The sequence below is a fragment of the Corvus cornix genome, chromosome 18, assembly GCF_000738735.6.
Source record: "Corvus cornix cornix isolate S_Up_H32 chromosome 18, ASM73873v5, whole genome shotgun sequence".
In the NCBI taxonomy this organism is placed as follows: domain Eukaryota; kingdom Metazoa; phylum Chordata; class Aves; order Passeriformes; family Corvidae; genus Corvus; species Corvus cornix.
Window position 1 is genome coordinate 9,905,860 of NC_046347.1, and position 59,616 is coordinate 9,965,475.

Here is a 59,616-nt window from a genome sequence, read left to right on the forward strand (position 1 = left end):
ATCTCCAGGAGACATCTGGACCCTGGAATCACTGGGAAAAATCCCCACTGAAGATTAGGGACATTCACAAGTTGATGTGTCCAGAGGGCAGGAAGGGGATTAGAGCATCAAAGTGACTAATTAGGGCAGCTTCTGGAAAAAGACCAGGTCCAATTCATGGGATGTGAAAATGGAAGTTGAACCTGAAATATTTGTGGCAGCCCCTTGGAGGCTGTGAAAACCAGCACATGTGTTTGGCTGTGTGTGAGAGAGCACTCCTGGTAAGTGTGGGAAGCAAAACATGTGCTTAAGTGTTTGCAGAATGCAGAACTAAATCTAAAACTGGTGGGTAACAGAGGGATCAGAATTTGAGGGGAGTAAATTCACTCACCCTGCACAGCTTCAAGTAAACCAGTTCCCGAAATCCACCAAGAAAAGGCAAAGTTCAGGCACAACACAGCTCAAGCTCACTTGTACAAGCCCAAACATTGTCAAAACGACACCAGGTTTTCAGTTTTTTCCCCAAAACCAGGAGAAGCCCAGCACAGCGCCAGGCCCTGGCCAAGGATCACCCTGCAGAGCTTGGATCCAGACTAAAACTCCTCCAGATTTCAGGATTCCTCTGTGGTTCACAGCTCCACGACAGCCTTGCACTGCCCTGCACAGTCTGTGACAGCCTCAAGGTGTCTTGTGTGCTCCCCTTTTAGGTGACCACCCCGAGCTGAGCTTGGACACTGCATTTCTAAGCCAGCTACAGCATCACCTGCTGTATTCCAGCTGGCAGGACCAGCATGGACTCGGCTCAGCAGAATGCTGTTTGTTTAGCTGGAAGTCCAGGAGACATCTTCTACTTATGCATCTGGGTAAATGACTGTATTAAAGTTTAATTTCTTCAAATAGAACAAAAATAGACACTCATACAAATTAGCCATTGCTTTATGTATATTGTATACCCCATAATTAACAGGTAATATTCACTCTTCATTTTAAGAAAAAAAATTGTTATGCTAAATAGGAGGATTTTTGCTTAATTACAGGCTAATCCTATTTCCTCAGAACATATGATATTTTCTTATCTCCCCAAAAGGAAAAGGCACATTTGAATGGGAGGTGTGCTTGTGTTCCATCCTCTGCCATACAGATTCCAAGGGATCTCAATTTTCTGTGGAACTGGAAAACAGGAGGGCCAGCTCAAAATCCTTACAGGTCCTGGGGGAAAAGGGGCACCTTGGTTTGGCCAGTTGTGTCCCTCAAGGTCCTCTCTGAGGTACCCAAGGTACAGACAAGGAGCCAAACAGGATTTTCATAGACCTTTTTATGACACTTTAAATCTACATTTCAAGACAGGAGCTGGTTAAATAAGATCCTACTCAATGCCCTTTATTTCTCCAAAGGAATTGGGAATTACAACTAAACCTGACAAAGTGGATGTGAGTGTTATGGTGCCAAATAATCGATTAGAGAAACCAAGGCCTGGAGAAGCAAAGCAACAAACCCCGTGTAGGATCAGCAGTGGGGCTGAAAACAACGCCCAGGCTTGGCTGCAACCACCGGACTCGGTGGCTTTTGTGTTTCTCTTTCCATTATGCATACCCTTCCCTTTTCCCTTAATGATTTAGTGATGTTTGTTCCCTCACACTGCGTGCAGACCTTGCAGATCAAAATAGCCAGTCATCTAAAAAAAATTCTTTATCCTTTGTTCTTCAAAGAAGCCAAATAATCTCAATCCTTGGAGAAAACTCAAAGGGTGAAGGCAAAGCATCAGGACTGATGAGAACAATAGCGGTGCATCCCCCGACGGACGAGCATCTCCAGTGCTGTGTGGTTATTAAAAAAAAATTCCTTGTAGTGAAAATTCTTGGGTCAATTACTTGTTGCCACAGGGAGATTTCCTCGGAATTTTATTGTTATTATCACCATCCCGTGATTATCTGTAGCAAAACCAAGGTGAATTTTGATGCGAGGAGATGCAACGTTTGGTAAATCTTAAACAACAGAAAGTAGAAGGGGGTGGAGTGATGGGAGATCAAAGTCCCTGTGATTTCTGTAAGGTTTTGGAGCCAGTGCTAGACATTCACTGCTGCTTTCAGGGGTCTGAGGTGGTTTTCCGTCACTTTGGAAGGTTAAGCAGTGGGAAAAGAGTAACTGGCCATGTAACCACTGCATTTCTGCAGCAAGCAGTGACAGTGCCAAGGTCTCACTGCCCATCCCTCACCCCTGGAGATGGTGAAGGAAAACCTTTCAGTCTCCAGGGGACAAGAAAATCATAGTTATCCAAAGCACACACCAGGCTGTCATTTTGGGAAGGACACAGATCTCTCTGGGCTGAGGACCCCATTTCAAACCATCACTTCCCTCCAGCCTGGCTCCTGCCCACCACATTTTGGAGCCCATCACACTCCAGGGCTGGGAGAGGCTGTGCCCACACCTCAGACCTCAGCTTCAGCTCCCACAAAATCAGGAACAAATGCAAAGTCAAGTGAGACGCTCCTACAGATTGATTCCCCCTCAACAGAAAGAGCCCTTTGGACCTAAATACAAATCACCTACAATTAATTCCCTTTTCCTACAGGTTTGCACTCAGGGAACAACTTCCTCCAGGATGTGGCAGGGGCAGAGGCTGATCTGCTTTTTCTTTGTGACCAAAAGCAAAAGGAAGTATCAGAAAGGGACAAAGCTAAAGCATTTCCCACACACTGGACTGGTGCCTTCCTTGGACAAAAGTAGAACAACACTAACTCTAGCTGTCTTTTTTGAAGTGAAAAATAATTTAAAAATACAGTGTTTTTCACCCTCTGATGTGTATTGCTGTGAATTTTCTGAATTGTTGTGAATTTTCCAATCAGCTACAGCAGAAGTGCTCCAGTTCACACCTGAGATCTGCATGGAGGGCAAAGTTTTGTTTTGAAGAACTTCCTCAGGCTCTGACAACCCCACTGAAGGATTTGGGGGTCCCAACCCCACTGGTCCAAGGGAAAACCAGGCACAGGCTGCATGTGCACAACCCCTCTGCTGGGGCAGGTGGCTGCTCCCCAGCACTGCCCCATCACACAGAGATGGGATGGACAATTTGTGTTTCCCCCATCCTCTTTTCCACATGGCAGGAGATTGGGATTTTGCTCTGTTCGTGCTACCACAACACAGGACTAACACTTTCCCCAGTAACTCGATCCTAATCCCCCACTCCTACTCAGAACAAAATTTGCACATCTGAATCACATCCCAGGGGATCCTGGGGTGCCTGCAGTTGCTCACAGAAGCAAAGGAACTGCTATGGCAAGCCTGGCAGAAGCAGGGCTGGAGGAAGGAATGGCTCCCACTGAACTGGCTGCCTGAAGAGAATTAATCCTGTAAATGCATGTTCTGGAAAAGATACACTGGGATATGAGGGCTGATAGGAAATGCCACCCAGGTATCAAACAGGAAGCTGAAATGTGTCTATCAAGCCAGTGCTCTTTGATCACCAGCAGTCCCTCGTCATTTACACATCACAGGAGGATGCTCAGCTCCACAAGGTGCAGTCAGCCAAAGAGGAAGAAGGATCAGCTGAGTATTTGTGTCCTGAAGATGTGCAGCGATTAAATAAATACCAAAAAATAGCCCAGTCAGCCTCCCAAGGGCAGCAGCACCTTACACTCAGACAACTGACTCATTTCACACAACTTGCAGCCCCACTGCTCACCAGAGTTGTTTTCATTCCTCATGGCAGAGCAATCTCGCTCCCGATTCCTCTTCCAAATCCATCCCACAGGATCTCTCCTGTGCTACTCACAGCTGGATAGGACAGGCCATAAAACCACAGCATTTCTGCAGCAAGCAGTGCCAGGTTCTCACTGCCCATCCCTCACTCCTGGTGATGGTGAAGGAAAACCCTTCAATCCCCAGGAGACAGAAAAAATCATAGTTTTCCAAAGCACACACCAGACTGTCATTTTGAGAAGGACACAGATCTCTTTGGGCTGAGGACCCCATTTCATGTGGAGACACATTTTGCATGTAGGGACCGTATTCTCACCATTCTGCCCATATTTCAGCAGCACAAGCACCTGCCGCTCCCAGAGAGCAGCATCCAGTGCCAGGCTGGCACCACAGCCCGTACTGGGGGCTGTGGGGAGGAGAAGTTCTCCTGCACCTCCCCGGTGCCAGGACAGCCAGGGAAGGGTGTGAAATGCAGATTTGCTTTGCTTGCATAACCAAAACTCAGTGCCATGCGAGGGATTTTTAGACTATGTGGTTAAAACCACCCTCAGAGCAATATAATTTAAGGTTCAATCAAAGAGAAGGTGACTCAGAGGAGGGCAGAGCCCTCGGGCTGCTCTTACACCAGTGCCTGGACACAGCACCTGCTCAGGACACAGAACCGTGGAATAGTCTGGGTTGGAAGGGACCTTTAGAGGTCATTTAGTCCAATCCACCTGCCATGGGCAGGGACACCTCCCACTGTCCCAGGCTGCTCCAAGCCCCATCCAGCCTGGCCTTGGACACTGCCAGGGATCATGGGGCAGGCAGAGCTGCTCTGGGCACCCTGTGCCAGGGCCTGCCCACCTTCACAGGGCAGAATTTCTCCCCAGTATCCCATCCAAACCCACCCTCTGTCAGTTTGAACCCATTCCCCTTGTCCTGTCACTCTAGACCCTTGTCCCAGTCCCTCTCCATCTCTCTCAGAGCCCCTTTAGGTGTTGGGAAATGTCCAGTACAAAACCCTGGGCTCTCTTGGATCCTTTCAAGTGCAGAGTTCGGCTGAGCTGTTCCCAAAACCTTTTGCTCAAGTTTTCAACCTCCTTGAGCAAACCTGGTCCCAATGTTGAGCAGATTTGAACTCCATTTGAGCTGATTTGTAGCTCAGCATTAAAAAACAACAACAACAACAAAAACAACCATTCTTTAAAATGGCAACTTCAGCCATAATTTATGTGAGGCCAGATGGAACTTGTTGTTTTCAATTAAGTTTCAGCTGGATTTTGTAATTTTAGGGTTTTTGTTCAGAGCAAACACAGAAGAAGAAATGGAAAGCATCAATTAATTCACATAAAACTTAATGGGAGGGTAAATGTCTGGGAGCAGAGCAGTGTCCTTCCAGGTACCTCCAGCTGCAAATGGAAGACAACAATCCCTGGATTTCTTTCCCAATGCCAGACCTGACTCTGTGGCCACCTTGGATCATGTGTGCCATGCACAATGCTGTATCCAATACATTTTGACACCGTCTTGCAGCTCCTTTCCTTGAGATCCTGGTATTTTAATAGCCAGGATTAGCTCACAGCAAAAGCTGAACCTTTGACATTTCTTCCTTGCAAGCAACTCACAAATTGATGCTAATATTTGGCTGTTCTCAGCGGAGACCGAGTCAATACTTACAAAACTCGCTCCTCCCTGAGGTTCCAAGGCTGGGTATTTTGTTTTTACAGGGGGGAATATCTGGAACCTTTTAATGGATTAAAAATAAGTTGCAGTTGATCATTTGTTTGCGAGACAGAAAAGGCTTCAAAGATCCACAAGCGGATTAAGCAGGAGCGTCGGGATGATTCACAAGCTGATACAGGCCACCAGGCAGGAAGCGTCTCAAATGACTTGCTCCTTTGTGCCCGCTTCAAAGCACCCTGAATGACTGGCAGCCCCTCTCCGGGGACACCGAGGTGGCAGCAGTGACAGTGCCAGCAGCGAGGTGTGCGTGGTTTGGGGAGGAAGAAGGGAATCTGCCTCCCCGCTCACCCCGCCGCATTGTGCCCGCAGTTTATGGGGGAAGCTCGTGCCAAAATGTGTTTTACAGCCATAACCTTCTCCTCATGTTGTTTTCCTGCCTCTCTTTTCTTTCTTTGTCTTCCATCCCTGCTTTATCTCTTATTTTTCTGGGCTGGGCAGAGGAAGCCATGAATGTGTGTCAGAGTCTGCAGCCTGACAGAATGTCCCCTCTTGTCCCTGCCTTGAACCAAGGCTTCTGAGCCAGGGAATGCCATCCCAGAGGGAACAGGGGTGCCTGGTGCTGAGGGAGGGGGCAGCTGAGGGTCACCTTCAGGGAGCTGGATTTATGGCCCACTAAAGACAATGGGAAGAGCACCCCTGACGGAATTGGAGTATGGATGAAGCCTTGGGCTGACCCATGCAGGAAAATCTGAGTAAAGGGTTGGAGGAGACAATTATGAGCTGTAAAACTGCAGCTGGACCCATGATTGCTCCATTTTCCTATCTTTTTACTCTTATTCTGAAGATTCTGGGGGTAAAAAGGAGCTTTCTGCAACCTCAGTCCTCCAAACCTGGGCGGGGATGAGCAATAGTGAAGGTGTGGGATAATTCCCAATTGCAGCTGCCCAGGAGCAGTGCCAGCCTTGGCAGCCCAAGGGAGCTGTGGCTCAGGAGAGGGTCCTGCTACTCCAAGGAACACTCTTGGCTCAGTCCTCTGAGTCTCTGGGAGCTGGCATTTCAAAAACTGAAGGGAGGTCAAACTTCCCATCACTAGAATTCTCCCAAACACATCACATCCCTGGAAATATTTAAGGCCAGGCTGGATGGGCCTCGGAGCAACCTGTTCTAGTGGAAGATGTCCCTGCACATGGCATGGCGGGTGGAACAAATGATCCTTAAGGTCCATCCCAACCCAAACCAGCCCGTAATTCTATGAAATTTTACTCAAAGGCTGCCAAGGAAAAGTTGAACCACAGGGCAAGAGGCAGAGAGCTCAATAGATCCTGGAGGCCAAGGATTAAGCCCACTGATCTTTGCAAAAGGCTGCAGGAGATGAAGGCTGCCCACATCAATCCCAGGCAGATACAGAAGCAGCAGCCACATGCACCACGTGGCAGCAAAACCTCCAGAGCTCATGGCAAAGGATGGCAAGGGTTTAATGGAGTAAACTGTGAAATTAAACTGGGAAAAGTCTGCATGAAGGGAGGAGGGATATTTCCTATACACGTGTGGGATCATTATATTACAGAGACTTTCAACACCATCTCATAAGGAACACTGAAAAAGACCTTACAAGAGACTGAAAAAAATCCCACACCTCTTAACATCCTGCACTTTTAACCAAAGGCTGAACTTGCACAGAGAGAGATGCTTTTCATATTTAAATCCCATCAGCATGATGGCAGGCCAGGAGGAAATATATCCAGGCTTTGGAGCCCAGCTATGAACGGGGAACATATAAAAATGGGGTCAGCTGGGAAAAGAAGCTGACAGACATCCCAGGGTGGCCACCAGCTCAGTGTCTGGCTGTGAAGGGCAGCAGTCACTCTGTTCTACTGAGTCTCCTTCATCCTAACATGGGTCTGGTGCTCCAGATGCTCCGTGGAAGAGCAGGAGCTGCTCCCACATCCCCAGGAGAGACAAGTCCCAAACCCCTGTGCTTTAAGATGGTTTGTAGCACAGCTGGGTAGAGCTGTAGAAGTGATGGGAAGTGGTGGAGGTCTGTGAATGTTGCCTCCTGTGCCATCCAAAGGGATTTCCGCCCCAGGCAGGGCACACCAGGGGCTGTGGTCCCAGTGCCTGTCCCTCCTGCAGCCCTGGTGAAGGTGCCCTGGGCAAACCCAGCACAGGAGCCAGCAGGTCCCTGTGCCAGGCGCTGCAGCCCTGCTCCTCTTGGATCCTTGCTCCCAGTGCTCTCTCCTGTGTTTTGGCACTCCAGCACACAGCAGCTTCCAGCTACTGAAGCTGTTGCTGCTTTCATTTGCTGCCAGAGAAAACTCTGACCCCACAGCTCTGACCAACCATTGGGCCCGCAGCCCCCAGCCCTCAGAGGCCTTTCAAAGTAGCTCTTTCTATTGTGTTTGAGGGAAACCACTGGCTTTGGTGAGAGCTGCTTCTTCTCCTTGGATCTGGGGTGTTTCTTCACGTGTGCACAACCCCCTCTGCTCATGCAGACGGACTCTCAAGTCACCCATTTTCAGGGAGCTGGGAAAGGCTGTCCCACCCCCCAGCCCTGCTTTTGCACCCTCCTGAGCACCTCTATCCTGGGCAGCACAGTGAGGAGGATGCCCAGACTGAAGGTGGACACAGATCTGGTCACACCCTGCTCCAGCTCTCACACAGAGCCTGACAGACACCTCCCTGGCCCACCCGGGGGAGCTGCCAGCCCCAGCCAGGGCTCGGGGAGGGGACCTGTCTCTAACATCGCTCAGAAGTTTACCTTTCCTAACAAGGCTAAAAAGATGGCACCTTAATTAGATGGGAAAAGTACATCAAGCTCATTAACTAATTACGAGGGAAAGTCCCTGCAGCAGATGCCTGGATTGCCTAAAGTACTGCTTACTCTTAACTGCTAACTTTGAAAAGGATTCTGCTATTAAAGCATTATTTTGTTCCAAAAGCACAACAAAGTCATTTATTTTTTATCATGCCTCTCCAAACGAATCCCTTGCAGCTTTTACAAAGCATTGTGTGAGAGAGGCAGGGACTGGGGGCATGGGAAGATTGCTGGGACCCTCCCCAGCGGCACCAGCTGCCTTCAGAGGGACCATCCAGTGCCTGACACACTCCAGCTGCCTTCAACTGGTGCCTCTACAGCCCTGTCAGGAGCAAAATATTAAATGACCTGAGGGATGAGGGCTGAAGCGTGAACTTATCAAGCAGCCAAGAATAAACTCAGCCAATAAACTCTCTGTGATCAGCAGGAGACTGTCCTCCTTTCCCTTCTACTGGGAGCTGATAAAGCAGAGGAAGGAGATGGATCTTGTGGCTACTCCTCGTTGCACCAGATAAGGACGTGAACTAGAAATGCCATTTATATCTCTGAGCACCCATCCCTGCTCCTGCACCAGCTGGGGAGGCACTGCTGGGATGCTGGGGCTGCACTATCCAGAGGTGGGATATTGGGAAGGAGGAGTGAGGGTGGGGAGGCCCTGGCACAGGGTGCCCAGAGAAGCTGTGGCTGCCCCTGGATCCCTGGCAGTGTCCAAGGCCAGGTTGGACGGGGCTTGGAGCAGGCTGGGATAGTGGAAGTTGTCCCTGCCTGTGGCACGGGTGGAACAAGATGAGCTTTAATGTCCCTGCCAACCCAGACCATTCACCCCAATAACATTTCCTCCCCACTAACTCCTGATCAGAACTGAAGAAGTTTCAGATAACTGCAAAAAGGAGTACAAATTTGGCAACTGCCCAACCCAAGCTTCCCAAAGCCTGACGGACCCCAAATTCTCCCTGAGGAGCAGCAGCTGGAGCTCACCAGTACCCCTTGGGAAGGAGGCAGCGCTCTCCATCATCCCTCCTACACAGGAGAGCTCTCCAGGTGTGTGTTCCCCAAACTACAGACAGCAAACCCTAAATATCTTCCCTCCTCCCCTCTCGAGGCTGAAGGAATGCCTCAAAACATTTCTAATTGTGTGATCTCAGCTGTCATATGACCTCAGCAACAGAAAATGGCCGGATTCAGAGGAAATTCTTTGCCTAAACCTATCATTAACTCTTCCCCCCACCCCCTCAACCCATTTTAAATAAACAAACAAATGAAAGACCCCACAGCCCTGCAGGGGTGTTGTTGTTGTTTTCCTTTCCTTGGAAAGCCTGAGGAATGGCATGGTTAGGGAAGCCCAGCTATGTCAGGAGGCCGTGGAAGCCACCCAGCCCCAGGCACTCATCCCTGCGCTCACGGGAGCATTGTCAGCCAGGAAAGCCATAAATCGCCCACGGGACGGGAACCTGGAGACCAAAGCCATGTAACTCAAACAGGCTCAAAGCAAAAGAGTCCCTTTAGTGTGAGGGTGGTCTGTGTAAAGTTAGGAGACACCTGCTAGCAAGCCCTGAGACACAAGCATCTGTGTAAACTCGCCCCCTCCCTGCTCCCACAGCCCTGAGAAGGTGTTGAATGAAGCAGTTTTCATGAAAAAGGCTCTGTTTGGGGCAGCGCTAAGGCTCCCATGTACCTAAGCAAAACAGAGCCGGGGCTGTGCAGCCCTGGGATGGATTACCAGGGACCACAGGGAGGCCTATTAATTATGGTGACACGCTGATCTGCTGCTCACCGGGGGCTCGGGTTGGGTGTCGGGGCGATAAGAGCCCGCTCTGTGTGAGGGGCTGGGGCAGCACAACAAAGCCCAGGGGATCTGGGGAAACCAGAGCATGAGGAGGAATCCCAGTGAGCAGATCCTGAGGGCTGAGAGTTTGGGGGGGTCAGCCTCAGCCCTCTGAACATCCCCAGGCCAGGACTGGGTTGGCAGCACGGATTTTAGCCATCCCAGCCATGGTCCTTCACCCCCTTGGATCAGCAGCCAGCAGGATTTGAGCACTGATTTATTTTTAATTGGGAAGCAAAAGCTAAACAGTGAACCCTCTATACACAAGGCCATCACACCTTCTTATGAATTAAACAGTGGAAACGCTGGAGCGCTGGCAAAGCTGGAATCTGGAAATACCAATATTTCACCAAAGCGGTTTTTAATATGCAGCAGTGTCATACACATCGCTCTGAAGTTTCTAGCTGTAGGTGAAATCTTCTCATCATCAACTCTCAATATAATATGTGCTTATCTTAAAGGACATTTACTTTCCTGTGCTTACGGCCTGTATTTGAATTGTCAAATGACACTTTGCTGAAATTATTAAAACCTAGAGGTCACAGGGAGCCCGACTTGAAAGCGGGAACACACATTCTTTCGTCTGAGCAAAAGTGCATATTTGGAATTTTAAATGCAAATTTTTTTTGGAGGAAGAATCGCTTTTCTAGCAGCCAAGTACAGATGGAACATTTGAAAGAAGGTTCTGCTTTAATTTTTGACAAGTGCTGTGAATAGACAGCCTGCTCTGCTGGGAGAAGAGAGGGATGGGGCAGAGCCCTGACCCCAACAGGAGCCTGGTGGGGCTGAGTGGGGGTCTCACCCTCACCCACCCCTCTCTGGTGGGTGTATTACAGCAGGTAAGACTGGAGCAGGCTGTGGGTGAGCTGGCAGCTTGGTCCCTTGGGGAGGGAGGCAGGACAGCAAGGGCTCTGAGAGTGCTGGGTGCTGTCCCCCACCAGCCTCCAACCTCTGGCTCTTGTCCCAAACACAGCAGAGAGCCAGGCTCTGGCTGCTGGGATATTCTGGTTCTGGCTGCTGGGATACCCAGGCTCAGGCTGCTGGGATACCCAGGCTCAGGCTGCTGGAATATCCAGGCTCTGGCTGCTGGGATACCCAGGCTCAGGCTGCTGGGATACCCAGGCTCTGGCTGCTGGGATACCCAGGCTCAGGCTGCTGGGATACCCAGGCTCAGGCTGCTGGAATATCCAGGCTCTGGCTGCTGGGATACCCAGGCTCAGGCTGCTGGAATACCCAAGCTCAGGCTGCTGGAATATCCAGGCTCTGGCTGCTGGAATATCCAGGCTCTGGCTGCTGGGATATCCAGGCTCTGGCTGCTGGGATACCCAGGCTCAGGCTGCTGGGATACCCAGGCTCAGGCTGCTGGAATATCCAGGCTCTGGCTGCTGGGATACCCAGGCTCTGGCTGCTGGGATCCCTGCACAGCTCGAGCTGAGGGAAGGCAGGCAGTGTCTGGCTGATATACCCTGACTCCAGGAAGGTTTTCTTTCTGAGGGATAAGGCTTATCTGTTCCCCTTGCTCCCCCTTACTTCCTTTTAGGGTGTTCAGCGAACAGTTAGGAAGGGGAAGTAAAGATGTTCAACATCTCTCTCCAAAAAATCCCCCAGTTAAACACCTCACGTGACATTTGGAGATCAGCCGTAACCTTCCCGCTGTGCAGAGGCTCCTCAGGATGAGCCAGGGTGCGTTCCAGGACGTGCCTCCCTGTGAGGCCAGACCATGCCAGAAACACTCAGGCAAGAAGCAGGGAGGCAGCAGCTTGAGAGGGGATGAGAAGTCACCGTGCCCAGGTGCAGAGCCAGGTGGGTGCCTCTGTGGGGAGAGCACACCCTGCCCAAGCAGTGTGGATCTGGAAACAAAAACCCCTGGGGCTTTCCAGGGCAACGCTTTCCTGACACCTCTCAGCTACCCCTGGGCTGGGTTTTGGTCCATATTGCACCAAAGCTTCAGAAGATGCTTTTATTCTGTGAGAGCTGCAGGGAGGAAGAACTGGAGTAGCAACACAGGGTTGAACCTGCCCCTCCACCAGCCTCCTGCCCATCCAGGAGCCCCCTTTGCACAGAGGAAACACTGGAGTGGGAAGAGCTTCCACAGGGCAGCCCAGGCAGGGCTTGGTCTGTGGTAACCATCTGTGAGCAGCAAGTCTAAAACCAGCAGGAGCTGCCAGGCCTCTGAAGCCTGCACTGTGTCCCCGCCTGTCCTCTCCCAGGTGTCCTCTCCTGGATGAAGGTGGCTGGCATTCTAACTGTGCTTAGCTAAACATTCGACACAAAGGATGAAGACTCAGCTTCCTACAGCCCTGAGATGAGTCTGGTGCTCTGTTGGGGTCCCTCCCCTGCCATGGAGCCCTGGGAGAGGGGCCCTGAGGGCACAGACACGGGGTTTCCCTGCCCCTGCTCAGCCTCGTTCCCATTGGTTGGTTTGTGTTCCCCTGCGCGGGGAGAAGGACCCTTGGTCCCGTGACTGAAACAGTTCCTCGGCAGAGCTCCGGCCATGCGGCTGGAGAAATAAACATCTCTGAAACAGCTAGCAAGAATCTGTCTGTCCGTATATATTTCCTTTCCACGGGACTCCTGGTTTGATATATGCGTGTTGCAGGATCCCCACTGCAACAAATGGTGGAGAATGAGAGCAGAACGATCCCCGATCCCTAAGCGACTGATTTGTGTGAGTAAACCCTGGAAACTTTGGATTCCTCTTCTTGGTTTTGCTTTGCTATTCCATATCTAAACTATGGAGGAACCGTGGGAAGACTCTTGGCTCTCAGAGCCGCATATGGACATTTATCTTAAACTTAAAATGATTCTTGAACAACAATTTGTAAATTTTAGCTTGATTCAAGCTCAAAAAGAACTGAAACACTTCCTGGCATGGTTGTTTAAGAACTTTTTCTATGTTTCTTGGGATTTAATTCTTGACAAGGGCTTTTGGAAAACTGTTTGGACACAGTTAATACTGGAGTCAAAATATATGCCGATGGAAGAATATTTTCGTGAATATTATTTAGTTACCGAGACTGTTGAGCAATGTCAGCTGTGTCCTGGCGAAGGGAAGCCTGGCGCAGGGACCGTGCGGCCCAGGCCACGTGCACCGAGCGCTCTCCGAGCAGCAGCGAGGCAGTTCCCACGCGCGGGCAGAGCCACGCGAGCCGCAGTGTCGGCGGCGGAGCGAGGAGCGGCGGGAGCAGCGGGACGCGGCGGTGCCCGCCCGGCCCCGCGCAGCGCATGGTGGAGCAAGCCCCGTGAACGCCCGACCGAGAGAGGCAGCACGCGGGCGGCGGCTGGCGGCGATGGCGGTGCAACGGAGCCGCGCCCAGCCGAAACGTGCGCTGGAGCAGGGCGCGGGGGAGTCATCGCTCAGGGGCCCGGCCGAGACGTGGGTGCAGCGCCCGGCAGCGGCAGCGAAGCTGCGACCAGAGGAGGCGACGCACGGAGAACTGAGCGGCGCGGCCCGGCCCGGCCCGCGCAGCCCCAAACGCGACCCCGGGAAGAGCACGCAGGCACCAGCAGCCCTGACAATTCCAACACGGGAGCGACCGAAGGAGAGAGCAAAGACGCAGCGAGACAGAAAACAGCAGCCACTCGGAAAAAGGAAAAGATCATAGTAACTAAGACCTTAGGGATAGTAAAATGGTATAATGTTAAGCAAAATTATGGTTTTATAACAAGGTGTGACAACCAGCAAGACATATTCGTTCATAGAACTGCTATTAAAAAGAATAACCCTGAAAAATGCATCCCAAGCTTGGGAGATGGAGAAGTCGTGGAATTCAAAATTGTTCTAGGGAGAAAAGGGTTACAAGCATCGCAGGTCACTGGGCCTGATGGTGTTCCTGTAAAAGGCAGTATATATGCAAAAAATCGTAGTCATGTTAGACAATATCTCCATTGTAAGCCCTCCCTACAGTCTCCCTTTCCTAATCCCACCTTTCCCTTTTACCCTATGTCCTATTACCCCCAGTGTATTCCCAATCCGTTTTTTCATCCATGGTTTCCCTCACAAAACCATGCTTTTGCCAACTGTTTCCCCAAAAATCCCTTTCCAATGCCGAGTGGGGGATGAAAAGGGGAAGGGAAGAAGTTAAACCCTCTCCTGCCTCAGTTTCCCCACAAAGCATGCTCAGAGAGTTCTGTCTCCCTTCTGTCAGCCCTAAGATGTTCCACAGAATCTGTTTGGACATTCATAGACTCAGGAGGGTGGCTTGTTTTGTTTTGAAACTGTTCTTGTTATGTTTATCCAGTTGTTTTCATTCTCCTTTTATTAAAATAAAACGGGTGAGGTGTTGGGGTCCCTCCCCCGCCGTGTAGCCCTGGGAGAGGGGCCCTGAGGGCACAGACACGGGGTTTCCCTGCCCCTGCTCAGCCTCGTTCCCATTGGTTGGTTTGTGTTCCCCTGCGCGGGCAGAAGGACCCTTGGTCCCGTGACTGGAACAGTTCCTCGGCAGAGCTCCGGCCATGCGGCTGGAGAAATAAACATCTCTGAAACAGCTAGCAAGAATCTGTCTGTCCATATATATTTCCTTTCCACGGGACTCCTGGTTTGATATATGCGTGTTGCAGGATCCCCACTGCAACAGTGCTCCTGCTTCCTCACCCACAGGCTCTGGGAGAGGAACTTGGTGACAAAAACCTGCTCCAGCCCCAACCCCGGCACCTGGAGGTGAACAGCAACAACACAGAGGTCACTCTGAAGAGGAGGGGATGGAGGAAACCTCAACATGGTGGCAGAGCAAGGCTGGGAAGAAATTAACTACCATGAAAGGCTGTTCCCTTTTTTCCCCTTCTACCACAAACGGAGCTGAGGTTTGAGGTGTGCAGGCTCCTGGCTCCAGCTGGTGACAGAGGCAGTGACACCATCATCACTACACTTTCCAGAGCAAACACAGCCCAGTCTCTGGCCCACACTGAAACCCAGGTTGTTCACTTCTACCCAGGTATTTCCCCTACCCAACCTGAACCCTTTCACACAGATGTGCTCGCAGCCACCCCTTCACTTCCCAGCAAATTCAAACCCTTCTCCTCTAACATGATGTGACCTGACTTAACCATGACATGCCCAGAGACAGGGACACTGCCTGCCAGCTCCTCAGCCCCCTCTCCATCAGCAGAGCCTGCTCCTCAGCCCCTTCCCATCCCTCCTGGAGAGCTCCTCGGTGCTGATCTGAAGTTTGGATGCAGCGTTGTTTTTATATATAAATGACATTATGACAAATGATGAAGGATTAAATTACACTTCAATCAAATCATGCCAAACCAGTAGGGATTGAGGTCCCAGTGGAAAGTATACATGGAGTTCCTCAGCTTCCTGATTTGAATGACTTTGTTCTTCTTCCAGAGAAAAGGGGAGGGGGGGGGACGAAGGAGAAGAGAGGGAAAAGGGAGAGGAGGGGGGGATTTGGCCTAAAATGAAACATTTTCCTTTTAAGTTGAACATTTGAAAATGGCTGGGAGGAAAGAGCTGAAACAGTGTAATGGCTGATACTGAAGAACAGCCTGGGACTTTTGCTTTTCGAGAACAGAAGCCAGGGAGAGAGCTGTGGTGTGAAAAAGGCAATGCTGTGTGCCTTGAAGGGGAAGGTGTTTGCAGCAGCCCATCTCCTGCAGACACTGAGAACCCCCTGCAAGGCACTAACCCAATTAGCTTTGCTAGAGCTGTGCTGTGCAAAGGCAAAGGACTGACAGTGGTTTTGGTAAAGGCTAAAGACAGCTTCCCTCTGCCTTGCACTCCATCGGAGGCGCTTTATTATCTTTGTGTTACCACATCTTGCAAAGCTTGGCTCCAGCTCTGCAGCTCTGTCCAGCCAGAACCTCTCTCCTCACTGCAGCACTGTTGTGAACAAATCCTGCAGAAACAGCCACTCCAGGGATGAGTTTCCCTGGAGAGAGACAGGCAGACAGACAGATGGACAGCCAGGCAGACAGACAGACGGACAGCCAGGCAGACACTGGGCTCTAGGATTTGCTTTAAGCACTTTGCCCTGAAGATTGTATCCAATACAACCGACCTCGTGCTGATTTCTGGGTGCAGATCTTGGGTGTTGTGTCCAACAGACCCTGTCAGTGGTCAGGCATTGGGATGGTGGAGTCACCGTGGAAGTGCTCAAGAGGCATCTGGATGTGGCACTTGGGGTTGTGGTTTAGGGATGATTATGGTGGTGTCAGGGTGATGGTGGGACTGGATGATCCTGAAGGTCTCTTCTCACCTCGATGATTCTATGTTTGCGTGATCAGTGAAAGCCCAAATAAATCAAGCAGAAGACACCAGGGTCCCCTTTGGCTCAAAGGTTGCCACTGAGGGACAACCAGGTTGATTCAGGTGTGACACACCTCCAGGATGGCATCAATCTGACGAGCTCAGAGCAGCTCAAAGCCTCCCTGGCAGATGAGAACAACATCTCCGTGAGCAGTTCTGAGAGCTGTGGCTCCACATCTGCATGTGAACCATGTGCTGGCTGAGCCAGAGAGGCTACAAGACCTTTTCCCACCTCCCCATTTGATTATTTCTGTCCTCACACAACACACATGGCCTGCACACGGTATCTGTGATGGACAAGCTCCTCTCTGGTCACATCATTTCAATACTGCTCTAATCTTGTCAAAATTAAAGGATAGAAGAGCCCCCCAGCAGGTCTAAAATCTCACTCTCAAGGCAGGGGAAAGCCAATTCCACTGAGAAAAGAGCCAAGCCCGCAAAAGAACACACGTGCACACATATCTACAAGTATGCTCAGGCACACACTCCTGCTCCTCGACCGGATAAAATCAGATCATCCCTTTCCCAAAATCCTTTTTGCTACGATTTTTCTCCTCATAGTAACAGGCTTTGCAAAGTATTTTAAAGAACAATTCAGCAATAATTCCCAGGAAACCATTTGTTACCTGTGGTTAACGTCCAATCCGCTCACATGGCAGCTCAACTTTCTGACACAGAAATCCAGGAGAACACTCGGACAAATCAAGACCCAAATTGGTTCAGCCTCTGAGGATAATAACGACTTAGAAATATGTATAAATTTATAAGTGGTTTTGAATAAGGACAGCATTTCAAAAAGCTCGAATTGTTACTTTGAAATAAGCCATTCTGCCTTTTTAAATTCCAGTCCTTAATAGGGGATGAGACCCAGACTGCCAAGAACCAAGGAGAGTTTTTGATGCAAATGAAAAGCGGCATTTAGAAAGTGCAAGTATCCCATAATAGAGCCCACACCACATTGCCAGCTCCCAGGCCTGTCTGGAGAATCCAGGGACGCATCCAGCCCGGGAGACCAGAGCAGGGGGGTTTAGAGGCTCCCTGGCCCCATGGCTGACCTGGTTTGTGCTGGTGAGGCCTCAAGGCTCACACTACAGCCCCACATTCAAGGGTTTCCAGTCAAAAACCACAGAAATTCCAGCCAGGAGTCAGACCCAGACACACATGGGCAGATGTGGCCACGCGGGGAAGGCATGGATGAGAGGAGAGCTCCTGAAGGCTCCTTGGACTGGTTTTACTGATCCTACCCCTGCCCAATGTCCCAGGAAAAGCTCTATGTTTCAGTGGGATTGATAATGAAAGCCCCTCTGCCCCCCATGGCCATACTTAGAGAAAAATCCTCTGGCAAAGAAGCATTGCTGGGATGAACACAAGTGATTCTCACACCCATCAAAGAGTTCAGGATCTCCACACTCAAACGCTCCATGGACACCCACTCCTGGCAGTGCCAGAGCTCCCCAGGCTGCTGCATGGCGGGTGAGAGGGGGAAGAAGCAGCTCTTGGAGAAGGCAGCAGCAGGACCCAGGCGCTCCCTGTCCTCCCCATACAGAGAGGAAGGAGCAGGGCGGTGCCTTCCTCACTCCCAGCTGTGCCAGAGGCTCCTCCTGGGTGGCCAGGACACAGTTCTGCCCTGGGAGAGCAGAGCCAGCTCTGCCAGGGAGGAGCTGAAGTGGTGGGGATGGGATGGCAGGCGGGGGGATGAACCATGGAGTCATTACGGTTGGAAAAGACATTTAGGATCATCAAGTCCAACCATGACCCAGGACCACCACTAAACCCTGTTCCCAGGTGCCATATCCACGTGGTTTTTGAACACTTCCAGGGACGGTGACTCCATCAGTCACTCTGTGGTGACTCTACTTCCAGGGGTGGTGACTGTCTACCTTGGGCAGGCTGTTCCATGCTTTAGAACCCTTCCCATGAAAAATTTATAATAATATCTAATCTAACCCCACCCTGGTGCATCCCCAGAGGATGAGGTTGCCCGTCATGCGGGGGCTGCCCCACGGCATGTGGGAGGGGGGGAAGGCGGAAGCAGGGAGGGACCTGGCACGACAGGGGAGTGACAGCGGAGCGGGAACGGGAGCTGGCCCTGGACAAAAGGCCCAATTAAAGCGTCCTCCCGCAAACAAACATCCCCAGAGCCCAACTTTTTCAAAGATGGCTCAGGAAAGAAAAGGGCCACGGGATCGGCGGGATCAACCTAAGTCATGTACATCTATTTAACAAGAAAACTCATTGATAAGCAAACCACCTGATGCTTGCACAGTAGAAAAGAAAACACCTGGTTCTGCCTGTGGGTTGATAAGCCAATATCTTTAATCTTTTTTTTTTCTCTTGATGACTGAAGTACACACTCTGTGCGGCCCTATGCTCCAGCCACACTGGTAATAGTAACAAAGCTTTGATGTCCCCCTCATTCAACAGAATGTTGTTTAGTTCAAAGCGAAGAACAGAGGCAATTCTTTGCTTTTAAATTATTAGCTCCCTAAGTCTTCTGTAATGATATAGTTTGACTGAAGTGTGCAGTTTATTAACTACATAAAGACGATATTATTAGAGCGGAGAAAGGCAGCCGAAAGTTTTGCCTTTCAGCTCAGCAGCAGGGGTTTTTGATACTTTGATCTCAATCAATGCTAAATGTCTTTGTGAGATAGAGGGAGCAGCAGAAATTACCTTTGGCACCATGACTACATCAATTATTTAGTTCTTTTTCTTATAAATTAAAGTGTTCTTCAACTTTTACCCCAATTTTTTCTTCCTCTTCTTCTTCTTTTTTTTTTTCCCTTCAGTTACTGGGGGGGGAGAAAGCCGACTGGAAGAAGTCTGGCTGTGAGTATTAATAAAAATTCCACTGACCTTTCCCAGTCCTGGTCTGGGAGGGTCTTCTCTGTGCGAGGAGGTGGATTCACGCGAACAACAACAGCAAAAGGGGGGCTTGGGGTAATGAGCTGTTTAATCAAACGACTGTGTAGGCTCTTATTCCAAATTTGTCTCTATTTAGCCTAATTTCTTTTTTTTTTTTTTTTCCCCTTGGTCTTTCCCAGCATTGCTGGCGAATGCAGCTGGAAAAATGGGACATCTGACAAGAAAGGTGGAGGGAGAGTATTTACAAGAGCAAGTAGTAGCAGGATACAGGGAATGGCTTCCCACTGCCAGAGGGCAGAGATGGGTAGGATATTGGGAAAAAATCCTTCCCTGTGAGGTTGGGGAGGCCCTGGCACAGGGTGCCCAGAGAAGCTGTGGCTGCCCCTGGATCCCTGGAAGTGTCCAAGGCCAGGCTGGAGCAGCCTGGGATAGTGGAAGGTGTCCCTGTGGAACTGGATGGGCTTTAAGGCCACTTCCAACCCAAAGCATTCCATGATCCAGGACTCCTGAGGCTGAAAGCAGAGCTTGCAGAGACCACAGCCCCTGGAGCTGCAGCAGGTGCCTGCACACTGGTGCTGGATGCAGAAACTCTCATTAAAGCCACTGGTGTCAGGTGATCCCACCCAGAGCTGTCACCAAACCCTACTCGCGCAGAACTCTTGTCCAACCTAGAGTTCATCCCCTAGAGCCAATAATAAACCATTCCCACAGCTGATCCATCTCATCCCAAGACGGGTGACAGACTCCTTCCCTGGGGGCAGAGGGAATCCAGCATGATGGGACTAGAGGAGATAACACAGCTCAGTGCTTCCCTTGGATAACAACAAATGAGTGAATATTTCAGTGGGATTTGTGCTCTTTTGATACTTCAGGGAAGAGGCTGGAGCAGAGCCAAGGGAGGAGGGTATCCCTGCAATCCTGGGGACAGCAGTTGGTGGCTGGGCTCAGCGCTGTGGTGCACCAGAGTGTGTTAGAAACCACTGGAACCAGAACCTTGGCTGGGAACACAGGCAGCAGGACCACAAAGGTGCTGAGGAGATGCCTTTAAACCAAGCTTTAAAGCACTGACCTCTGGCCAGAGAAATTCTTTGTGAGCAAGAAATAAAAGAGGTCTTTGCAGAGGTGTTGAGGCATGAACTATGGGAACTTCAATATATTTATGTGTAGAATGTGTTGGAGAACAACATAATTCTGTTTTCATGGTGATCAAAGTTTTGCAAGAAGGAGGACTTGAGACAGTGGGCTGAGCTGCTATGGCAACATGAATTTTAAAAAGTAAACTGACTTGCAAGAGCTTATCTCTTCCTCTTTAGTGTGGTGCCGAACAGATCTGGGAACCTCTGACTGACAGGGATCCTGTGAGGTGCTCACCTCTGCTTCTGGGCCAGGTGAATTGCAAAATGCATAAAACATATCCCTCGTGGCAAGGGGAAAATTATTCCGTGACTGCATTTGTCCTGCACCCCAAAGAGCCAAGTCATGGTGATTCTTTCATCGTGTGTTTATCACAACTCAGATATTCAGATGTTGGGGTGGATGCAGCACGAAGCACTTTGGCTGTGCTGACATCCTATTCTGGGAGCAGGGTGGGCTGCCGGGCGGTGCTCAGAGGTGAATTCCACCCACGGGCAGGCGTTTCCACGAGCACCATGACGTGGGCTCGGTTTACAGCTTGGCTTTCAAGCCACCGGCACAAAATGTAGAGGGAGCGGTGTCAGGAGCCCTCCCTGACAGCTCCTTTCAGGAGAGGATGCTGTGAGGAGCTGTCACGCTCTGAGTCAGCTGTTCTTCCAGGGCTGGCATTCCAGGCAGGAAGAGCCTGCTTGCGGAACCATCCCAACCACGCCGCCTGCCAAAACCACACTGGGAATCCCATGGGAACCAGCCCTCTCCCGGGCCAGCTGGTACTTCCTGCTCCCGAGGCCTGATCCTGCTGGATGCTGAGCATTCTTTGTTCCATTTTTAAATTAATGAGACCTGAGCAATGCACAGTCCCAGACCCCAGGGAAGAAACAGCCCCTCGGTGTTCTGGCCATGTGGCCCAGCTGGAGAGGAGAGGGAAATGTCAGGCTTGAAGGGAGATTTGAGAGACGCCTGGAAAACAGATCCTTAATCTGGAGATTTTAACCAGGTTCTCCGAGCTGGCCATGCTCCCACACACAGCTCTCCTCCCCAGCACAGGCTGTGACCCCAAAACTGGCAGCCCCATCCCTCCAGAGAAGGATGAAGATCACCAGCGTGGGACTCCATTCTACTCCCATTCTATCCCAACAGTGTCCCCTTGAGGTTGGTGGCTGAGGCAGCCTGGGAAGAGCCCTCATGGAGGTGAGGGGGAACCCCAGAAGCTGCTCTTGTTTTCCAGGCTGGTGCAGACAACAAATCCCAGCAGCTGTGGGTGAGCCTGAGTGAAGCCTGAGTGGAGGAGCCCATCCCACAGTGGGTGTGTGACCTCCACACTTGGAAGTGGAGCACTCGGAGAACCACTTGGATAAGAATCTTCCTTCCAAGTTCATTCTGTGAATATCCAGAGCTGGACAACTGCAGCCCATCCTGCAGCACCTGGAGCGTGGGAGCTCCTCCAGCACCGCGGAGCCGGAGTGGGAGGGTCTGTGCAGCCCTGGGAGGTGCGAGAGAGGAGCCTCTGAGGGGGACACGGGGCTCCCTCGCCACTGCTGCTGCTGGAATCTCCTTTCTTCTGGCAGCCAAGCAGCAGGGAGTTTTCTGAGAAACTGCCCACAGGGAGCGATCACTTTTTCCAGTCATTAACCTTACACATCCCTCACGTTACCGGGATACCTTGGATGTCTAAGTTGCTGCAGCGAGCTAATTCCTGCAGGTGACTCCAGGCAGCGGTAAGTGGGCTCTGCACAGCGAGGGGATTTGAAGTGCCAGAGCTGAAAGCGCTCCCGACTCCGGCACGCCAGGCCTCCAGCGGGGGACACAGCCTCAGATGTCACCGTGCGAGCACAGCGTGGTGGCAGGAGCGAGCCGGGGCCTCTGGAGCTGTCATTTCCAACCTGCTGCCAGCAGCACCCGGGGGAGCCAAAGCAAAGGAAGGAGGGCTGGGCACGGCCTTGAGATGCACAGGGCAGGGCCTTGTGCCCCAGGGAAAAGAGCTGTAATTGAAGGATATTGGGGGAAAAGATATTTGGAAGGTATTGGGAATAAAAACCAGTGCCCTGAAGGGATAAATGTTGGGAACTCCCAGTGCTGGCCTCTGGGATAGGTGTGTACCTGCCTGGATGTTGCTGCACCGGGTATCCCAGCCCTGACAGAGCAGCAGTTTTGCATCTGAACTCCTTTCTCTGGTGTAGAAGATGAGCACAAGGAGTATTCAAAGGCAAGGAGGTTCCCAAGAGAAGCCCCAAACCAATGAGAAAAATATTTACAGTAGGATGGCTCTTATAGTATGTACATGACATTAAATACTATATTATTTTCTCTGACACATCACAATGCATTCCTGTTGTGTTTCCTGGATTATACATCACCAGTGTCCTGCCAGGACTGGCTGAGTTAACAACATTCACACAAAAATTGCAGAAGACACCAGATTTGTCTCTCATCAGTAACAGGTGTCACTGTTGGTGACTGCAGAGCAGGACCAGGTCCCTCTGACAGAGCAAAGCCATCGAGAGCCAACGTGTGTTTGTACAAGAGGAGCACCACGGGCAGTGAGGGCCAGCAGCCTCCTGCCCAACCCTTGGCTCCCCTGGGAAAGACTCTTTGGAGACAGAAGCAGCCTCTAGATTTTCCCAAACTGCCCTGTGATGGGACGTGCCAGCTCAGAACGGGGAGCAGTGGGCGTGTGTGAAGAGAGATTAACATCCCACAGCAGGACTGAGCATGTGGAACCACACCAGCCACACAGGAAAAACTCCATTTATAATCAGAAAGTACAAAACAGCACATCAGAAGTCACAGGTCATGGCCAAGGTACAGAACAGGGACCCACAGAACACACACCAAGGAAATTCCTCCAGGGAATAAAACAACCACCTTCAAACACTGACACAAGGAAGGCAGCGGTCCAACACTCTCACAGTATCAGCACAGGCTGTGGTAACGCATCAGTCCCTGCTTGGAGGGGCCCAAAACACCAGCAGGGGTTTGGCTTGGATCTCCCCAGGTCGAGCCATGGTTTCAAACCCATGCACTGGGAAGCTGGAGCTAATGCAGGAGGGCTCTGCACTCCTTGATGCCTCTGGGATCAGTTTTGGTTTGGATGAAGGAATGATGCTTTGCCACTCAGCACACAGCTGCTCTTGAGGGGCACTCCATTTCCCCCAGCAATCAGCTGTCTCTCAGTCAGCATGCTTTAAAATTTGGAAATTGTTAATTAATAGGAGGTGGGTCCAGGCTGAGGGACACAAACTCAGCCCAGTTTTGGCACTGAAGCCTGAGCCCTGCTCTGACAACCCCCTGCTAGCCCTGCTCCAGCTGTGCTGTGTTCAGTGTGCTGACACCTCATGACCAAGCCAGAAACTCCGATAAGACACCGTTTCCCAGGACATCACCCACACATCCTCCATCTGCTCCAAGGCATGAAACCAGGCTTGTTTATCGACAAGTTTGTCATGAGCAGAACTGAATACACCAAAGATAGGAAAGAAAACCAGTCCAGAAACACTTGGAGCTCTTGGATCACAAACAGCTGGGCACACCAGGGGGTGTTTATCTGTGGCTGTGGTGCTCTGAGTGTCCCTGGTGCTGGAGGATGGCTCTAACACACTTCTCCAACAGCACTGAGCACTGTGCTGAGCCACCCACAGCAAACACTGCGGTCTCAGGCCTGGGAGCAGCATCCGTGTCGGGGTTACCCCGCTCTCCCCTCCTCCGTGGGGGTCTCCCAGGGGCAGATCAACTCCTTTGCAGAGCCCTTCCGAGCTCGGCGGTGTCTGTCCTCTCCAGGCCCACAGCCCCTGGGGCAGGCTCGGCTGTCCGAAGGCGCAGCCGTTTTGACTTGGAAGAAGCTGTGTTGGGAAGGAGAAACTCATCACACACACGGCGCTTTTTGATGTGCTCCGAGGCGGCGAACGAGCTCGGCTTTGAGATTCCCACTTCTAGCCCCAAATCCCAAAGCAAAACTCCCGGGCATGAGCCCACGGAGAGGGAGGACGAAGGGAATGTGCACTGCCACCCGTTTGAAGCTGCAGCGCCGTGCGACAGAGCTCCGGAGCGCAGAGCCAGGTGGAGCAGGAGCCCTCAGGTTTGCGCTTTGGAATTTATAATGTGGACTCATCCACTCGGCCAGCAGCAGAGGTGGGTTAAACGAGATCAGGGACATGCTGCTCCTAGTGAGGGACATGGCCAGGGTTTGGTTCCTGCAGGGGCAGCCTTTCAAGGCAAAAATTCCCCACCTCACACGTCCTGCCCTGGAACGACAAACACTTAGCAACTCTCTCTCAAGATTTCCCCTCCCTTGTCACTTCTGTGTCTCCTCTGACTTGAAATCACTAAACCAAACCTGAACCAGTGTTCAAGAACACTGAGGTTTTCCAAATTCAGGGATTAAAAGTAAAACCTGGGGTTTTGCACCCTGAACATGAGGTGTGAGAATAGCAGAGGCACTGCCAGCATGGGCTCCTGGCCTGTTCCCATCGGGAAACTGGAGGAGTGGAGACAGGGAAGAGACACTTTCAGAGTCTGGGCTTTGGTGCAAGTGTGGGAAAGGCGACTGTCAGACAGGTTCTCAGGGGCCTCTCCCTCTGGCTAACCCCAAACCGGACCGATCCCGGAGCTGAGCCCTCTCCAGGGTGGGTGTCCAGGTGTCCGTGCGGTGCTCACCTGCTGACCGTCCTGGTGTCCGGCCGCAGCCGCCGCTCCCGCCCGCCCAGCGGCTGCACTTTCCCGTGGGGCACAGCCGGGCACCGGGGCGACAGCGTGGCCAGGGTGGGCGAGGTCCAGCAGCCCCTCCTGAGGAACCGGCCCCAGGACCGGGCAGCCAGGCGGGACCTCCTGCTGCCGGATGGGCAGGGGCCGGGGCTGGACGCCCGGGGGTCCATCTGGGTGGCCGCGGTGCTGTCCAGGGCCAGGCTGATGGGCGAGGGGCAGGCGGCGCCGTGCGGCAGGGCTGGGGGCCCGGGGGACACGGAAGGCAGGGCCTGGGGGACGGCTGGTGGCGATGCCGGGGTGCTGGGGCCAGCGTGGGCAGCCGGGCGAGGGGCGCAGGATGCGAGGTGGCCTGGCTGTGGGGAGGAAAAGGAGAGAGGCTCGGTCAGGTCTGGGCGTGACACCCAGGGTGGTGTCCCCAGGCTTCATCAGGAAGAGAATCCCTCTCCTCCTTTGGTGCTGCCAGGAGAGAAGGGCTCAGCTGGGAGGCGGCGACAGCCACCCCAGCCGGGCCTGTGCCAGTGTCCCCCTCTCCCGCAGCTCTGTCCCCTTCCCTGCCCTCCCACCGCCGGAGCGCAGAGGTGTCACTACTTGCCTGCGGGGTTATTGCTGCCGCAGCCCCCGCGGGTGCTGACAGATCCAGCCCCACACCCGCCGGGATGCTGGAGGAGACACCAGCTTGTCTCATTCCTCACAACGACTAGCTGCGGGCACGGAGGAGGCTGTCATCCCGGGAATCTGATCTTGGTTATGAACAGCACAACCAAGTCACACCCACGGCACCAGCCGGGGCCGGGAACAGACCCTGAGCCCCAGCCCTGACGGCTCCTAGTACCACTCACATCTCATGCTGAAGCCCCCAGTGTCCCTGGCTTGGGCTGTGAAGGCCCCAGCACAGCTCAATCAGCCCTCAGGACAAGCCCAAGCACAGACTGGACTGGACAAGGACAGGACATGCTGCATGCCACGTCCCCTCCCATTTCCCAAGGACTCACTCCCAGCAGGAATGAAATGCAGCTCAAGTGTCCAAGGAGAGGAGCTGAGAGCAGGGGCACGCACAGGACATGTACACACACACGCAGGGATGGCACAGTGAAGGACGAACACACTGAGACACAACAGAGAAGGATGAACTCGGTTCTTTTTCCATTTTCTACATTTATTTTTATTAGACAGATGAATGCATGGAAGCCATGGCCAAAAAAATGAAACAAGACATGGAAACAAACAATTTCTTGGGTGGCACAAAGTGAAGTCCAGCTTGTACCAGGCAACCTTCCTCTTTGGGGACTGAGCAGCAGAGGATGAGGAGCAGAAGGCTGGGCTGTGCCAGCTCCATCAGCCTGTGGCAGGGCACAGACAGCTCCTGCCTGTGTGTGAAGGATGGGGGTTTGTTCCACATGCAGTAACTGGAGTCCCACAAGCACAGTGACTCCCAAGCATGCAGCACGAACCCATGGGAGGGGAGCAGCGATGCCAATCACAGATGATGAAAAATCAGAGAAAGGAATGGATACAGAGAACATAACAAGCAATGCAGCAGACAAAATAGAAGTAGAATCAGAGGGACTGACGGGAACACACAGATTTGTTATTTATTATTTATACCCTGACTTGATCTTCCACATGTTACTACATACTGGCAACCCTAACATGCTCAGTGCTCCATGTTACACAAACTCTAGAGAGAATGTAGAGCTCATCACAGCCAAGTAGCTTTGGGCCAACCCTGCCAGGTTCTGGAGTGTCTTTCAGTGCTCTGATGTCAAAATAGGTTGAGGGTGCTCAGCACCAGCACCTGATGTAACAAAGCCTTGGGGTTTTAAGCAGAATTTTTTAAAAAGGCAGCCTGAGCCTGCTCCCCTGTACAACAGTGCAGAATGTGCCTTTGCTGCCAGCAGGGGTAACAACAGAGACTCAGCACAGACATCAGAGTGGAAGTCTGGGGTAACTCAGTTTGAATTCCTCTAAGGATGTTTACCACTGATAGGTTAAGGAAGGGCAGGACAATCTCCCTGGCTCAGCCCCAAGTGGAGGAGAGGAGTGGCACCAGATCAGTGTCCAGCCCTGATCCTGCCTCTGATGTCACACACAGGGAGGGCCAGAGTCACTGTCAGAGCTGTTGGGCACACAGTGACATCCTGACTGTCCCTTGTTCACAGGGAGCTGCCCTGCAAGGACCCTCCAGGGCTCCAAGGGCCTGCATGCACCCCACTATCTGAGGGCTCCCACTCCCTGCCAGCTTTTCCCAGAAGCTGCCCCATCCCTGGAAGTGTTCAAGGCCAGGCTGGATGGAGGTCTGAGCACCCTGGGACAGTGGAAGGTGTCCCTGCCCACGGCAGGGGGTGGAATGAGATGAGATTTAAGGTCCCTTCCAATCCAAACCATTCTGGGATTCTATGATCTCTCATTTCCTGTAAAATCCTACCAGTATTAAAAGGGGACGGACAATGTGAACTGGAGAGAGGCAGCTTCCCAGACCTCAGTGCTTCCACCCAGTTCCTCTGCTTCCCTTAAATTTAAACAAGCAAGGAAGCTTTTCTGCCCCTTCAGTTCCTTTTACTGGGATTTGCAGGAATCTTCACACTTCTGGTAATCACTGGCCTGGTCCAGGCATGCTGGGCTTTCCCAGCAAGGCCTGGAATCTCCCTGAGCTCTTTAGCACTAATGTAGTATTTTAGCTTGCCTCATTCTACGGAGCAAAAGAGACAGAGAAAATGAAAAAGAAAATACTACTTAAAGTTGAAATCAGCTCTTAACACCTCTACCCTGTTCTCCCTTGCCTCTGGGCTACAAGCCAGCGACAACTGCAGCTACCTCCTGTTAGGTTTTTAACAACAGAAAATAGATGAGCAGGAAAAAGACAAGACAAGAGGTGGGAAGGATTTGATAAAATCTCTCTTGGCCTTGTGCGGGCTCTGGCAAGGGGCAGCTCTGCACCTGCACACCCAGCTCAGGGCACCGGAGTCACAGGGAGAACGGAGCAGAGCTTCCTGCTGATCATCTCCAGCTTGCCAGGGGCAAATTCAGAAGGTCAGGTAACCTTCAGAAGTGCTCGTGCTACTGTTCCCACACGCAGCTCTTGTGCCCGTGGCCCCGCTGTGCTGGCTGGAGGTGCAGGGTGGGGGGTGTGCTCCTCCCAGGGGCTGCCAGATGCACCCCTTGGGAGGGTGCCCAGCCCCCGAGGGGATGGAGGCCAGCAGGGACACTCTGAGCTGAGTCACCTCGCCCTGCTGCTCGCGGGGTCAGCCCCCTCTGCTCCAAGGAAGGCTTGTCTGAACCCGAAGCTCTGGGGCAAAGCTTTCCCCTGCCTTGTGACACCTCCTCCCGGAGGAGCGGGATGCAGGGAGAGGCAGCCGGGCTCTGCAGCCTCCCGGGGGATGTCGGGGAGCAGAAGGCATCTCCCCTCCCAGGTGTGCGGGGAGGGGGCCGGGTGCTGCACCCCGAGCCTGGCACAGCAGCACTGTGCCAGCACTCCCTGCCTGGCGTGCTGGGAAGTGACATCTGCTCTCCAGAAGCCATGGCAACGCGCGGGAAGCTGGCTGAGGGCAGAGCCGGCCTGGGAAACCTAAAGCAGCACTGACACCTTCAGGAAGGGGAGACGAAGCTCAACACCAGCCTCGCCTTGTCTTTTCCCTGCGGGGCTCAGAGCCTACTTGGGAGGAGCTTCCTTCTGCAGCTGGTTCCTGCGATCCAGCTTGCTCATGACCTGCGTGATATCCACGGTGTTGGCGGCTTCTCTGGCTTTGGCCTCTTCCTCCTGCTGCCTCAGGATGATGGGGCTGGGGCTGGAGCGGAGGTGGCGGCGTCCGAACAAACCCGTGCTGGGCAGAGAGACAGGGGAAGGAGAGGGCAGTTAGTGAGGAGAAGGGCACCAAAACCTCCCCCTGGGGAAGGAGAGTTACCTAGGAGAACAAGCTCGGACACAGAGATGGCCAAAGGAGTGCAAAATGCTTTAAAGCAGGACTGGGTGACTCAGTGTCACACATGAGCTACGGAACTGCTGAAAGTGTCAAGGTGCTGCTCCTGAGAGACTCCAGGGCCCACCCACATCACTCCTGTTGTTGTGTTTGCACATAACTCACACTCAGTGTGAAGCCAAACAACTCCCATCCCTGGAATTTTCTCTAGTGCCCTCAGGAAGATCAAGACAGGGACGAGTATGGGTGTTTCTGGTGTCTGTGACGCCCCCAAAAAACACCCGCTACCTGCTTCAGCAAAGCCACTTCCCCAGCAGTGGAAACAGGTCCCACCTCTGGATGAGGCACCAGCTCTGGGTTAATGGGATGCTGAGGTTTGGAGGGATCCAGAACAAGCACTGACAAACACAAAGGCAGGATCACTGGGATCAACCAGCATCTGCTAGTGACCGTGTGATGTGTGGCTCACAGAAAACCTGACCAAACCCCAGGCCAGCCAGCAGCAGAGCTTTTTCCACTGACTTGAAACAGGCTTTAGATGAAACAACCAGTGTGAAAATCCACAATTCCTCTTTTCTTGCCTGCTAGGTTGATGAGTGGAAGAGGAACAGAGAAACAAACACCACCCAGTCTGACACTGCAGCTTTAGGAGCAGTTGCAGTTCAAATGGCCTGAATTTGCTGCATAACCTTCATCTTGCTGAGAAAAAGCCATTTCCAAGGCCATCCACCTTGTGCCAGCTGTCACTCACAAGGTGCTGCTTGTTCCCACATGCCTGCCACCTTCCCTCACACTGGGGGTGAGCAGCTTTGTCCAGGCAGAGCTGAGCAGATCCCATGGATTACCCTAAACCTTGGGTCTGTCTCTGCTCTGGCAGACAGTGTTTTGTGGGCAGGAGTTTTCCCATGCCCAGGACACAGCGCTCTCCTTCCAGGAGAAGAGCTATTAATTAATTCAACAATCACAGCCCTTCTCAACAGACCCAACAGAGAAGGCAGCTGAGCAATCAGCAACTCCATTCCGACTGTTCACAAGCCACTTGCAAAGGGCTCATGAATAAACAGCACCATCAGTTCCAAAACAAAGCATCTTCTCAGTGCAAAATTTTATTTAATTAAGAGAACATCTAAATCGTAGTAATTTTGCTGCAACTTGGACTTTTTCTACCCTTGCTACAACAAGAAAAACAAACCCCACAATTACAGCCAGTTTCACTTGCCTTTTTTTGACACCCTCTTGTGGCACAACAGCTTTGGCCAGCATTTCCTTGTATATTGGAGACTTTAAATAGCGGCCATAGGAGTCCTACTAGCAGAAAAAAGAGAAACTGGTAGTTATGGGCTGCAAACACCCTTATTAAAATCACCACCAAATACAGCTGCTCAGGAGCCAGGGAGGCTGGGAACTGGATAATCTCCCCCAGCAGCCCAAGGGACTTTGCATCTTTCAGGCAAATGTAGCTATTTAAACCAATATCCTTTCATCTTGCTGTAAAATTCCCAGGATTTTCCATCTCACAATAAAGCTTCACAGGTAAGACCCAGATCAAAAGATCTGAACGAAGCTCAGCCTGGGCCAGCAGGGTCTCAGAGTCACTGCAAGGTGAGGAGCTTGTATTCCAGCAGCCAAACTTTTCATCAATGGATGAAAATCAGTCCAGTTCTGCTGCTCTCAGTGCATGAGCTGGTGCCCAAGCTGGAATTGAAAAGCAGGACTTGCAGCAGCCACCTGACCCTCACCACCCTGGGGACAGGCTGCCTTAGAGGGAAGAAGCAGCAGCAAAATACAAATGCCTGAAGCAGCACTTGCTTAACTCAGCAAATTTGAGGGATTTTCCAACAAAGGCCCCTTGAAAGGGACAGCTGATAGCACACAAAGGAAAGGCCCAGAGGGCTGGAATCCCCCTCAGGCTCCGACAACAAATAACGAACCTTTTTCATCAGCATGTAAATGTGGGTCTGAGCAGCATCTAGAACATAACGATGAGGGTGCTCCAGGCCCTTGACTGTGATGCCCATTGTTTTGCCATCGATGTTAATCCAGCGCCTTGCTCCTGGAGCCAGGAAGAGCCTGCCAGGAGGAGGAATCAGCAGTGCCATTAGCAACTGAAGAATTCACACATTCCTGTCTATGCATGAAAGGAAAAGTCCCTTCAGCTCCCTGCTGCAATTTGCTGTCCTGATCTTGGGCAATCCATAGCCTCTTCATCAGAGATGTGCACTCACTTCCCCTTGCACATAATATAAGCCAAATTTTAGCTCACTGGAAGCAAAAAGCCTCTCCCTACTTTGCTTGTGGCAGCCTCAAGAACTTTGCTATTCCACACCGATATTTAAATTACATCCTAAGACTGAAGCGTAACAGAGAATAGAGGGGGAAAGTAAATATATTAAAAAACTCCATTTCTACTTCCATCTCCAAAAGCTCCTTTCCTACATGGGGACAAAAGACAGCCACATTCGGTAATAGCCTACATGGAAAAGTCTCAGGAATAAATCATTTGGAGAATGAAAACCTGTGGAAGGTGATGGGACTCATGCACAAAGAGTTTAAGAGTGGAAGATTTTCACACTCACTTGTAGATTTCTTCTGCTTTTTCTTTGACCTTGGATTGGTCTCCGTACTTGAGATCCTCACAGGCTTCCCAGAAACCCAGATTCTCTCCTGCATTACAAGGACATAATCAGCAGAGGGTGGGACTGAGGAAAACACAATCCCATTTATTAACTCCTGGATTTGTTTGGCACAGTTTGTTGGCCCCACACCAGTCTCTCCAATTCTTGAGTGACTGAAAGCAGAAAACAGCTTTCCCCTGTTCTCTGCCTGCTGACATCTCGAAGAACTTGTAAGCTCAGCCAGTTCCACCTTCTCTGGGAGCAGTCATAGAATTGTGGAATGCTTTGGGGTGGAAGGGACCTTAAAGCCCATCTCATCCCACCCCTGCCATGGGCAGGGACCTTCCACTATCCCAGGGTGCTCCAAGCCCCGTCCAACCTGGCCTTGGACACTTCCAGGGATCCAGGGGTAGCCACAGCTTCTCTGGGCATCCTGTGCCAGGGCCTTCCCACCCTCCCAGGAGAGAATTCCTTCCTAAAATGCAATCTAAACCCTCCCTGCCAATCCGGGCTGTACCGCGTGTCCCGTGCCACTAGATGGTACCGCCTGCCCTGGCTGCACAGCTCCAGCAGCCTGCACCTTGTGCCACTGTCACCTCAGCCCACGGACACTGCACACCCACCGCTGAACTCCTTCTTCAGGAAGAGTTGGAAGTTCTGGCGGCCTTTGGGGTCCCGGATCAGCTCGCTGAAGTTGAAGGCCCATCGCTCCACGCGCATCCTGGTGGGCACTTCCACCCTGCGCGAGTCAAAACAAACAGCAACGCCGGTTTCTCTAATTAGCAGATTAATTAAAACCAAAATGCCCTTTGCTGCAGTGCCAAGGGACTTCTCAGCATTCTCTTGTTTTCCAGAGTGGTGTAATGAGCTCCTGAAGTCAACCCACTAAGTAAGTTGTGATTAAACAACTCAGGCCACAGCGGGATGAGGATTTAACTGGGATTTATGCAGCTCTCACAGCGACAGGCCAGCCTTGCCCTGAGGTTTGACTCGGTCCCATCCTGGAGGAGGCACTGGTTGCTGCCCAGAGCTTTGCTTCTCATAAAGGCATTCAGTGCAGGCATCCCCTGGGGATGTCTAATGGGATACAATCAGTCTGTAACAGGATTGCTGCTCTCAGAACCACTAAGATGTTGGATGCTCCAAGCCCCAAGATGCCACGGTGTAATTAGCAAATCCTATCCAAAGGGAAAACCAAGGGAGGCCTCAGAGTGTGTGCCTCCAACCCAAAGCCTCTCCTAAGGAACCAGCCTGAGGGGTGAGCAAAGACCCAGGGGAGCAGCTGAACCCTGAACTGGTCCTATTCCATTCCTGTGCTAGTGGGCTTCACTCATCCAATGGGAGGATCAGACCCACTCAGCAGGGGCTGAGTGCACTCCCATCATCAGCTCAGGAATTTCTGTAATGTTAAGGAAGGCTCCACTTGAAGGAGACAGTGCTGGGAGTTCAGCATGGAGTATTCCCAAAGTTTCAAGGTGAGTTGGAAAGGGAACACTTCTCTGCTCATGATCAGAGATCAGAGATCAGATACCACAATGAAAATCAGTGGTTCCCTTTCCTGATTTCTATCAGTATAAAGGTCACTGTAAACCACAGGCTGGCAAAACAACACAAATACATACAGCTTTGCATTGAGATCCCAGAACTCAGGGTCATCTGATATCCAGGGGTTGCTGGGGAGACATCCAGACAGGATGGGATCGTTGGAGAGGAACTGCTCAGAGTACTTCACAACCCTGCAACAAATCCAAAATCAAAATATTCATTTGGAAGCCAGAATTACAGCCAGCCCCATTATAGCCAAGTAACAGACTACAGATGTCCTCAGAGGTGCAGGACTCTCAGCACAAGGATCTGGAACGTGGCCTCTGCCTTCCTAGGAAAATTGATTCATTAGCTCAGTTAATCTTTTCCATTTCCCAAACAGAAGTCTCCTGCTTGTCTTTCAAAGCAGTGAATTTGTCAGTTCAAATACAAGGAGATGCAAGACTCTCTTCCATCACCTCCTTTTGCCTTTTCATTTCAAGAAGTGGGACTAAGCCCCTGGGCAGTTCCTGTCTCCTTCTGCACCCAGCTGGCCAGGGCCTGATCCTGCATCATACTGGGGGGAAAGGGCCAGGGAAAGGAACACAAGGGTTGTGTTCACTCAGGTGGGTTCTCTGCAGCCTTCCCATGGGCCACGGGAGAACTCAGGGAGCTCTGTGAGAGTGAGGGATTACTGAGGGCTCATCCCAGCTTCTCCTTTCCTCCATCACTTACCACAGGGCTCATTCCTCTGTGAGTGGCTCTGAGGGCTTGGCACAAAGCAGAACTGTCTCTCTCCCAGCAGGAACCAGACAAACACTTCTCCTACCTTCTAACTTGGCCAGACTTCTAATTACAACTGATTTCACTAATGTCCTGGAATTTTAGCTCCCGCCTCCCTTTTTCATTCTTGAAAAAAAATCCTCTGGTTTCTGCATTTAAAATTCCTTCCAGGCCAAAGTGCTTTCATGTGCTCAGAGCTGGGGGTGCAGTGTCCAGGGGCCCATTGCTAACAGGCACCTTGGCACAGACCCTGCAGTTATACAATGCTCCTGAACAGAGCAAAGCACAGGCAGGACTGGCACACAGCTGCTCCATCCTACCTTCCCACTGGGAATGCCAAGGCATCCAGCATCTGCATCAGGCACTCCAGTCCATATATTCTGATCAAGCAAATCCAAACCTGTCAGCTCAGGTAGCACTGCTGTGTGCTCTGGAAGTGCTTTGCAGCTTCTCCTAAATCACTGCAATGCTCTGAAGCATGCACGCTGCCCAGCCGCTGCTCATATCCTCATTAATAATTTGATTTGGACCTGACTGTGCAGCTGACATGGAGTTCCCAAGTTCCTGAGGGTTTTTGATCTAGGTGATAGGCATTATCCCACCAGAACTAATGAGTGAAAAGCCCCACTGCCAAACAGTTAAACACCACAAAATTCCTGGGAAGTAGCCAGGTGTCCCCAGCTCCAGCTCACAGTTTGGAGAACAGAGGCAGGAGAGTTTTAAGTGACCTGGGAGTCAGTGACAGACAAAACGAGCAGAGCTGCTGGTGCCCTGCAAGTTGTGGCTCTCAGAAGACTCTCTCTTCCACCCATCTCATTCATTAAGACTGTCTTCTCTAAGGAACTGGCCTGAGCACCTTGTTTATCTCAGACGTGACAGGAATCTCTGGTGGCAATGACAGTGTAAACCAGGCAGGTGCTCTGGGTTGCACCTCAAGGTGCCTGGTCAGCACAGCAGGTTCCAGGCAGAAATGCCTCTGGCAAACACACCAATGCCTAATGCCAGGGCTGGATGCTTCATCAAGGATCTGATCAGGAAACACTCCCACTGGGAAGGGGAACTGCTAATTAATTGCTTGGATGTTCATGGAGAGGCTGTTCCCCTTTGTAATACAGAAAAACCAGACAGTGAGCATCACCATGGGGCAGGGACACTCACGGGGGTGAATCCAGCCCAAGGTGGGGACCAGTGAGGGGGGGGTCAGTCTGTCCTGCTGGCTGCTCATCTTGAAGGACAGACACACTGCTGGATCCTCTCCAGGCTGCAGGGCTGTGCCCAGGCATCACAGCCTGGCCCAGAGCAGTGTCAGCATCTCCTGATTTCAGAGGGAATCTCAACCCAGAGGCTGGTGCTGCTCTGCAGGAAAGCTCCCAGGGAGCCTCTTCATCCTGCCTGGGACTCTGATCCCTCCTCAGCCCCGTGCCTCCTGGCCCAGACAACACAGCCCAGACAGCACTGGGCCACCACATGGATTCCTTGGCTGAGTCACCAGCTGCCAGAGCAGACGGCTTCATCAGCTCATTAGGAGATAAGCACTGAAGACTAATTAATGTGTGGACAGAAGGAAATCAGGACTTACCCTCCAAGAGAGACAGAAGATTTCACTCTGGTCTTCAGGATGGCCTGCTGATAGTACATGATCTGAGGGGGATCAGACACAGCCATGGTTAGGAGCACAGAGATTTGAAGATTAGCCCTAGCTGGAGCTCAAACAGGTTCTCTCCCAGGTAGTGAGGCTAACTACAGCAGGGACTGCTTCTTCCCTAATTACTGGATGTCCAAGGAACCAGAGAACCCCTGAACTGTCTCAGTGAAATGTCTGTTTTCACTGAGCTTACTGCAAACATCAGAAGTGCACTTTGCAATGTGCGAGTAATTAAAAAGCACTCCCCATGTTATATAGAAATTGAATAATAGCTACCATCCTCAGCACCTACAAATGCTCTGGATGATTTAGCATGTAATTATCATTGATTCTTGGCTGTCTCTGCACTGGCGCCACTGCGATTTCCCCACCACTAATTCTGATCTATTGGATTTCAGCCCTGGTGTCTGTCCTTGCCTGAGCCTTCCTGTCACTGGGAGAGCTGCTGGCTGCCTGCAGTGGGAGGGAGTGTCCTGAAATTACATTGATAAAAGCTCCATGGGGCAGGGACTCTGCTTTTCAGAGCCCTCTGCACAGAGGGCTTTGAGCCACACTGGTGTAGGCAACTCATACAGGATGAACACCCAGAAGTGAGGGCAGCCCTACTTACCTCTCTCCTAAAAAATTCCATAGTATTTTTCTGTAAAATAAAAAAAAAAGAATCATTAAATTGGGATGGGTGCTTACACTTGCTTTTTTTCTTTAAGACATGGAAACACCGTTGCAGGGCTGCCGTTGTGCAGTGCTCTCCAATTAATTCTGATTACAATTAAAATCAAACACAGCAGCTGAGCTAATCAGGGTATCATCAAAGCTAAGAGCATCCCCACACAGTAAATTGTTCCATTAGCTGTATTTACTGTTTAGCATTGCTTCTCCCATCACAGGCTGCCTGTATGCCTTCAATTAAGGGGTTATTCTAATGGAGCTAAAATAGATTCATTTACGAGACACAGATTAGATCATTCAATATTAGCTAAAGGAGACAGGAACCAACACATTGCAAAGTATAAACACCACAATTAAAAGCCTCAGAAGCAGTGTCTGCTGTGCAAAGGGTGTTTACGTTGTGATTTGAATAACTCAGACTATGTTACATGTCATCCACAAATGAGCAGGCAATTGAAGGCAAGAAATTAACTGCAGGGTGTTTATTCACACAGCTTCCTTTGAAGCACAGTTACTTTGTGTGGAATAAACTGGAGAAGGGAGAAGGAAAGACAGGCTAAGTCGGGGATGCTCCCAGCAAGCTTTTAAAGGCTCAGGCAGGGTTCCAGTTCCTCAGCTCCTGTTTCAGTCAAGACCTGCATCCCAAAATTATTCTATCAAATGAACCCTGTGGCAGGCAGGGGTCTGCAGAGTGCCTTGGTGAAGTGCAGTTTGTGAGGGATGAGGGATGAAGCATCTGGTACTGAATGCCACAGGCAGCTCTGCTCTCCCCTCACCTCCCCAGAGACCCTGAACCCCGAGCTGCCCCAATTTGGGAAAGACAAGATGCTCTCCCAGGGTTGCTTTGTGAGGAGACCATTGTGGGGTCAGTGATCTTCTTCTGCACTTTAACCATCGTCACCAGTCCTGCTCAGGAGGGAGAAACTCTTCCCTACATGGCAGGAAAGCAAGCACATTTTGCTGACACTTGGTTTTGAGAGGCCCACTCACCATTTCAGCAGCAGGAGCCAGACACGCAGCAGATGAGCCCAATCCCTGCAGCACCACCCCAGAGCCAGCCCTGACCCTGACCCAGACACAGCCTGGCCAGCGGGGCACCAAAAAAACCCATCACAGTGATACTGTGAGGGGAGGAAGGTGTTCCTGCTGCAAATACCACGACCAGCTCTGAGTGGGCACAGACAACTCAGCAGGGACAAACAGGGCAACAAAAAGCAGCAGTGATGCTGTGCTGGCCCTCTGAGTGAGAGGGGGAAAGGACTGACACATCAAGGGAGAGGAAAAGCTCTAGGACAGCAGGATCATTGCTCACAGGGCTGTACAACCTCCCCTGCTGATTCACGAGCTCCTGGGACACTCTCATAAATGATGGAGGAACTGGGGAACAGCTTTTCACCCTTTTCTGCTCTCAGGTGCACTCCTGATTCCAGGCCACCTTCCAAGCAGACACCATTCCTTCCCCTCACTTCTGCAGTGTCATTGTTTCAGGCAGACTGCAGAAATGGAAGGGAAAAAGAAATCACCTGCTTGCACAGAGAAATTTATTGTATTTACTGTCCCAAAGTGTCCTGTTTAGAGACCTGTGTTTCTGCTCCAGGCCAGCTGCCTCCTGCACAACAGGAGCTCACTGTCTCCTTGGGGAATCTGAGATATAAACCAGGCCTGATCAGATTTACAAGTGCCAGCTGAAGGGTTCCATTTGATGGAACTCGAGTGTGGCTAGAGCGTTGATTTCAACACATTAAAATCATTAGATGGTTTTTAAAAAACCCTGTTTTCTTCCACTTTTTTGTCAAGTGGGGCCTCAGACAGGCCTGGTGCAGTGGGGAAGGAGAAGTGGGTGCTGGCACAGTGGCTTGAAGGCAGCTCATGTGGCAAGAAAGTGGTTTTATCTTCTAGAGGGGTCTGAGAGGATGGCAGCACACCACACACACGAGACAAACAGCTGTGGGAAAGAGAAAAAGAACACAGTGAGTTAAATGTAATATAGAGACAGAAGGGTATCAATTAAAATGCCATCACAACAGAAGAAATTGTATGTGGGTGAAGAAAAATCCACAAACAAGGGAAGATTTTATTTTTTTAAGTACACCCCACACCAAGGATCCCCTCCTGCCACCGTCTGTGTGGGGGTCAGTGTGGTGGGTGGCTGGTGCTGGAAAATCAAGGGGGTTTTGCTGGGGTGCTCCAGGTGGGGAGGGGATTTACCAAGGCTCCCCCAGAAAAGGGGCTGAGCATCTCTGAGCAGTGGCACACACTGAACTGCAGCCAAATCCAAGGGGAGCCCACTGCTGAACACCCTGGGAGGCTGCAGGTGCTGGCTGTGCTCAGCCCCTTCCAGTTCCCCAATCAGCAGTAACTGGGAGGAATCTCAGCTATTTCACCCCAGAGCTGCTCATAATTTCATTTCCCTTTCTCCCACAGTGCTCCTACAACCGGTTCCCAGTTCACTGCTGCTACAAGTGGCCCCGAGCACTCTCCATGTCCCACTGACCACTGCCAGCTGTGCCCACCACGCCACCCACCCTTACCCCCACTGCTGACTGCAGCAGTGCCAGAGTGCCCTGCACCACCCACCCACTCTGCCTCGTCTGGAAGGAAATCACATTCGGAACAAAAGAGTCATTTCTCATAATGAGATTAATTTTGCAATGCCCTTAACGAGTGACTTATCGCAATTACTGCGGATCAGCTCCCCAGCCCTGCGGACTTCAAATCAAGATGGCAATTAGTGAAAGGCCTCAGTCTGTCTCAGGCGAGTGCCAAGAGCTGTTCCACATCCTCTGACAGCCCCGAGACATCCCGTGGCACTGGGACACCCTGCCTGGCCTGGTCACACCCCACTGCCACAGGCTGTGAGCTCCCTGGGCACAGGGGCTGCAGAGCCCAGCTGGGAGCCAGCCAGGACCTGCTCCAGAGCCTGTTTGGAGCTGATCCACATGGCTGAGGCCACCAGCTCCTGCAAGAGCTGGGGCATCTGCTAATTCCCAGCTACCTGTTTGCTCCTCTGCTCAGTGAGAGACTTCCTGACCACACTGGGGAGATGATGGTCATGGTGTTTTTGCCTGCCTGGCCACTGTTCCCTGTTTACAGAGCTCATAAACATCTGGAAACAGCTTTGGATGGATGCCTGGATGGAGCTGGATGGAGCTGCAAGGTTGTACAAAGCTTGTCTGGGACCAGGACACTGCAGATCCCTCACTCTGCCCTGAGTGCTCCATGCAGAGCTCAGCAGGCTGTGAGGCTGATCCCAGGAATCCTGTGCAGGGAACTGGCCACTGAGCATGGGGCAGAGCCAGCTCCCTCCAGAGCTCCGGGCAAGGAAGATCCACCTCTCCAACCCTGCAAAGTGCACCCCAGCACACACCCAGCTGCCTTTGCACACCCCAGCACCCCTGCTCGGTGCAGACCCAGCCTTTTCCCACACTCAGCCAGCTGAGAGCCTGCAGAGACAAATCCTGACTCTGGGATTAGATCATCTCAACCCTTATCTCCACTGTGCTGGTGCATCCAGCCCAGCAGCTGGAAACCAAATCTGCCACAGTCCATGCCCCCAGTTTTGCTCAAATGGCCATTTTCCCCCTGTCTTGTTTATCTGCCCCCGACCCTGTGCTTTCCAAACTTGTGATGATGCAGCAGAACTTTATCAGGCAAACTGACAGGGACTCATGAAATTAAAGGCCAGCAATGACTCGTTGATCAGTGGCTAATTTGCTACGTACAACAAATCAGGGCATTTCATTCAGCAGCCCCTGAATCCAGCACAGTGATTTTTGGGGGAGCTAAAGCACCTTTCAGAAAGACTCTGGTTCCAGGAGGCTGTGCAGGTACCTGCAGGCACTCAGTGGTGATTCTCAAGCAGTGAGGCTTGATGAGAGCCCGAGACCCGGGTAACAAAAGGCTAAAGCATCCCTTAATTAGCTGTTTAATGGGTGGCTGCTTCTGCCTGGCTCCCCCTGCCCATCCACAACCCCTAACTCTTTATAACCACGAGGGATGCCCATGGGTCAGTAATAAAAGTCCCCTTCAAAGGAGTTTGAGCATCTGTTTATCCCCGGAGGACTCTATCTGGGAGAAAGAGAGCAGCCCACCAAAGGGTCTGAGCAAGAGGAGAAGAGATGTTCCTGCTAATGTCAGCTTCAAAGAAATCAGAAATTAAGTACTTTATTTCCTTTCTCAACTGCCAAGATAAAAAACTCCATTGACCAACAAAGTGAAGGTGGATTGAGCAGGAACAGGGACACAAATCAGTCTGGCCCATCCTTTCCGCTCACCAAAGGCTGCTGAGCCACAGGTGTTTGTGAGAGCAGCCTGCAGAGGACACAAACAAAGCTGCTCGTCCAAAGGCAGCTCCATGTGGGCTTTGGCTGTCTCATGTATTCCCAAACACTCCTTCAAAAGCAAAAGGAGGAGCAAGGAGAACCTCCCCTCTTCAGCTCAGCCTCCAGAGAGGAGGCACAGCTCAGAGACCAGCTCAAAGGAGAAGGGCACGGAAGTCACCCCAAAGCTGGTGTCCTTTGGAGCCTCCCCTGGTGGGGGGGGACTGACCGTGTCTCTTATGGCCAGGGTGGAACTGGGCAGAGAACCTTCCTCCAGCTCCCTTCCCCTGTGCTACCAGGCAGCTGGCAGATGAATACAGCTTTTCAGACCATTTGCAAACCTAAAATCTCCTCCATGTCAGCTGTAAAACTGTGGGCGTGAAGTTGGCTTACTCCTCTTTCTATCCCTCTCCCTTTCTACTACTTCTTTACTCTTAAAAAGGAAAAAAAAAAAGGGCTTTCAGCAGCTGCTACTTACAGCAAGAAAAAAATAAAATACACCCCAACCCTACACTTTGCTCCTTTTCAGTCTCTATAGCAACAGAGTACAGCTGGCCAAAGCAATTATCCTGCTCTGGCTGCTGAGATGTTTAAAGGCTGTTAAAAAACTCGAAGTTGTGGGAATACTGTGAGTGTGATGGCAGTAACATTTGCATTTAATTGCTGAGAGATGATTTGACTTTGCTTCCAAATGAACACTGTTAAGTGCACAAAGACAGGATCATCTCAGAGAGATGATGGAGAAAGGGAACAGCAGCTCCAGCTCCTCATGCACTGACTGGATCTCTGTGATTGTAGACCCTGAACCAGTTTACCCAGTTACAGCCCTCATGGTCTTAGTTCACTGATTCTGTTTCTTTATGGTCTACAATATGCATTTTTTTGGCAACATTTTGTGTCTCCTACCCACCACACCAACTCCTTCATCTTCTTACCACACATTAATTACCCCTTGGGAGGTATTCTGTCATGTTATTTTAAAGCTGCATCTTTCCACTGACCCTTTACACCCCTCAACCCCACACAGTTCTTTCAACACTAACAAAAAGGCAGCAACGAGCACCTGGAGATAGAGGATTCCTTAAGTCAGTTTCACCAGCAAAGAAAACATGTCCTGCAGCCAAGCACTCACACTAACTGGTGTGGCAAGAAAGCTGACAAAGTATTTCCAAGCCAGAAGAAGCTGCCAGAGCCTATTTTGAGGGCCTCACCTCCCTGGTGAGAGAGCTTCAACCTCTGGCCTGTTCAGCTGTTAGAGCAGAGCTGACACACTCAGCCTGCACTGCCCAAAAAATTGCAGTCCCAGGGATGTTGTCTGGGTCCTCCCAAACAAACTCAGTAGGTGTGGAAAGAAACCAACCCTATCTCACCTGGTTTACCTTGTTTTCATTGGGATCTGTGACACGGTCTAATCCATACTCGAGGACGTCCACCATGCCCGGCTGTGGTGAACAGGAAACATCAAAGCTTTGTAACTCATTTGGTTTAAAGTCTGTGGATCACACAGACGCACTCCCACTGCTGGCAGCTCCCAGCTGACTCCCAGAAGCTCTGACTCCCAGACTTGGGAATACCCCGCTTTGAGCACAGGTGGACCTCCCTCCCTTGGACCTTTGAGAGCAACCAAGGAAGGGTGGTGAGGACTCAGGGCAGGCCTGGGCTGACCCTTCCCTGGCACACAGCCCAGAGGCATGCCCTTTCCACATGGGAACTTGTCCCAGGTGGCTGCAGGGAGGGTGCCACGAAGCCACTGAAGTCACCCTGTCACCCTCTACTCACGGGAGTTCTGTTCACAAGCCAGTAGGCTCTCTCCTGGCAGTCCAGGGTGTACCTGTCCTCCTTCTTCCGCTCCTTCCCTGCCCTGCAAAGCCAAGAACAGGGGAATTCATGAATTTTGCCCTCCTAAAATCAGTGGGATGAGAAGCAGGGCACACTCCAGCCTCCCGTGCCCCGTGGGTCCCGGCCTGACTGCACAGTGCTCTGATGCTGCCTCCTGACCACATCCTGCCCAGGCTAATTCTGGGCTGCAGATCATCTTCACATGGCCACACGTGACTCTGGCTTTTGAGAAATCATCATCTTCCTGAGCTGAGCTGGGAGCAGACACATCCTCTTTTGATAAGGCACACAGCCCTCTGGTAGCTTTCTGCTGACTTGCCCTCAGTCCTGCTGCTTCACGTTTATCCCTCTCCTATGTCCCCGGGCAGAATCCAAGGACTGCCACTCAGAGATACATCCTGGACATGTCTCATCCCTGTCTCACAGTAAAGCAGGGCCATTTCTCAGAGAAAATACTTGGAAATGGTTCCAAGGAGTGTTCCCAGGCACTAAAACCCAAATCACCTCCACAATTAAACAGAAGAGGCACTAGCATGGTTTGGGCTTGGACCAACTAATTCTTTCCCAGAAAAGTCCTGAGCACAATTTGGGACTTAGCACGGGGAAGGGAGCATTCCCAACAGGCTGTTTGCATGTGGCCTCGCTGCTGTGGTTAGCAGGGTGGATGCTCTGCACCAGTCTGCCCCAGCAGCACCATCAAACGGCCTCAGACAAATTTAATCTACTGGTTCAGACACAGGCTTGGTATCTAACTTTGAAACTGCATTTGGCATCTCTTAGCCCAAGTCTGACCTCAATTTACAAGAACAACAGTCTCGTGTTTAATGAGACAGTTATCTGATGAGCTGTATTCTGAGGACTTGGCTGCCATCCCAGGGAAGACAGAGAGGCTGCTGAGCAGCAGAGGCACTGCCTCCCATGCCAGGAGGTAAAAGAAGGTAACAGGAGTCCACAGAAGTAGGAAAGATCTCTAAAGGAGTATTCTCATCTCATGTTCACCAACTTCCCTGGGAATTTGAAGGCTTCAGCTCCTAAAATCAAGTCATTTTAGCTGGGTATCTAAGTATGCACTTCACAGTTTGCTCCAGAGGTCCCTGCTAGGAACATTTACTGCTTCTTGACTCAGACCACTCCATTCAGCTGAGAGATGTGCAAGTAACTCCTGACCCAGACCAACAACAGGCCCTAAGTCCAGTGCCTGATCCACAAATACTAATGGAGAACACTGAGCTGAATGAAGTTGTCTCTAATGAGGGCTTGCAGCATCAGAACCCAGCTTCTTCACAGAACCACATCAAGTGTAAAATCTAAACCTCCCCTCCAAGCCATTTTAGAGCTGCAGTTGTTTCTAATGTGTGATTTAACTGTGTACTAAGACAGCCAAGCTCTGCTTCTCACACCCTCCCAGTGATGCAAACAAGGGAATGCAAGTCAACTCACTTATACTGCTCCTTGGCCTGCATAATAACAAAATCCCACTTGTAGTTTATTTTTTGATTGAGCATGTTGTAATGTTCCTGGAATAAAAATAAAAAAGCAGTTAGTGTGAAAATTCTGACCAGGGCACTCCCAAGCTGGGGTTTTCTTGACTCTCCATAGTTCAACGAGGCCAGGCTGGCGACTGAGCCAAGAAATCTGGATTGTTCTGAACGTAATTACAAGAATTGCAACAGTTCAAAAATACCATTGCAAGGAGAGCAATTACCCCTGCTAAAATTATAATTGACTTCCCAGCAGTTTTCTGTACTGGTCGTTTTTTCATTTGCAGGATGTTGGCTTTTGATACTGCTGGAGTAACACCTTGCAATTGAAGAGGTGATTTTTTGCTGTGCTCCACTCATTAGCAACAAAGGGCTAAAGTTGTAGAAAATGAGGGTCTTGTAATGGAACAAGTGCAGTGTGTCCTCACCTTTTCATATTCTTCCAAAATCCCTTTCCTTTTAATGTTCTTCTTTGCTAGATAAATTGCTGTGGAGGTAGAAGCAAATTAGCAGTCAGTTATACTTAGACAACAAGTCCAAGAATAATTATAAATTTACCCACATGACAAACACAGGAGCCTTTGTCTGCTACAATGTCTTCCCAGGCATGAGCTCCAAGCTCACAACAGCTCAGTGAAGAAAAAAGAACTTGGTGCTTTTGGTGTGTCACTGATGCCCAGGCTGGGAGCAGCCAGGCAGAACAGGCAGTGTGTGGCTTCTGCCAGCAGCCACCCTTCCCTCGGGAACTCAGCCAGGCTTTCACAGCTCAAGGGACACCGGACCAAACCTTTCAGAGGCGTTGAGGCTCCTCAGAGTTTGACCTCCAAGTTTTCTGAGCACAGGCCAGTGTTTTTTGCTCAAGCTCTAATAAAATCATTCCAATCTAAAATGCGCTTTTCTATTTCCTCAGAAGATCTACAGCACAACGCAGATAAAAGCCACAGAGGACAACCTGGGCATGGACAAATCAGTCTGTGAACTGCACAGCCCACAGGAGCAAAGCCAGCTGATCAGCCCAAGTTTCATGTCCAGCTCTACAACAAAAAGCATCAGAAAGCCAACAAGAGATTTACATGGAAAAAGCCATCAGGAGATATTGGAAGTCACTGTGCTTTCTATAAAGAAAGAACCATCTCTGAATGCAGGGCTTGATCCAAATCTCCAGGAAGACAGCCTTGGGCTCAGATCCAGGAACACACTTAACTACTCAGGGAAATCTAATCTTCTGTTTAAAGTCTTCCCTCCCCAACAAAGTAATTCAGATGTGTTCCTGTGTAATGGATCTTGGTGGAACATAAGAGCTTAAGCACTTTCCCTCATCAAGGCCACCACAAGATGGTCACACCCTCAGTTCACCATTACTGAGAATTATTCACAAAATAGCATGAAAAAAAATGCCAGGGCTGGTCATTGCAAGTGGAGACACAGCACAAGAACATGAGGAGCAGGCGTGGTGCAGGACTGTGTGACAAATCCACACCCCTGGACGTGTGCAGGGCCACCACTCACCATAGTCTGTGTCATCAGCAGCCCAGCTCTGCACTGGCCAGAAATAGGGGGTCTGCAAGGAAAGGAGCCTCTTGTTAGTGCACGAAGGCCCTGAACTCATGAACTCCTCATTCCAAGTACCAGTGAAGGTATCCTGATTTCCCACAGAGTGGAAACAGTCCAACCACAAACCTCGACAACATCCCGTTATTACTGTACTTTTTGTATATTCATTATTCAGTGCCCCCACATCGTTCTATTTCCAACCAGCAACTCCATTTGCTGCTTTAAGACCTGGAAGAGAACACTCCTTTGGAAGAAAGCACAGCTATTTTTAAGTTGAACAGGTACACCAATTTCATTGAAGTAACTATCACAGTTTCCCTGTAAATTGCAATCTGAGTCCTCTCTGTGCAGACTTCCCTGAGTCTTCTCCTTCCTCCCACACAGCTACACAGCTCCTGGGAACTGCCCCAGCTGCCTGTTTTTAATAAAAACTAGTGCTGAACTCCCTCACAACAGCTTAGAGGAGCTGCAACTCACTTGAAACCTGTAGAGGCTGCCATCTGCCTTAAGGGTGAGGTTCTTTGGCTCCTGAAGAGGGTAGATATATCCATATTTGACAAACAGGTCTCCCAGGTGGAATGCCTCTGAAAATGGAGAATGCAGATGTTGGCTACACACAAACACTTCACTGAAATTAAAAGTGATGCAAGGGAGAATTCAACTAAAAGGTTTTGCCTCTGGAGATCCCAGAAAGCTGACAAAGCCTCAATTCTTACATTTTCACCCACCTTCCGCAGTGATCTGCAAGCGCTGAAGAATCCACTGCATTATATCATTACCTGCAAAGCAAAGAAAAGGTCAGGTATTGCAATCAGAAATGTGCCCACATTCATGGGTGGAAACAAGACCTCTCCAGTCCTCACCCCTCACTGTGCTCAGGATCCCATCAAGGATCAGCCCCCTTCTTTGCAAATGTACTTTCAAATGCCCCAGGCAAGGAGGCACAGATAAAATGCACTGCTGGGCTCCCACTGGCCATGCTGGCATCCCCCAAGGCATCCAGACCTGGGAGAGGGAGCCTGAGGCAGGCAATGACCTTGGGATGGCACAGAGAGAGTGTGCACCAGCTCACATGGCCTGAGCAACACCTAAACCCTCAGCAGTGGCTTAGAAAGGGCTTAAGGAATGCAACACCTTTCACACCCAGGGAAGGGACGTTTTGCTCCACCTTGCCTTGAAGGATTCACTGCAAAGAACCTCCAGATTCACAGAGCACAGTCCTGTCTCCATTTTGTAGAAGACCAGTGACTGGTCCTCTGAGAGTCCTTTAATGGACAGAAGGGATGTCCAAATCTCAGATCCAAGCTGCAGTGGTTACAGGATTTATCAAAGGGAAACAAGATTTCTGCATGCACACACATTTTATCTCTCCCAGTTCTTTTGTTGGACTGTGAGCAGTTGTAGCCATAGGCAGCATAAACCTCCAGCAGTTTTAGTTTTACATTCTGGGGGGCAAATTTCATGAACCTCCTTCCATTTAAAGAGGGCAAAAATGCACTTGTTCCCTGAACAATTACTGGCCTTTCCCTCCAAACCTCCCCTAGGACTGCGGAGTGAGGTGTTGACCTTTCTTGACATTGCAGTGATGACTTAACTTTCTAATAGGGGCTCAGAGCTCTTATCCTACTGCCTGCTTCCTGAAATAGATGAAATTAAAGGATTATCTCATCACTCATTTCTAGACAGCTCCCTCTGTAAGCACTTTCCCCCAAAGGTGCACATTGAACATTAAGGTTTATTTGTGAGCCATTTTACTGACTTTCACTGAATTTAACTAGTTAGCTTCCTGCACAGGCAGAGCCAGGCTCTCTCCAAAGCATCTGTGTCCCGTTCTCCAATACCTTCACCACACCCTCATCAAACATGAATCAGTCTCTTTTGCAACACCCAGAAGCCAATCAGTATCCATGCAGCACTAAAAATATCAATTTAGAGAGGGATGACCAGCACGCAGGGGGAGTGGAAGTCACTTGCCTCTCAGAGGTGGACTAGAATTTATGACTTGTGCAAGAGGGAACTTGCAGCAATTCTAGTTAAGGAACCAGAGTAAAGCAGACAGCATGCAATGAGGGTGAGTGCCAACACCTCAGACACCCATGGACTTTTAGGAAGTGGGATTTTACATTGGGCAGACATCAAGAGAAGTTCTCGTTCCCCTGCACTTCATCTGCGTGGGGCGTCATCTTCAGCACAGGGAATCTCCTCTTTGTGCTGCCTTAACTATTCCCTGTCCACTCTGGGAGGCAAGACCAGCTCCTTTGTACAGGCAAAGCGTCCACACAGCTCAGCTGCATAATAGCTGTGTAAGCCAGGATGTGGTTTGCACTGCAGTGTATGGAGGGTGATGCTGAGAACAGGCTTCAGATGCGTCCACGTTCTCCTGACCCTTTCACTGACTGGCTCTTCCCATGGGCAAGTGACTTCAGTGCCTCTAAAGCTTCATTTTTTAAAAAAATCGGGGCAAACAACACACTGGGCCTACGAGGCTTTGCAAACACAGTGGGGAAAGTCTCTTGACTTGCCTGGAGCAAACTCATTGGTTTCAGCGAGAGTTTTTGTTCAGAATTTCAAAGTGCTGAAGAAAGAGCGAAGCAGGAGGAGGAAACTTGTGTGTGGAGTATGTGTGAATATTTATAGCAGAGGATTCCTCACAAGAGCTTTTGTGGAGGCTTGGAGAACAGGGAAGCAGAGGTACTGATAGTGCCTGGTGAAAGGAGTAACAGGCACAAGGAGGCTGTGATAAGAGCTGCCTGTAACACTGTACATGACACAGCACAGCTCCCGTCTGCTGCTCCTTCAGCCTCCTTGAAGGAGGAGAAGCTGTCATTTACAGGCAGAGAAGTGGGTTGAATATTTTGTTCTTTTCCTGCCTACTCAAGAGGAATTATTACTAGCAGTAAACGTTAAAAGGGAGACTAATTGTTCATTGCTCATTTCTGAAGTACCATCTTTCAGTCTGCCTCCAGGCTGCTTGTTTTAATTGGATTTTAATATTTATCTTTATTTGTGATCCAGCCTCCCTGGGAGTATGAGAGGTCTGGAGGCTGCAGCATGTCCTCACCTCTGTACTAAGACAAGGCAAGGTCACTTGAGTTAACCCCCATGAGACAGCTGAAAGTGCCTGAGGATCAACCTTTGTGTCTGATTCAAAGAGTAGGAATGAAATGAGACACGAGTGAGAATGAGATAAAGGGAGCAGGTACATTTCAAATGATGTACAGCAGATATTTATTGGGAATAGAGCTCCAGCATGCAGCCAGGCACTGGCAGCCCTGGGGTCCACACGAAGCTTTTCTCTGCTGAACTTGGCCCAGTCTTTCCCTCAGGGAAGCTCTTACCTGTCACAGCATGGGGGATGTTGGTGATCATCACCGTCTGCGTCTGTGTCTTGACTCCCGTGTCTGGGTTCTGCATCTCCATCATGAGTGTTTCAATCTGCAAAGCAGGGGATGGGATGGGACAGGATGGACGTCAGGAGTGAGCCCCAGGAGCACCGCAACTCCAGGCAACATTCCAGAGGGGTGGGCACTGGTGTGCCCCAGGAATGGATGCAGTGGCTGCAGCCCTCTCTGAACCTCCCCTTGGCACCAGAGGTGCCACCTCCAGCCCATGGCAGCTCACACTGACTTGCAGGGTCACTGCCACCGAACACACACATACACAGAGCCAGGGCTAGCACAGGAGGGACAGGATGAAACCCCTCCATGAGAGCTGAGCTAAGGGAAAATGAATAAATAAAATCTCTGCTACCCATAAAGGTTCTTCTCTGGCTCAGTGGGCTGTTTGCTGGGGCACTTAGAAAGAAAAATGGGGAGGGAATAAAATCTGTGCTTCTGTTAGGAGGGGCACAAGGAGGTGTGTGAGGGGCTCTCTGACCACTGCTGTGTACGGCTGCACTCGCCCACCCAGGGTCTCAGCCCATGGCCAGCAAAGCTCAGCCCCTCCAAGGATGGGGCAGAGACATCCTTCTATCCAGCAGCATCTCCAGCCTGGGATTCCTCAGGGATCCTGGTGACTCATTTTTAACAAAGGATGAGTCTCACTCTCAGGGACAGAGTTCTTTTATTTCTAGTTCCCATTTATCTTTATTTTTTTAAAAATATGAAGACTTGCAAAGGTATTTTCCTCCTCTTTTTTTGGCTTCCTACCAGCACCATTCCAAAAGCACAAAGCGTCTGCTTTCACTTGGGATCTGTGCTCAGATGGATGGAGTTGGGGCACACTCCTCCTCTCCTCGTTTTTGGTTATCTGAGTGCCATGAGAGCTTTGGGGAAGATGCTCTTCTTTTTGTCTTCTGCTTCCAGTGATAAATCAAAACTGGTCGAACAGGACCAATTCGGTCTCTCCACACACTTGTTTAGGGTGAGGCTGCAGCTTTTTAACTGAGAATAGAGGATTTAACAGAGTGTGACTTGATGACACCACGCATAATGAAGGGTATTGTCTTCACAGGCACCACAGTGACTTTGGTCCCAAGTCTTGCCAAGTGCTGTGAGGATTTAAGCTGTAGTGACAGGATACACTCTGGGCTTGTCAGTAAAACTGGATTTTCTACTGCTTTTAAAGGCAGTGACAAATTAATGCTAAAATGGAGAAGCCTGGTAAAATATAACATAAATATTTGTATAAGTACTTATAAAATATTTTAAAGGGGCTAAACCAGCCCCAAAGTGATGGAATACGATGACATTTTTTATATCTTTTAAGTGAACCCGCAATTTCAGCCTCAGAAAGTTCAAGGCTGTGTGAGATGAGCTGAGGCAAGATGGTCCAGCAGGCAGGGCACTCATTTAGGAAACTGTGATTCCAAGCAAACCCAGCTATCTTGGGAAGTCACTCTCTGTAACTGCACAGTCCCTTCACAGAGAACAGAGATACTGGGGGCAAACACAGCCCTGCTCATCGCCCATGTTCCAGCGACCACCTGGCAGATCCCACCAGGCTCAGCCAGAAGACTTGTTCCAGGCAGGCAGCACAGCATATCCTGCTCCAGCACGGGGCTGTGCTCTCCAGGTGGGCTCAAGAGACAGATCTTCAACAAGCTGAGAGCAGGGAACTGGCTCAGAAGCTCCCCCAGCCCCCCCGGCACAGCATGGTCCCTTCCTTTAACCAGCAACTCTTCAACTCTTGTCATGTTCATGCTCTGCCACACTCCCTCTTGTCACCGGAGAAATGACAAATATATTAAAAAGCAAGGAGCTGCTCTTGGAGGGTGCCTGCTGCTCTGGCTGCAAACCGTCCACCTTGCTGATCAAAACTCAGCCTTTCTCTGTCTCTTCTCCCAAGGCAACACTGGATTACAAGGATCAGGAGTTGCTATCAGCACCAGCCTGCAAGAGGGCGGCCAGGAGGGCTGCTTCGGACACAGCAGGAACACTTCTTTGCTTTGCTAAGGGCCCTAGTACATTTTGTCATGCTTTCAGCCAGGAAAGAGATGTCTGGTTTGAATTTTGCAGAGCCAGAAGCCACTTCCTGACACTGGTTGATGGGTGGAGATGCACACAGAGGTAAATATCAGGACTGCCAAAGGAGCCAGGCTCTGGGGCGAGCTCACCTCACGCACAGAGACACCACAAGGCACGAACCCCATGGAGATTTCCCTTCATATCAGCTGGAATCTCTGCCTGGAGGTGAACTCACCCTGAAAGCCATTCAGGAGACAACAGGAAAACCGTCTGTCCCCATCTGATTGCACAAAGTCAGAGTTCACTGAGTGCAAAGCAGAATTCTAACTCCCGTAAAGTAAGAAAAACCATCACAAGCTCCAGGTACTGAGACTCAGAAATGCAACAGCAAAACACTGCCAAGGTGAGGAGATCAGCCCTTCCCAGCATCAACCCAGACAGAGGCACCTTTCCCTCAGACATAAGAAAGATCAATTTTCCCAGCAGGAATTTCCAGTTCCCAGCTGAGTGTACACTCCTGGTGCTATAATTAAACATCTGCTGCTTTCTCCATCGTGAGTATTTGCCTGGTTCTAGCCCCCCTCACTGCCTGCTGCTGTTTGCAAGGATCAGCCCTACCTGCTCTGATTTCCAAGGTAACAGTACAGTCCTTCTCCCAACTCAAGCCTCTGAAGGCTCACTCAATTGTTTTCTAGGTCTACAGCTACCAATCTTGCTTTGCACATTGATGGATGATCAGAAAAAAGAAGAAATGAAAAAAATCCATTGTTAACATTAACCACCTAAAACTTCCTGCTTTTTCTTAATTAAAGCTGAGGGGAAGTGGCATGTTCCCACTGTGATCCCTCAGCTAAAGGAAGTAAATCTGTGAGTGGGGAGAGCAGGGCTGTAGCTGGCTCTTCCCAGTCTGGAGGGGATTTTTTCCAAGGAAAGATGCAGCACTGGCATCTCCCAGCCTGGAACAGGGAGAGGGAGGATGGGATGAGGCTGAGCTTGGCCTAAGGCTCAACTTCAGCCATATCCAGGACCTCATTTAAACAGAGAGCAGGAGTCTGCTGGATTCCAGCAAAAACACAATTCGGGTGCTCACACACCTTGGGAAATGCCCAGGAAGATGAGGGCCAGCAGCTGCTGGAAAGTCTAAACCTGGAGAAGCAAAGCCAGGCTGGAAAAGCCCCCAGCCATGCTGCAGACCCTGGGATGGTCCCTCCCTGGTTGCTGCACAGCTTGGGAGAAGCCACCAGGGACCAGAGTGAGGAGGAGGCAGAAGAAGAAGGCATCCATCAGCCCTACCCACAGGGTGTGAGTCATGGTGCAGCTCGTGTAGCACAGCAAGGAAAAATACCCAGCCCAGCAGCTCCGGAGAGCACAGCCCAGCTCTGCCAGCTGATGCCCAGCAGACCCAGATGTGGCTGCTGGAGCAGGCACAAGCACCAAGAGCTTGAGATCATTCAAGCTCTCGCAGCATCCAGCCAAGTGCATCCAGCCAAAATGCATTTCAGAGGCTTGCTCGCTATCCCAACAGACTTTTGGGTCATTCTTCTTCCAGCCAAGATGGTTTAGAAGGGGAGGAAAAACAGAATAAAACAACCTAAGTGCTAGCATGATGAGCAGGTGTTACAGGGCCTTGGGGGTCTCTGATCCCCTCATAGTTCAGCCTCAAAGACCAAGCTCCACATCCAGCCCAAGTCATTCAGAGCAGCCTCACAGCAAGAACAGGGCACTGCCCGGCACCCCTACAGCAACCCCCTGTCCTCTCCCCGTGTCCCAGGGCAGGATTGCTGCTGTGGTCACCAGCTTCGTGCTGGAGAGGCAGCACAGGGAGGTGCACAGCAGCTGCAAAGGCACACGGGGCTCCCAGGCTGAGAGCACGGCAGGAATCCCTCCCTGCAGCTGGAGCAGCTCAGGCACAGCGTGTGTCAGCTGGTGGCAAAGCGTGAGCACAGGCTTAAGCAATTAACAAAGCTTCTTTCTAGGATTTTAGCTCCTCATGGGTCTAAGCCTGTAAGGTGCTTGCAGGGTGCGTGCTGAGCATCCTCAGCTCCTGCCATGGGGAACCAGTAAAGATGCTTGGTGTTTCCAGGCAGCTCTGAGGACGTGGCTGTCTGCACACAGACCATGCTGCCATGGAACAGCCAAGGCTCCAAAGACGGCTTCTCTGAGGTCTGGAAAAAACAGAGCAGGAATGAAAGCAGAGACGAGAGCCAAAGGCTTTCGCTGACCACCGGGAGCTTCCTTCCCTTCCTACTACTAACAGGTCTTAGACTTGCAAAGCACTGGAAGTGCTCAGCCCCCCTGGCTGCTCACAGTGTGAGTGGTGCACACTCTGTAACAGCGATTCGCTGTGTTTTGACTGATCTTCCCACCTGAGGAACTCGGAGCACTTTGCAGAGACTGCTGCACTCCCACGGAGCAGCTGAAGCACAGCTGCTGGCGTTTGTTTTCTCAAAGCTTCTCCTCTGCACCCCCGCAAGCAACTCCACCGAGTATTACTCAGTACAGAATTTGGCCCAGAGATTTCCCTTGGCAGGGCTCCCCAGCCAAATTTACCCTGCAAGACACAGCACCAAAGAAAATACCCTCTTTACTTCCTCTGGTGTAGTAAGTACAGTGCACATACTGCCAGGCTCATATCTTAGCATTGAATATCCTCAAATTCCCCTCTGTTTACCCCTGGAATCATCCTTAGGTTGTGGGCGTTGAGGAAAGCTAACTACAATTTGAACAGCAACTCGCTGGCTGTACTTGTCACTGCAAATTCAGTTAATTCCATTCAACAGGATAAGCCACACTCAGGAGAGGTGGGTGGAAGAAAAGCTAGCTTAACACTCTGCTTTTTAAAATCCGCAGATACCAGCTACACTACAACTGGCTATGCTTTGAATGAATGCAACAGAAAAAGCCCACCAAGTGCTGTACAAAATTACACATTACACACAAAAGTGTGGGCATACGTCATCCCACTCCTTCTACTGCTTCACTCTGTCACAAATATGCTCATTTCTGAAAAACTGGAAGGAGGCAGAGAGCAGACAGTTGGCTGTAATACACCCTCTGAATGTGGACATCAGCTGAAAGCACTGGGAAAACACATACTGGACCAACTGGGCCAGAGCTACACTGAGTGGCCTGGAACTGCAGATGATGGGTTTTTCCCTGGGAAAGGACGAAGCTTTGAGGGACTTTGAAGAAAAATAATGGGAGATGGAGAAAACGTGTCAGGAGAACCATTCAGCTGAGGCTAAGCTACAAAACATAAACAACATTACAGTTCTATTTTCTCCACCACTTCAGCACACGCTGCCCCCCGGAGCCAGCTGGGATCCACGGCGCTCTGCAACAGGTCAGGGCCCCAAACTCCCGGGGAGGGGCTGTCACCCCTCGGACGCCACACGCCCAGAGATGTCCCGGGGAGCCGTGGCCGAGCAGGATGCTATGTACACATATCACCCGAAACACTACCAGCGCTGCCCTGAGCATCGCATTGCCCGGCCCGGACGCGGCGCTGGTGTGCCCATAATGGTGTGGCCGTCCCCGGCGCTGCTGAGCCCTCACCTTTTTCAGGAAGGCCATCCGCGGGCGGTAGCGCTGGCCCTGATCGAGCCGTGTGACGGTCATGGCGGCGGTGCGGGGCGGTGCGGTGCGGTGCGGTGCGGTGCGGTGCGGAGCGGAGCGGAGCGGAGCGGAGCGGAGCGGTGCGCGGTAACAGCGGAGCGCGGCAGCAAAGCAGCCCCGGCCGTGCGCACCTGGCTGCGGACACTGACACCCGCCGGGGGCGGCGCCACCGCTGCGCGCCGCAGCCAATCAGCACCCGCCGCCCCGCGCTTATTTGCATGAAGGCGCTGGGCCGCCGCCTGGGGGCCCTCGAGGGAGCGTGCGGAGGGGCTGGAATGGCGTGGACTGGAGCTGGATGGACTGGAGCTGGATGGACTGGAGCTGGATGGACTGGAGCTGGACTAGACTAGAATGGAATAGGAGGGCTAGGGCCAGGGTCTTGGGCCTGGGTTTGGAGGAGGGGCAGAAGCCGATGAAGGCCGATTGTCCATGAGGGATGATGCAGTGCCCAGGGCAGCACTGGTGGCGCTTCAGGGGGTTGATCTGTGGTCACAGCATCCTGCTCGGCCATGTCTCCCCAGGGCATGTAGGCTCCAAGGAATGACATCCTCATCCCCCAGAGTTTCAGGTCATGACCTGTTGCAGAACCCTGTAGATCCCAGCTGGCTCCGGGGGCCAGAGTGGGGGTGGGGGGTGCAGAATGTGCTGAAGTGATGGAGAAAATAAAGGCATAAGATCATTCTGGAATTTGTGGAGTCAGGTAAAACTAAGGCCAAGGTGTTGTGACTGAGTGTTGTGTGTGTGTGAGGGCTGAGCAGTGATTTGGGCATCTGCCCATCGTGCCACCAACCTTGGACACCTCAGCTGCGGAGCTCAGGAGCCAGATGGGCACTCTGGGGAGTTGGTAGCTTTATCTTGTGGGGAAATTGTGATGGACAGTGACCAGAGGAAGATCACGTAGCTAGAGTGCTTCCTGACAGTGGAACTGACTCATACCACGGCGTAGGGGGGGAACAGTACCCGACTGGCAGCACTGGAAACCAAGAACTCCGGCAAGATTTTGCCTGGTTCTTCCAGAAAGTGGCAGAGTTTCCTCTGCTGCCCCCAGCTTAGCTGCCAGCACAGCTGGGCAGGAGGAGAGGCTGAGTCCTCACTCACACAGAATCTGATTGTGCCAGGGCTCGGATGACGCATTCCCAGTAATTCTTGCCAGCCAAAAGGCACTGCCCTTTGTGTGAATACCTTCCCGCACACCACAGAGAACACACACACGGGAGTGTGTGCTCACACATGAATGTGCCCAGAGTGTCACCTGTACATATGCTGAGCAGGCACTCACACCACGCTGTCCATGAGCCGATCCCACCCAACACCGCTGGTATTCTCCCTGTGTGCCCAGGACACAGGAACAGATTGTACAGGCACATTTACACCCCCAGCCATGTGCACATCACACACTTCACATCCACGTTTCCATGTCCCATGGGGAGCACCCATGTTCCCCACACGTGTGCAGCTGTTTCTCAGGGCAGTGCCTTCTCCACCACAGTGTTTGTGACTGCTCTCAATTTAGGATCTATGTTCTCACACTTGAGGGGAGCAGGCTGGCTCTGAGCTCAGAGCAGAGCTTTTTCCATGAACAGCAATGCCCTGAAGGCACAGACTGCTTTCCCAATTGCTTTGCTGCCCTTGTGGAAGTGTTTTATCTTTAGCTCTGCTCTTTCATAGCATCCAGACAAGCCAGGGCTTTGGCAGGCCTTTCCCCTGTGTCTGCTCAGTCATTCCCATGTGGAATTCCCCTGTAAGTCACGGCAGCTGCTGGATCAGACACTCTGCTCCATGCAGATGATGAGCAACCTCTGTCATTCCACACTGGTATCAAAGTTATCCTGCCTCATGCTTCAAGGTATCAGCTGAAGGAGAGTTCCTCATGTTTGCAGTGTCTCATAACTCAGGGGCTGAGGTGCTATTTGGTTCTGCCAAACCAAGCTCAGATGCTGGTGCCCCTCTGAAATGCCACGGGTGACAAACTCCAGTAGCACATATGGTCCTGGAGGCAAAAGGCAGCAGAAGGGGAGTTCAGAGTGGACTCAGGAAGGAAGAGAAAGGACAGAAAAGGCATGCAGGCATTTTGATGATGCTAGTGAACAAAAGTGCTTCTTTTGTTCTCTCTGAGAGAGACAGATACTGGCAGGAGTACATGCAAGGAACTCTTTGGGTCATAATATCAGAGTAAGGAGCACATGAAAAGATGTGGCTCATTTTCTTGGTTTGATAGGTAAAACAGGAAAACTTGTTATAATCTACAACAGTTCCTCTGAATCATTTGCAGTTTAAAACAAAACAACTCGGTTTGTTACACAAGTGGTGCTGGAAGGACTCAGAAATACTCCAGGTGTGGTGCTAAGTAAAGGATCAACTACCAACAACAGCCCATGCCCCACAAACTTAAAGGAATAAAAATGGTCATTTCATCCCAAAATACTGGCTTTAACAGTTCCACTGAGGAATACTGGTGTCTTATTCATGAGAAACATTTGAAATCTGGGTCTTTAAGTGAGTTCAAAAATAAAATGGTCTTGCAGGAGATCCAGGAGAAATAACTCTGAGGAGCTCACACTGAGGTGTGAACTCTTCAGCCTCGCTAACCTCCAAAGATTCCATTCCATTTAAATCCTTCCGATCCCCCAAACACCCCCTCACAGGCCAGGTGTGGGGTTCTTCCTATTTCTAGTCTTCTCTGGCAAGCTATGATGAAGCTTATGGATATTCCTCTATTACAAAGCTACTTCGTGTAACTTCTACAGAAGATGTCCAAGGTAAATTCAGGTTTGTTAACATCTGTGAGTGACCCACAGCACCAAACACACGGTCAGAGATGAGCTGAGATTTCACCTGTGCCCAGGTGAACCACCCCAGCAGTTAATGCTCTTGGGCAGATCTGCCACGTGAAACATGAGGCATTTAAATCAGATTATAGAGGCTTGCCTAGGGCAGACACTCCTGGGCCTCTAATCACGAAACCCATACTTGTGGAAAGCAAAGAATTCTCCAGTCCTTGACACAGCCTGGCTGGTTTTTGTGTGAATTTGTTGGTCAAGAAAGCAAGGGACTTGAACAGAAGGAAGAGTGATGGAGACCACCGGCAGCAGCTGTGCAGGCTCCCTCTGGATTTCTGACTCCCCAAGTTCATCCTGGCCTTTCTGCCCCCCAGATAATGCAGAAAGACATTCTCTGGGGAGTCCCCTTTACCTCCTGCTTTGTACAGTAAATGCAGTGGCATTTATGTAGCTGCAAGTTTCCATGGGTATTCATACCCCACGCAGTGGGTAAATGATGCTATAGTGGAAATACACTTGTGGTCATCATAGCACAGGACAATAGTGCGTGTCCATGGGCTCTCCAGAGCCCACAGATCCCTCCCAGCCTCTCACACTGAGTGTATCCAGGCCGGGGAAAGGTCTGCGGGAAAGCTGGTTTTGCCCCTCGGGTCTCTTCGTGAAGCTCCACAAGCTGTGATCTTTTCAACAGACCCACCCCGATTCTTTAGTTTCTCTTGTGGAAAGCACTGCCAAGGGAATCCCCCCCTTTTTTTAAAAAGTCACATTTCCTACGTGGTTGCCCCTTCTTCACACATCAGAAGTTGAATCATCCAACACAAAAGGCATGTGGTGAGTAAGCCACCTTTCTATGTAAAGAAGCTGGGGACGGCCCTGAGGGGAAGGAAGGGGTAACGTAAGTGAAGCAAGTGGCAAGTGGAGGCTCGGTTTCAGCACGCAGTTCCTTCCAGGAAGATTTCAAAGCAGTTTACCAAAAAAAAAAAAAAAAATTGTGCAAACTGTGGCATAGAGAGGGTGTGACTTAAGCTCAGGTCTGCCAGCAAGGCAATGGTTAAAGGAATATCTCCAGAGTCCATTGTCCTGCCTGGTGGGGCACAAGCACTCAAAATGAGAAGCTTCCTTAGCAGCTTCCTGGGAAGAGCTGTGAGCGCAAACGGGCAGCATTTGTTTCCTGTCATTCCTGGGCTTTCCAGGAAAGCTAAGGAAAGAAGTGGCAAAGAGGAAGGAAAAAAGCCAAGCAGAGAAAGACCTTATGCACCCTGCCTTAGAGATGAAGCCTGGGAGGATGCAGCTGGCTTCACACCTGACCTGGATGATGCTGAGCCCTCTCCAGGGAACATCGTCATCCAAGGCAGGAATAGCCCCTGCCACTGTGCAGCGCACTGAGAGCCATGCTCCTGTGCCAGCAGATAGGGAATGGAGTACCCAGGAGTTTCGGAGAGCTCCCTACGTGAAGGGAAGAGGGATGGGGAGGTCAAGGACACCCCAACACTTAACTGACTCAATTGTAGAAACTCAGGAGTCCTCTGCAGCTGGGGAGGTGAGATGAGAGTTGAGTCAAATATCTTAAAACTTAGTTTTAAAACTTAAATCAGAGCTCAGGAATGACTGGCTTCCACATCTGTACCAAGACCACCAGGATGTGCTCCGTGGATCACTGTATTAATTTTATACCACATCCTGTTCTCCTATGAGAAACGCTTTTTTTTTTTCTTTGGTAAGGCCCTGTGAAATAATTCCCATGGAGTTTATCTCCATGTGGGACCATCCTCTAAGGTGTGAACACTGATACTCACTGCAGATTTTGAAGGTCCTTCTACTTGGGGCCAAGTGACATTTCCTTATTCTAAACTCACCTCGCAGTTTCCTCACTTATTTCTTCCTTTTTCTAAGTTATGATTAATGTTGGAAAAAAAGCAGAAAAACATTGAGAGGAAAACTCAGCAGATATCAAAGGCCAAGAGATATAAGGAGAGACAAATGTGTGATGCAGTCTTTGCACTACAGTGATGTAACCGATTATAGTTAAATGTATTAAACAAATGACAAAAAGAACAGCTGTGCTTAGGGCTGGGTTGAATGAAGTGTGGGATTTTCAGTCCTTGGGATTTTCAGTCCTTGAGATTTTCAGTCCTTGCAGGTCCCTCAGCCTATGAGTTCTACTCCTCACATGGAGGATTGCCATTGAAAATAATGTCTTTGCTCCTTTTAACTCAGTATCAGATAAAGATTCCCACTCTCTTTTGCTCACTATACAGCCCTGTGAGAGGCCAGACCTGGGGTGTTTGCCCTGCAGTACCGGGAAGCTCTTCTCAGCCAGGCAGAGAGGAAGGACGTGCCAATTTTTCAAAGTGTTTTAACAAAATGACTCTTTCTGCACCGAGAACAAAACCTGCTTAGCTGGCAAGCGCCATCCTGCCCCCCTGACCGAGGGCTGACCTCCCTGGGCCGCTCGCCTGGCAGCTTCCCTGCAGCCACGGGGGCGGCTGAGCCTGAGGCTCGTTTCCACAGAATCCCAGAATTGGAAGGGACCT

The 59,616-nt window shown here is 50.9% G+C and overlaps 2 protein-coding genes across 3 annotated transcripts; both read right to left on the reverse strand.

Annotated features, from left to right (window-relative positions):
* Positions 1–22,965: 22,965 nt before the first annotated feature.
* Positions 22,966–26,561, reverse strand: LOC120410983 (regulator of G-protein signaling 9-like). Its single transcript, XM_039562581.1, has 3 exons — positions 26,542–26,561; positions 24,889–25,356; positions 22,966–24,074 (listed from the first exon to the last, which is right to left on the reverse strand). Exons 1-3 carry the CDS (start codon positions 26,559–26,561, stop codon positions 23,918–23,920), a joined length of 645 nt encoding a protein of 214 aa, XP_039418515.1. The 3' UTR covers positions 22,966–23,917.
* A 1,046-nt stretch (positions 26,562–27,607) lies between these two features.
* Positions 27,608–54,432, reverse strand: LOC104696005 (regulator of G protein signaling 9). 2 transcript variants are annotated; one of them, XM_010410074.4, is made up of 17 exons: positions 54,243–54,427; positions 48,621–48,717; positions 46,011–46,061; positions 45,760–45,866; positions 45,238–45,289; positions 44,157–44,215; positions 43,688–43,764; positions 42,188–42,269; positions 41,788–41,850; positions 36,031–36,060; positions 35,355–35,416; positions 33,091–33,204; positions 32,092–32,207; positions 31,430–31,517; positions 30,785–30,923; positions 30,073–30,158; positions 27,608–28,757 (listed from the first exon to the last, which is right to left on the reverse strand). In XM_010410074.4, exons 1-17 carry the CDS (start codon positions 54,303–54,305, stop codon positions 28,586–28,588), a joined length of 1,458 nt encoding a protein of 485 aa, XP_010408376.1. In that variant the 5' UTR covers positions 54,306–54,427; the 3' UTR covers positions 27,608–28,585. The 2 variants fall into 2 exon arrangements, with proteins under 2 accessions (XP_010408376.1, XP_019147849.1); XM_019292304.3 differs by lacking the exon at positions 27,608–28,757 and having other exon boundaries at positions 30,075–30,161; positions 54,243–54,432.
* Between the last annotated feature and the right edge of the window lie 5,184 nt (positions 54,433–59,616).

What these genes read in the sequence shown, in the direction of transcription:
- LOC120410983 (XM_039562581.1), bottom strand. Translation starts at nt 26,561, where the DNA reads ATGTGGAAGATCAAGTCAGG. An exon ending in ATGTGGAAGATCAAGTCAGG is followed by an intron (nt 25,357 to 26,541) that starts GTATAAATAATA and finishes TTCCTGATGAAG; the next exon opens with CCTGGGGACACCACCCTGGG. An exon ending in GACACCAGGACGGTCAGCAG is followed by an intron (nt 24,075 to 24,888) that starts GTGAGCACCGCA and finishes TTCCCAACACAG; the next exon opens with CTTCTTCCAAGTCAAAACGG.
- LOC104696005 (XM_010410074.4), bottom strand. Translation starts at nt 54,305, where the DNA reads ATGACCGTCACACGGCTCGATCAGGGCCAGCGCTACCGCCCGCGGATG. An exon ending in TTTTGGAAGAATATGAAAAG is followed by an intron (nt 43,765 to 44,156) that starts GTGAGGACACAC and finishes TTTTTATTCCAG; the next exon opens with GAACATTACAACATGCTCAA. An exon ending in GGCTTGTGAACAGAACTCCC is followed by an intron (nt 41,851 to 42,187) that starts GTGAGTAGAGGG and finishes TGTTCACCACAG; the next exon opens with CCGGGCATGGTGGACGTCCT.